This window comes from Sorghum bicolor, chromosome 1, assembly GCF_000003195.3.
Source record: "Sorghum bicolor cultivar BTx623 chromosome 1, Sorghum_bicolor_NCBIv3, whole genome shotgun sequence".
Lineage (NCBI taxonomy): Eukaryota > Viridiplantae > Streptophyta > Magnoliopsida > Poales > Poaceae > Sorghum > Sorghum bicolor.
This window is the reverse complement of record NC_012870.2, coordinates 69,975,390-70,041,814: the sequence shown is the minus strand read 5'-3', so window position 1 is coordinate 70,041,814 and position 66,425 is coordinate 69,975,390. Positions and strand designations below refer to the sequence as shown.

Here is a 66,425-nt window from a genome sequence, read left to right as displayed (position 1 = left end):
TTGATGCGAAAATTGCCTCAGTATCACTGTATGTCTGTACGGCTGTACCTCTATGAACTTCCTCACCCAAGTCGTTGGAACACAGTAATTCATGGGGGTTTTGCTGCATTCTCTGTCCTCCCTTCCTAGGATCACGTCGCTAGCTGGTGTCATGACTCAGGAGTAGACGGATTGCTACCTTAATTCTTTGATTATTAAACGAGAAGGATGCAGAGGAAGAAATGCTGAACATATGGATCATAACCTGAGCCTGGGTACAAAGCTGTCCCGAGACATGCGACAGTCAGAGGCCACCTCTGTCTGCGCGAAAATAGCGAATGAGCGACAGTGCAGTCGAGCTGTATCAGTGAATAACACGCCGCGAGCTGGTGACTCTTGATCAACGGTAGGCGTGCGCAACGATGTAAAATCCTCCTAGCCACCATCATGGGCACCGGGGCATTGTGGAAGCGCCGGCGCGGCGAGAGACGAGCGCGCGGGGGAAGAAGAACGTGCGGGTCAGCGGGTACGGCTGGCGGCTGCAAAAAGAAAACGAAGGTGTGTGTACAATGTACGTGGACGGTGGACCCGTGGGCCGAAAGTGCTCTTTTGCATGGATCTGACTAGCTGCTAGGGCCATTTGGTGGATCCCGGGCCGATTTGGATTCATTAGCATTAAAAATTAGCTAAGAGCATCTTTAAAAGTACTCTAATTTCTTCCCTGTCTATATTTTTTTGAGAAAAAAAAGAAAAACTCATCTCCAAGAGTACCTATATCCCTTATGTATCGGGTGAAAACCCGTGTAAACCATAGCAAAAAAGTCGTCTAAATTCACCAAAAAAATCACACATGTAGATGATATGATGATACACAATCTTGTAAAATATTTTGTCCAAACTCAAATTTATTTGTGAGATATAAAAATAACAAATTTCTAACAAATCGTGTGGACAACTTTTTTAATTATTTTTGTTTTTTCTCTTTTATTTCTTTTCTTTACTATTTTTTATGTTCACGTGGATGTATATATATATATATGATGTTTTATTTTATTTTATTTGTTTCTTTTCTAATTTTGTTTTCCTTTGATTCATGTTTTTTATTTTTAATCTTTCTTAAATTTTTTATTTTCTTTTTTGCATCATTCATTTTTTTATTTTTAGAATTCTATGTGTTTATTATTATTATTATTTTCATTTTAATATTTTTACATTTCTTTTATTTCTTTTCTCTTTTATTTTATTTTTTTATTTGTTATTATGTTTTATGTTATTTTTTGTGATGTTTATGTGTATATATGTGATAGTTTTTATGTTCATGTGTCATACAACATGTGATGTTCTGTGAATTTTTTTGTTCACGTGGTATGTATGTACTCCCTCAATTTGTGAAAGCTTCAACTCCTAGAATCCATGTTAGTATTTTTTTTTAATTTTAACCAATTTTATAGAAAAGAGCATCAATATCTATGACATAAAATGAGTATCTTATGAAAATATATTTTTATGATAAATCTAATGGTATTAGTTTGGTACTATAAATCTTAGTGTTTTTTTCTAAAAATTTGGCTAAAGTTTTTGAAAGTTTGACTTAGGACAACTCTAAAAGTTGAAGCTTTTAGGGACAAAAGGGAGTAATATTCTATGATGATACGATGTTCGCGTAATATACATGTGTTGTTCTCGTAGTATACATGTGGTGCTCTATGCTATTTTTTTTATGTTCACATAGTATACATGTGATGTTCTATGATGTTTTTATGTTCATGTAATATATATGAGATGTTTTATAATGTATTTATTAATGTTATATGGTATTTAGTAATGTTCACGTAATACATAAATGTTCTATAATATATTTTATGATATTCTATGGTATATTTAATAATGTTCACTTAGTATACGTATGATGTTTTATAATATATTTTAGGATGTTTTAAACAATACTCATGTGATATTCTTTTTTTTACAAAGATTGAACATTATTCTCTGATCCTATGACATCATCTTCGCTCAATAAAAGAAAATATTATATCTTTTATGAAATTAATGTTTAATAATAATATTTATCTAAATATATTCATGTGGGTTTTTGTTTTGAAATATTTATTATAAAAAATAATGATACAATCAGAATTTAATTTAGATATTCCACAGACTTTTTTTAATTTGCACCGCATGCAAATCAACGAACGGCAAAAAATAATATGCAGTTGCTCGGTCCCCCACTAAAAATTTCTACGGTGCTTCCCGCGCGTTGCGTGTTGTAGCCTTGGCCGGTACGGGTTGGCGGTAATTTTTGAGAGGGAAACGCCTGCCGGACGGTGCGTCGCGTCCGAAGCGGACTCTAGCACGCCCCTCCATCCGCATCACATATACACCCCCCCTCCCCCCCCCCCCGCGCGCTAGTACCTAGGGCTTAGATTGCGACGGTGTGCAGTGCAGACGATGGTGATTTCGAAAGACGGCGGGCTGGCGATCGGCATCGACCTGGGGACGACCTACTCATGTGTGGCCATATGGCGGCGAGATCGCAGCGAGTTTATCGCCAACGACCAGGGCAACCGCCTCACGCCGTCCTGCGTCGCGTTCACCGACGACAAGATGTTTGCCGGCGAGGCGGCCGTAAACCAGGCCGCTTTGAACCCCACCAACACAGTTTTCGGTGAGCACTACTGCACACAGCACAGCTGTTTCATCACTCGCATATGTATATTCCTTGTTAATTGTTATATATGTTCTTCAGTTGAATCCAACACAGATCAGCTGTGTCTAGCCGAACTGCCGAAGGTGTTAATGACTGAATATTACATAGTACTAGTACTAGTAGAGAAGGAAATAGCATGCAGGCGCAATACAACGGCGAGCTTGCTGCACTGGTCGTTTGCAATTCTGTCACAATCGCACGATTGCGTGCCTACAATTCTTTTAAATTTCTCTAGACGCCCTGTTCGTGTTTATGACACTTTTTACCTTGTTTTAGTGGAAGTACCTTTTCGCTTTCACTCTACACTGCTGTTTAATTTCCATTGGCGCTCCTAGTGAATACTAGTACTGCTAGCCAGTGCCATATACAAACCTTTCGTTCGAAACAACTCATGGATTGCAATTAAGAGCATTTTCAGAGTTCAGAGAATATGAAAGAACAGGTGTGATTGCTAGAAATAGTATAGCAGTACGTTTCAAAGTAATGGTTAAGCTAGTATTTACGGTTCATTCACTTAACTGACGACATTACTACGTTTTTACAGAAGTAAAGCGATTGATCGGCCGCAAGTTCAGTGACGAGATTGTACAAGAAGATATCAAGCTGTGGCCTTTCAAAGTCGTCGCAGGTCGTGACGACCGCGCGATGATCGCGGTGCAGTACAAAGGCAAAGAGAAGCAGTTCATGCCCGAGGAGATCTCCGCCATGGTGCTCACCAAGATGAGGGAGACCGCCGAGGTGTACCTCGGCACCACGGTCAAGAACGCCGTGGTCACCGTCCCTGTCTACTTCAACAACTCGCAGCGCCAGGCCACCATAGACGCCGGCACAATCGCCGGCCTGAACGTCATGCGCATCATCAACGAGCCCACCGCCGCCGCCATCGCGTACGGCCTGGACAAGGTGCCCGTCAGCAGCAAAGGGAGGACGGTGCTCGTTTTCGACCTCGGTGGTGGCACCTTCGACGTCTCCCTCCTCCGCATTGATCCCGGCGTCGACATTGGCATGGGTCTGTTCGAGGTGATGGCCGTCGCCGGCGACACTCACCTCGGCGGGGCGGATTTTGATAACGAGCTGGTGAGGTTCTGCCTCCGTGACTTCATAAGAAAACACTTCAAGACAGGCATCAGAAGCGACCAGAGGGCGCTCAGGAGGCTGAGGACTGCATGTGAGAGGGCGAAGAGGATGCTGTCTTCCACGACAGAGACCACCATTGAGGTGGACTCGCTACATGACGGCATCGACTTCAGTGTCTCCATCACCCGGTCTCGATTCGAGGAGCTCAACAAAAACCTTTTCAGCATGTTTATGGAGATCGTGGAGAAGTGCCTCCTGGATGCCAAGGTGGATAAGAAGAGCATCGACGACGTCGTCCTCGTGGGCGGGTCAACTCGTATCCCCATGGTGCAGAGCATGCTGAGGGACTTCTTCGACAGGAAGGAGCTCAGCTGTAGCATCAACCCTGATGAAGCCGTTGCGTACGGCGCAGCTATCCAGGCCTCCATCCTGAATGGTGAAGAAATCCGCGACGGGACGGTGGGCGATATGCTTCTCCTGGATGTAACTCCACTCTCACATGGGATAGAGACCGATCTTGATCATACAATGAGCGTGGTGATCCCAAGGAACACCGCCATCCCGACCAGGAAAGTGAGGCGGGATTTCACCACCCAACTCGACAACCAGGAGGGCGTCCGCATCAAGGTGTACGAGGGTGAGAGCGCTAGCACCAAGGGTAACCACCTGCTCGGCGAGTTCTGGCTCACTGGCATCCCACCGGCGCCCAAGAGAGTACCTGTCATCGATGTCACCTTCGACATTGACGCAAACGGCGTGTTGAACGTGTCAGCGGAGGTCAAGACCGCCGAGAGGAAGAACAGCATCACCATCACTAACCACAGCGGACGGCTGAGCAAGGAGGAAATCTTGCGCATGGTGCAAGAGGCACAGATGTACAAGGGGAAGGGTTTTAGAAATATAGTCAAATTCATATTTAATTTATTCTAGAAATAAGACTTACGTAGAATAATTATGATATCATACATGTACTTGTTTAGATTAAACATCATGGATATAGATATAGCACTGATCAGAATAACATCATCCAACTTATTGTGTAAACAAAGCATGATCATCATCCAAAAAACGCTAACCAGTAAAGTTTTGATCAACAAAATAAGAAAATATTTAAAGGTTTGTATACTCTGCGACAGAGCCGGAAAGCAACCACAAGATACATGGTGCTTTACTCTTGTAATCATCCTAGTCGATGCAGTGTCGTTAAGAAGCCGTGAAGACCATACAACCAGGAGGAAGATGATGCAGACGTCGAGAGCAGGGAGGGGACGAAGCGAGTAGTCGTGCCGCTGTTGGATACTCTCCAAAAACGTGATTGCCGTCCTCACCCAAGCAGGTGAATCCACCGAAGACCCACTCTTCCATCTCGAGTGCGCGCAGGAGATAGAGCGGAGAGACTCAAGCACTGCTGGATAATGATGTGTTCTAAGAAAGACTAACTGAAGGAGAGAGTCCTAGTTTATAGACACCAACTCCAGCCATCAATGGAGCTAAATGATAAAAATTAAGACTCGCCCGCTCGCCGCTGCCGCTGCCTTGCCACACCCATGGCCTGGCGGCAGCGGCGGCGCGCGCGTAGCACCCATCTATTCTTTTTTTAACTTCTCAAGGTAACCGACTAAGGATCAAACATTTAAGTTGAGTCAACCTTTAGTTAAAATCCCATACAATACTAAACTATTTAATAGGCATTAACTGAGTTTACTTAATTCATTATTAATGGACCGAGTCTAATATAATATCTAACAAAAGGGATCAAATTAAGGCTCGAGTAAGAGGCACAAATTTATAAAGGGGAAGGGGAGTAAGTAACTCGATCGTTCAGTCACTGGCTCACTGCAAATGGATGTTCAACGACACTAGTACTGTTACGTGACCACTGGCTTGGCATATGTATGTATGGCCGAAAACTAGCTTAGAGTATCTCTAAAGGCTTTGGCAAATTGACTTTTATTGCTATTTGCAAACTCCCATAACAAAATGCAAAGGATAAAAATAGGCCATCTCCAAGGAAATTGGCATTTGGACTTGACAAAGGATAAAAATAGAAGGCGCGCGCGCTTTCCTCGCGCGTGACTTTGCTCGCGCGATCGGGTTTGCAAAGTCGTCCACAGCTTGGCATTTTTGCCAAGTTTACTCACTCATTTGCCAAGTTGCCCAAATTGCAAACTCCAAATGCAAAACCGTTGGATACCTCTTTTGGAGCTTTTTGACAAATTACTTAAATGCAAACCTCAAATGCAAAACCCTTGGAGATGCTCTTACGTTTTCTTTGGCCTTGTTTAGTTTCCAAAAAGTTTTGCAAAATTTTTCTAATTCTCCTTCACATCGAATCTTTAGATATGTGCATGGAGTATTAAATATAGGCGAAAATAAAAACTAATTGCACAGTTTGGTCAAAATTGACGAGATGAATCTTTTGAGCCTAGTTAGTCCATGATTGGATAATATTTGTCAAATACAAACGAAAGTGCTACAATGTCGATTTACCAAAAAAAAATTGGAACTAACCCTGAGCCTAGTTAGTCCATGATTGGATAATATTTGTCAAATACAAACGAAAGTGCTACAGTGTCGATTTACTAAAAAAAATTGGAACTAAACAAGGCCTTTGTTGATGGAACCATGGTTATATATTGGAGTAATCTTCTACCGCGTATTCTGGTTATCTGTTGCATTCCTTGCTCTACCAAACCAATACCAATAGTCGCGTACAGTTTCAGGGTTCAGTACACCCAGACACAGTACGTTTGTCGAAATAAACCGCACCGAAATAGTGGGTGGGGGTGGGGAGATAAAATAAAATGATCATTCCCATTACGGCATCATCGACCCAAAACTTCACTTGAGTAGTAGCAATGTGTCTTTTAACTATATCATGAAGAAAAATGGAAATTCGGTCATGCACCGCATCGTCTTTCCTCATGACCCCATTGTGTCGTCTTCTTCCTCTGTTCGGGATTCTATGTCCAGCGGCCTTAGAAGGAGGCGGGAGCCTTGGGAGACGACCGGACTGGTGGTGGCGGTGGCACTATCGATCGGGCAATGGGGAACAACCGGATAGGCAGCAGGGGTGAAATGCTCGAACTCTGGCTCCTTTGGTCGAGGTTAGGGGAGGGCAGGCAGCAGAGCGCCGAGGGTGGGCCGTGCTTGGCGAGGCCTATGGTGGAGGCTAGGGAAGGCAGTGCACTGGTGCAACGAAGACTCTGGTCGAAGTTAGCGGAGGGCAGGGTAGAGCGGCAGGGGGTGGACGATGGGCGGTGTGCCTAGCGACGAGGAAGTCCCTGGCTGGGGGCGGCGGTGGAGCCGTGGAGATTTGGGAAGGGAGCGGGCCAGAACGGTTGAACTTCGATCGAAGTTAGGGGAGGGCGGGCGGTGGGCGAGCCACTGGCCAAGATGGGTGGGGGAGGAAGGCGGGGAGACGAAGGTCGCGCGATGCCGGAGCACGGCCGGTTGGGCAATATGTTGGCATCATGTACTCAAATGTTGTGCTATTATCACTTGCCCATTTTTTAAGGTAAATAAACATTCTACAAAAATTGATTGTCTTCTGGACTTTAGAAACTGTTAAGTAAGATTTACATACATGTGTTTATAAATGTGAGTGTGTATGAATGTTGTGGACATCTAGTACTATATATATATTTTTTAAAAAGCATAATGCTGAAATCATCTCGCTATCACTGTGCCTAGAGGAACTGGATTCATCGAGTTGCCGGAGTGCGGAGACGGTAATTGATGGTCTTTGCTGCATTGTGAGATCACGTCACAGGTAGGTGCAGGAGTAGACGAGTTGGTGGGTTAAGGCTTGCGGCTTCTGCACTTAGCTGAAAAGTTATAATTAAAAATATTATTTACTAATTTATTGTAAGAAAAAAAACTATATTAAATAATGGCAGATTCGAGCAATGAAATAAACAAGCAACCTGCGAAGGTTCTCTGCCAACCGCTCGGAGCCTTGGGTAGTTCGTGGATGCACGCCAAAGTTGGACGCGGTGTCTGGGACCGCGTGCGGCCCAGGGTGTCTGCCGGCGAGCACAACAGCAAGCTGCATGGCGCCGCCGCGGCGCCCGGCGCAGAAGGGAGGCCGTCGCATCAGGCATCACGCGGGCCGTCGCATCGCCTCTCCTCGCTGTTCCTCTACCTCGAGCGCCCTCGTTGCCTCTACTCAGCGCGGGACCGCGGCTTCTCTTGTTCGTCTCAGGCCTTGTTTAAAAAAACCATTTTTTTTGGGTTTTTCTTGTACTGTAGTATTTTATTTTTTAACAATTATTGTCTAATTATGGACTAATTAGATTTAAGAGATTTATATCGTGATTTACAGACAAACTGTATAATTAATTTATATTTATATTTATATTTAATGCTCCATGTAAATGTCGTATAATTGATATGATAAAAAATCTTATATTTTTATGCTAAACTAAACAAGGCCTCACTTTAAAAAATTCTGCGAGGGCGGGGGGTGGGGGGCACCGCCAGGCGCCAACGTGGTGCTGTAGGCAACCCCACGTCCGCAGGCTTCCGCTGGGGTTCGTACTCGCGTCAGGTCCTACGGCCGCGCTCGCTCCCAAATTCCGGACAATGGTGGCCGGCCGGCTTGGAGCTTGTTTCCTTTCTGAAAAATTTTGCAAAATGGTACTGTAATATTTTTATTAGTATTTGATAAATATCATCTAATTATAAATTAAATGGACTCAAAAAAATGTCTTTCAAATTATATGCGAATTATACAATTAATTATCTTTTTTATTTATATTTAATTTTCTATATATGTATTGTAAAATTCGATATGACAGAGAATCTAGAATATTTTGTAAAATATTTTGAAAAGTAAACAAGACCTTGGTAGGTCATCTGCGGTGGACTTTGGGTGCCATTTCCTTCAGCAAGGCGTACCATTCGGACCTTTCATTGGCTTTAAAAAAATGCATCAATTTCACAGGGCCACGCCGCAACAGTTAGGGTTCACCTGGGAACCAATTTTTTTTTTAAAGATTATCCGTCACATCAAATCTTACATTTAATGCATAGAGTATTAAATATAGACAAAAATAAAAACTAATTGCACAATTTACCTATAAATCATGAGATAAATCTTTTAAGTCTAGTTAATCTATAATTGAACAGTATTTGTCAAATAAAAACAAAAATACTTACCATACTTAAAACTAAAAAAAATCGGAACTAAAGAAGGCCGCCTGCTGCCGGCCTCTTGCGCCGCGGGTTGCTGCCGGCCTCATGAGCCGCGCGCTGCTGCCGCTGCTGGCCTCCCGCGCCGGGCGCCGCTGTCGGACCCTCGCGATGCGCGCTGCTGTCGCTTATCCTGCGCTGCACGTTGCGCCTCAGCACTCCCATGCCTCGCGCCACCGCAGCTCCCGACCTGAGCGTCGTCGCAGGCTTTCCCGTCCCGTATGTCGCCGCAGCCCTGTTGCACCTTCCTGGAGCAGCCGACAGTTAGACCAGTGAGGAGAACATGGAGCCTATACGCCATGGCAGAACTCAGTGGCACGACGCCGTTATAGAGGTCCTTGCCGCCGTGGAAGATATGGACTAGGCAGGCATGCTGCCACCGTGGTTTCTATCTTTCTGATGAATGGATGTAATTAACTTTTGTATTGAAATCACTTCTTGTATACATTGTCATATCCTTGGGCCGTGTTTAGTTCCTAAAAAAAAAATTGCGACACTGTAGCACTTTCGTTTGTTTGTGGTAATTATTATCCAATCATGGACTAACTAGGCTCAAAAGATTCGTTCGTAAATTTCGACCAAACTGTGCAATTAGTTTTTATTTTCATCTATATTTAATACTCCATGCATACGTCTAAAGATTCGATGTGACGGAAAATCTTGAAAAATTTTGGGTTTTGGTGTGGAAGTAAACAAGGCCCTGGTCTATATGATGAAATCAAGAGACCTTGTTTTGATCTTGTGAAGTACTGAAATTTGGAAATGGAAATGAAAGATTTTGCTCTTATTGACGTTTGCTTGATATGTGTTTTTAGGCAGAACAGGTCCTCATTTAGTAAGACCTGTTTAGCCCCAAATTTTCACTGAGATTTAGCACACAAACAAAACCATTTTCACAAACACATAATTGGTAGACAAATCAAGAACATTGGAGATTTGTATGCTCCACTTGCAAAGCACAAGTCTACAAGTTCAAAATCATTCAAAGCACCTTCAGGATGTGGGAAGTTGTGATATTACTGAACCACATGTGCTTCTACTGAAATTATATAGGCCTTTTCAGGTATACAGTTAGACTAAAAAAGACTGTAATTAAACCCCAAAAGACTATAGTTAGCCCTGTCCAAAATAATATCTAACCAGCCTATACATACTAGACCTGCAGGTTTTCTTCAACACAAGTTGGAGCTGTTATGAGCTGGGTAAAACTGCCAAGAACATTGTAATCTTGAGACTGGAATTTCATCTCTGTTGTTGCCATTATTTTCCAATTCAACTTGGTGTTGTACAGCATCATCTCTTTGGTTTTTGGCTGCTAATAAAAATTCAACCAATTAGCACATGATCGAAGATTTGCAATTCTTATCAAGCTAAATATAGACACTAGCTGGACTGGTACATATTTTGGTAAAGAATAAATAGCAGCATTAGTTTCAACACAATATGAAGAGGGGTTGTTCTGAACCTGATGCCAACTAGTGAAGCAACTCACGTGGGTGGTGCTCCTTGCTGGTGTCCCTGCAGGTACAACGCTCCTGGAAGACGTCCCTACACAGGATGCTGGTTTGCTCGGTGCTCCTCGACAGTGTCTCGGGGGCAGCGCTACTGGATGACGTCTTGCCGTCGGACTGTTGGCGTTGTGCGGCCGTGTTCAAAAAATTTCGCAACATTGTAGCATTTTTGTTTGTTTGTAGTAATTATTATTCAATTATAAACTAACTAGGCTCAAAAAATTCGTCTCGTAAATTTCGACCAAACTGTGCAATTAGTTTTTATTTTCATCTATATTTAATACTCCATGTATGCGTCTAAAGATTCGATGTGACGAGTATTAAATATAGACGGAAATAAAACTAATTGCACAGTTTGGTCGGAATTGACGAGACGAATCTTTTGAGCCTAGTTAGTCCATGATTGGACAATATTTTGTTAAATACAAACGAAATTGTTACGGTATCGATTTCCTAAATTTTTTTGAAACTAAACAAGGCCTAAAGATGTGTTGCAAAATCGTGAGAGCGATTAGATTGAATTCGGACGATAGAGCTCGAATGGTAGCCCTACGCCGTGACTTGCTCAAAGAAGACACTGGTGAGTCCGTCTGCGGAGCCACCGGGTTCCGTTCTGTCTCGAGATGACTATGATCTTGTTTAGTTTAAAAAAAAATTACAAAATTTTCCAGATTCTTCATCACATCGAATCTTACGGCATATGCATGGAGCATTAAATATAGATAAAAAATAACTAATTATATATTTTAACTATAATTTGCGAGACGAATCTTTTGAGCCTAATTAATCTATGATTGGATTATATTTGTCAAATACAAACGAAAGTACTACAATAGGTAAATCCAAAAGTTTTCACCAACTAAGGTTGTTAAAGTTTAACATGTACTGTGATATTTTTGTTTTATTTGACAATTAGTGTCCAATCATAAACTAATTAGGCTTAAAAAATCCGTCTCACAAATTACTCTTTAACTGTGTTTTTAGTTTCATAAATAGTTTATATTTAGTATTTCATGCATGTGTCCAAATATTCAATGTATACAAGTGTCCAAACATTTAATGTAACACACAGTAAATTTACCAGACGCAACTAAACAGAGCCAAGGCCCCATATACAGAAACTGCAAGCTCAAATTAGGAAATAAAGCCCTGCAGGAATTGAAAATTGAGGTGGATACATAATTCCGCTGACACCAAGGAGAAATCTATCCAATGCTACCAGCTGACTTAGTTGGAGAACAATGAGAATGTTCTTCTGAAGGTACATGTAGTGATCTAGAACAAAGCTTTTATGTTTAGTTAGGATGTGAAGAATTAGACATGTAATTCTGGATCAAATACAGGTGGCCATTCAGGTTGATCATTAATGACTTTTGCACTCCCCGATTCTCATTATTCTGCAGGATTAGTTACTAAAATACTTTGCCTCTCACTGATCTGTATTCTATAGGGAAGAGGAATGTTTAAAGAAGCAAAACAGGAAACCAGACAACAATTTGCTGAAAACAACTCCATAGCAATACTTAAGCTTGCAAAATAGAGGAGTGAGAGTAAGTTGTTCATTACCACCTTTTAGGCGGCCAACATTTTCAAGTTTATACTTAAATTTTAAAACATTTTAGGGGGTTTAGGATGCATTCCGACATTCCTTTTTTAAGGGTATAATGAATAATGATTCTTGAGCAAGCAGTGGAACTGGCAACCGAATTTGGTTCGTTTGACGCTCACTACATGCCTAGATGGTGGATGCTGTTACTTGCATTGTTAGCTCAGGTAAGAGCTGGATTGGAAACCTGATCTAGTTACTTCTTACCTGTCTACCAAAATTTCAGTTTTAGAAGGTCATAATAACATTGTTATCTGTTTGCCCTAGCTTCAACAACTGACTTTATAAGTAATTTTATTTTTTCTAAAAAAACTAATATTGTATTTGCTCTTCGTTGACATTTTGGGGATTTGGTAGAACTAATAGAAGTACTAATACCAGACCATCATAACGATAACATAAGGAAAAAGTTTAAATTACTACCTCCAAGTATAGCTTATATCCAGATAACCCCCTAAACTATCATTTTGTTCGGTTTACTCTCCTTAACTATTTCAAAGCACGATTTGTCCTTTCCATTTCTCAATATTCAAGTTGAATTTTAATTTTAATATTTGTGAGGTGACAGTGGACACCATAACCATTTAAAAAATACATTATGAATTTTATATTATTATATTTCTTATAATTCATTTTTCAAGTGTTATTTTGTTATTATATGCCCTAAACTATCAAAATAATGTTTAAAGTTTATGACATATTTTTAAACATAAGTTATGGTGCTAGCTATCCTCTCATAACATTTTGAATTACAAATCAACTTGAATGTGGAGAAACAAAAAAGACAAATCTTGTTGAGGGGTAAATTGGATCAATTGAAGTAATTGAGGTGAGTAAACTGAACTCAACGATCATTTAGGGGGGTTTATCTAGAAACATACCATATTTGAGGGTAGTATTTTTGAACTTTTTACTTCATTTAATATATTTTTTTGTATTACTCCCTCCGTCCACGAAAGAATCAATTCCTAGGATCCGTGCCAGTCAAACTTTTCAAAGTTTGACTAACTTTATAGAAAAGAGTAACATCATCTATAATATAAAATGCACATTATATGAAAATATATTCTATGATGAATCTAATAATACTAATTTGATACTATAAATCTTAGTATTTTTTTTCTAGAAATTTGGTCAAAGTTTAAAAAGTTTGACTTAGGACAACTCTAGAAATTGACTCTTTCGTGGACGGAGGGAGTACATTTCTGAATTTTTCTAAGTTTATTCTTAAGGATGCTTAATAGCAAGAAGGAAATAGATGCTCCAACCTGAAGCTATACTTAAAAATAACCCTTCTCATATTGCATACCAAGGCTTCTAGTATGTAGCACAGGTCTGACACAAGATCCAGTCACTTATTTTTCGTTTGCACCGGGTGCTCAAGTTAGCTACAGCCTATAGGTGCTTAGCCCGATTGTTCTTTTTGTTGTTGTTGTTGTTTAGTTAGAGGTGTTAAAATTTAATATGAATGGTAGTATTTTTATTTTATTTATTAATTAATGTTTAATTATGAACTAATTAAGCTTAAAAGATTTATTTCATAAATTATTCTTTAGTTGTGTTTCTAGTTTCATAAATAGTCTATATTTAATACTCTATGTATGTACCTAAACATTCACTGTATTGGTGTTAAAAAAATACGAGCAACCAAATAGGCCCTTTTCTCCATTGTATTGCACCCGAAAATTCCTCTCTCTCGCGGCATCACCTAAAATCATAGAATATGACAAAATTACATGGTCTGAATAATAACAAAAAAAAATAGACACATGATATATATGTTCGCTTAAACTTATTAACACTAGATTGTTCGCTTGAGCTTATCAACTAAATCTGTTAGCCATTCAACAGTGTTTTTCTCTCACGACAAATCAGCCTATAATATTTTGTACCATGACTTATCAGTCAAACGAACTATTAGATGACTTTCATGCTAGCCGAATAGAGCCACAAAATCATAATAATATTTTAAATTTGAGATACATCCTCGTTTCGACATGGATTTTAGGATACGGTACACAAGCTCAAAATCTGCTCTTTTGTAGTCTGGTCAAAACTGAAAGCGGTGGAAGCAAGATGCAATACCCGCAATAATAATTGATTTATCAAAAGGTTACATGTATATAGGCCAAGCCCCTCCTTATCTTAACATCTAGCTAATGGGAATAAGCTATTTGGGCCTTGTTTATTTGCACAAAATTTTACAAAATGTAAACAGTAGCACTTTCGTTTATATTTGACAAATATTGTCCAATTATAGGCTAACTAGGCTCAAAAAATTCATCTCGCAAATTACATGCAAACTGTGTAATTAGTTATCTTTTTTACCTATATTTAATGCTCTATGCATGTGCCGTAAGATTCGATGTGGCAGAAAATCTAAAACATTTTGCAAAATATTTGGGGAAGTAAACAAGACCCTTGCTCATGGGAATAAGGCCTTGGTTAGATCACCCTAATCAAAAAACTTTTAAGATTTCCCATCACAACGAATCTTGCGGCACATGCATAGAACACTAAATATAGACGAAAACAAAAACTAATTGCAAAGTTTATCTGTAATTTACGAGACGAATCTTTTAAGCCTACTTAGTCTGTAATTAGATAATTATCAAATACAGAGGAAAATACTAAAATATCAAAATCCAAAAACATTTTGGAACTAAACAAGGCCATCACCGTGACTCTTTCGTGTCACGTTTAGGCCTTGTTTAGATGTACCAAAAAAACCTAAAACTTTACAAGATTCCCATCACATCGAATTTTGTGGCACATGTATGAAGCATTAAATATAAATAAAAAGAATAACTAATTGCCTGTAAATCACGAAACGAATCTTTTAAACCTAGTTACTCTATGATTAGACAATGTTTGTCAAATAAAAACGAAAGTGCTACAGTATCAAAATGCAAAAACTTTTTAGATCTAAACAAGACCTTAATTATAGTCTAACAAAAACAACTCCCCACAGTCCATACTGTATGCGGACGGCGTGGTGAAAGTATAGTACTGGGCTCGCTCTCACACATGTTTCTCTGGGTCTGGGAAGGGAGATGGCGGCCGCTTCGAAGAGAGGCGGTCCGGCGGTCGGCATCGACCTTGGTACGACTTACTCCTGCGTGGCCGTGTGGCGGCGCGACTGCGGCGAGGTCATCGCCAACGACCAGGGCAATCGCCTCACGCCGTCCTGCGTCGCCTTCAACAGCACCGACAGGCTCGTCGGCGAAGCGGCCGTGAACCAGGCCGCCCTAAACCCCACCAACACCATCTTCGGTGAGTACTTGCGTACTACTCGCTTGAGTCTCTCCCTTCTTTAGCCTTCACTTCAGTGTTCGTCGCCCCTTTTGTTGGGGATTGGTAGTCGGCGGTGGTTTTCTAGACGTACCTGAAGCGCAAAGGTGGGGTATTTTTCGTTGTCTTTATGGGCACCGGAGCGGTATTTGATCAGTAGTCGAATCACAGAACTCCATGGCCGGCGGCTCAGATCCATCGAATCCCCGCTGTAAACGATGTTTGCCCAGTGACTCCGGTCTCCGGGGGCTGGGCGATGAATGGATTGCTACAACCTGCTTCTCTATCTGGCTTGTTCTGCTTCCGCTTTTTTTTTTTTTTAATTTCTGGCGTTTATTTTTCTTACCCGGATTTTAAAAGTAGCACTTTTTCGTCTTGGTTAAGATTGTTTAGTATCACCAGGAACCCCTAAACGCACTGACTGTTCAACTCATCTCGTTAAATCTAAAAAACTTGGTTGGACTCGATCGCATTGCAAGGATGCTGCTTAGCTTAAGTGATAATTCATGGCAATGCTGCAACTCTCCAATGAAAGCCACGATATTCTAGTGAAAATCCCATCACTGCACAGATTATTTTTCTCTTAATTTGCTTATTGATGGTTACAAATTCGTAAATTCTGAATCTGGGCATATCGAACTTTAGCCTAGGCAGTATCAAATCATATTTTTTTCCTATCAGAAATGTCAACAGATGCTAATCAGATTACTGAAGCTAAGCTATACATGGTTCACTCTGATTGATACATGACTAATTTTCTACAGAGGTGAAACGACTGATTGGCCGCCGTTTCAGTGATGAGTCTGTACAAGAAGATATCAAGTTGTGGCCTTTCAAAGTTGTCGCTGGTCCTGAGGACCACCCAATGATTGTGGTGCAGTTCAAAGGTGAGGAGAAGAAGTTCTTTCCTGAAGAGATCTCCTCCATGGTGCTGGCCAAAATGAGGGAGACAGCCGAAGTCTACCTTGGTACCACGATCAAGAACGCAGTCATCACTGTTCCTGTCTACTTCAACAACTCTCAGCGCCAGGCCACAATAGATGCAGGCACCATTGCTGGCCTAAATGTCATGCGCATCATCAATGAGCCTACTGCTGCCGCCATTGCGTATGGTCTAGATAAGATGTCCGTCAGCAGCAAAGGGAGGACTGCGTACGGTCTAGACAAGATGCCTGTCAGCAGCAAAGGGAGGACGGTGCTCGTTTTCGACCTTGGTGGTGGCACCTTCGACGTCTCCCTCCTCAGCATTGACCCAGGCATCGACATTGGCATGGGTCTGTTCGAGGTGAAGGCCGTCGCCGGTGACAGTCACCTTGGTGGGGCGGATTTTGGTAATGAGATGGTGAGATTCTGTCTCCGTGACTTCATAAGGAAACACAGGAAGGTGGGCATCCGAAGCGACCAGAGGGCACTTCGGCGGCTCAAGTCTGCCTGCGAAAGGGCAAAGAGGATGTTGTCTTCTATGCCAGAGACCACTATTGAGGTCGACTCGCTTCATGATGGCATCGACTTCAGTGTCTCCATCACCCGGTCTCGATTTGAGGAGCTCAACAAAAACATTTTCAATAGGTTCATGGAGACCGTGGAGAAGTGCCTCTTCGATGCCAAGGTGCACAAGAGCAGCGTCAACGACGTCGTCCTCGTCGGTGGCTCTACTCGTATCCCCAAGGTGCAGAGCATGCTTCGGGACTTCTTTGGAGGGAAGGAGCTGTGTTGTAGCATCAATCCTGATGAAGCCGTTGCGTACGGCGCAGCTATTCAGGCCTCCATCCTCAGCGGTGAAATCCGCGATGGGGTGGTGGGTGATATGCTTCTGCTCGACGTCATTCCACTCTCGCTTGGGGTAGAGACCAGGACTGATCATACAATGAACGTCCTGATCCCCAGGAACACTGCCATCCCGACCAAGAAAGTGGGGGTCTTCACCACCTATTATGACAACCAGGTCAGCGTCGGCATAAAGGTGTACGAGGGTGAGAGCGCTAGCACCACGGGTAACAACCTGCTTGGCGAGTTCGTGCTCTCCGGCATCCTACCGGCGCCCAAGGGCATAGCTGTTATCGATGTCACCTTCGACATTGACGCAAATGGCGTCCTGAACGTGTCGGCGAAGGACAGAACCACCGGGCGGAAGAACATCACCATCACTAACCACAGCGGACGGCTGAGCAAGGAGGAAATCTTGCGCATGGTGCAAGAGGCAGAGATGTACAAGAGGAAGGGGATCAAATTAAGGCTCGAGTAAGTAACTCGATCGTCCTGTTACTGCAATGGATGACTGTTTGGTGACTTCTGCTCGGCATATGTATGGCCGTAGCCTACCTTACGCTTTCTTTGTTTCTGGAACCATGGTGATATTGGAGTAATCTTCTACGGTATATCCGTTGCATTCCTTGCATCTGCTAAACCGTATCATGTCGGGAACAGTTTTAGAGTTCAGTACACACAGGACGTTTGTCGAAATGAGCTGCACCAAAACAAACGGGGAAAATGAAATAAAATGCTCATCAGATTAGGGCATAACCCAAAACTTCGCTTAAGTAGCGGCACTGTGTGCATTTTAATTTATATCATGAGAAGAGAAAAAGGCGTATCGATATTCGACACCGCTATCATACTGTTTGAGTGTTTGTGCATAAAATGTTCTGTTACCACTTGGCACCTGCCCATTGTAAGGCTTGTTTAGAGCATCTCCAAGAGTTTGCCAAAACTCACTTGCCAAATCTTGTGATTTGGCAAGTTGCTAAAACATATGGCAAATGTAATTTTGTAGTTTCTCCAATAGTTTGCCATATGGGCTTGGTATAATTAAAAAATAGGCCCACTTCCAAACCTCCATCAACTAATTTTCCAGCGCGTCTCTTCTTCGCGACTCGCGAGTCCGCGCGTCTCTTGGCCTGGTCGCGCGCCGCCGCAGTTCGCCAGGCCGCGACTTCCCTTGCAGCCGCTGCCATCGATCTTCAGCACGGAAGATTGGCTGACCAAGCACGCAACGGGAGAGATCTTGCTTCTGTTGCGATCGGTCCTGTCTTCAAGTCGCTGCCATCTAGTCCAAGAACAACCTCTCGTGGGCGCTGCCATCGTTCTTCTAGCCGGCGATCAAGAAACCAGCATCTGTTGCGGCCATCTAGTCCAAGAACTAGGTACTGTTGACTTTTTTACAATATTTTATTTAGTTCATTGCAAGTTGCTAAGGAAAATTCCCATCCAATGATCTAGGTTATACGTATTCCAGTAACCTAGAGATCATGCCTAGGAAGAGAGCCCTTTCTCGAAGTCAATTGGATGATTCAACATCCGATGATGATGATTTTGACATATTATCGGCTGCTGTAATTGTGGACTCCTTTGCCAATGCCGAAAAGAAACACGGTGGCTCTGTCGCAGGCCATAGAGTTCTTCACCGTGATAGAGAAGCCGGCCACGAGAGGTTGTTTCAAGATTATTTGGCGGAGAATCCAACATATGGCCCTGAAATATTTCGACGAAGGTTCTTATTTCAATAACGTTGATTTGTTGTATGTGATTAAATACTATTGGTGTTCTTAAAAATTTGTTTTGTTTTCTTCAGGTACAGGATGTCTAAAGAGCTTTTCGTACGGATAATGAATGCGGTTGAAGCACATGATGATTACTTTGTGCAGAAAAGGAACGCAGCTAATGTACTTGGTTTGAGTTGCCTGCGTCACTGCAGCAATACGTATGCTCACGTATGGTGTTCCCGCTGATGCGACCGATGAGTACGTTCGCATTGGCGAAAGTACTGCACTAGAGAGCTTGCGGAGGTTTGTTACTGCAATTGATGAAATATTTGGAGAAGAATATCTCAGATATCCCAATGAGGCGGATACGGCACACTTACTTGCAATGGGCGAGCAACAAGGCTTTCCAGGGATGCTAGGGTCCATAGATTGCATGCATTGGGCGTGGAAGAATTGCCCGTATGATAAACAGGGTCAGTACAAGGGGAAAGAGGAGAAGCCCACTATAGTTTTGGAGGCTGTTGCTTCGAACGATCTTTGGATATGGCATGCCTTTTTTGGAATGCCCGGCTCTCATAATGATATAAATGTTCTTCATAGGTCTCCGTTGTTTGATAACTTGGCAGAAGGAAAAGCTCCGGAAGTCAAATTTTCTGTTAATGGTCATGATTATACAATGGGTTATTATCTTGCAGATGGAATATACCCCACATGGGCTACTTTAGTCAAGTCGATCACCAAACCTATGGGGAACAAGAGACAATATTTTGCTAAAGCGCAAGAAGCAGCTAGAAAGATGGTCGAGAGAGCTTTTGGGGTTCTACAGTCAAGGTTTGCAATTGTTCGAGGGTCAGCTCGCTTTTGGGACATAGAAACATTAACAAAGATTATGAGAGCTTGTGTCATCATGCATAACATGATTGTGGAAGATGAAGGCTTCATCGTTGACCCAAATGAACGTTTTGATTATGGTGGTGACAATGTTGAAGCCGAGCATGACAAGCCTACCCGTACACTTGAAGAGTACATTGAAGCTCATAGAAAGATCCGGGAGAAGCAAACACATGTTCAATTGAAAGAAGATCTCATCGAGCACCTCTGGAACAAGCACCCAGATTTATATTAGCTAATTTCAGTTTTATTTGTCATCGCACTAGTACTGTACTGATTAAGGAACCTGTACTTTTATATATTAGCTAATTTCAGTTTTATTTGTCATCACTTTATATCTCAGATTTGCCGGCCACTTCTTTGGTGTATGCAGCAGCAACGTACACGAACATGAAATCATAAAAGCATTGACACTTCAACTAATATGATAACTTAAACTCAACTAATATGCAAAAATTTGTCATACCTGGATAAAATCGTTCAACAGTACTACGTAACTAGAAACAGTGATGGATATAATAACTCAATTACATTAAACAATAACTTCAACTAATTGATAACTTAAACTCAATTGCTAGATAACTTGAACTAATTGATAACTTAAACTCAATTGCTAGATAACTTGAACTAATTGTCCTCCATCTTCTCCAAAATCATCTTCTGCTTCTTCTCAAGCCATGCACGCTGGGTCGGGTTGAGGGACGACATGTCCGCTAACATAATATCTTTTTCTTCTTTTAGTAGCTTTGCTTCTGCTTTTTTTTCCTCACTTGCAACCCGTTTCTTCTCTAGCTCGAGAGCAGCCTTCTCTACCTCTAGTGACGCCATGAACCTCTCCTCTTTGGCCTTGTCCAAAACCTCCCTCTTTGCCATCATCTTGTCCAAAGCTTGCATGCAAGCATCGCCACCAGCACGTTTTAGATTTAGTTTTACCTTCTTTATCCCATCCGACCTTTTCCTTGGTTCGGTTTGTTCAGCTTCAGTTTCAGCTTGTATGCGAGCATCCTCATGTGTGACTCCTTCATCCCTCGGCCTTGAACTCTTTTGTTTTTTCTTGCTTGCTTGCTTCTCTTTCTCCAACTCGGCAAGTTCAATCATCTTCGATTTCCACTTGTCCTCCTCTTTCAAAATTTTCCAACAGTGTAGAAGACCAAAACTTTTGTCCTCCTTGTCCCATTCCACATACAATTTTTTGGCTTTAATAATCTGTAGCACATCCGGTAGGGATATTGTCAATGATATATCATTTAATAACAATCAAAAAAAGTTGAAGTAAAACAACACATTGCGTGCATACCTTGTCATCAATAGTTAACCCACTTTCATTCCTACGTAGAATGGCCTCGTAGCATGAACAAAACTTGTTCACTTGCAGTTGAATTGTCAGCCACCTATGCATAAGACTGCTTTCTGTCCTCACCTCACTAGTCTCCTTGTGTTCCTCAAAAAAAGCATGAACTCGTCCCCAAAAAGATGAACGAGTTTGATTGGCACCAAGAAGAGGATCTTTGCTTACATTCAACCAGGCCGAGCATATAACTTCATCTTCCTTCCAATGGAAATTCTTTTTCCTCTGGCAGTACCCTTCTTTGCACTGCGGCTCACTTGCACTTCATGATCATGACATTGAGTGTCTTGAGTTAATCCAAAGTCCAGGTCATCTAAACCAGCAACAGCACCACCTTGTCCAAGAATGTCCGACAAGAAAGAAGGGTCATCTGGTTGTGTCTCCATTCCTATTAGAAAAAAAACAACCAACACAGATCAACTCTACCAGAAAAAATATAAACCATAGGGCGCAACAAAGAATAAGGAGCAATGCATCTGAACCCTAGGGCGCAATGCATTCTGATTGCATCATCCATTCTGATTATACATAGTACAAAAAAAAGGAGCAATGCATATGAACCTAGGGCGCCACAAAGATAAACTCTAGCAGAACATAATAGCAGATCCAATCAAGGCATCTGAACCCTAGGGCGCAACAAAGATCACATCTACCAGAACATATAGCAAATCCAATCAAGGTATAGAAGGGAATCAAATCAAGACATGGATGCAGTCTGAGTCTGAGATTAGATCAAAGACCGGGGTACATACCTCCAGGAACGGGAGAGATCTTGAATGTGGCGATGGGATCTTCGACTCCTTGACGAACTTGGTGAACTCGGCCACCGCGCGGCTGTGTCTTCGCGATCTGGGCAAGGGGATCACCAACGTCGACGCTGGGGACTCTCCAAGTCGGCCCGGTATATGAATACGAACCGGTCTGGCGTGGGATACGAAGGGTACGGTGAAATTTCCCTACGCGCGCGGGAGAGGAGAGGAGGGCGGCAATTCTCGCGATGCCAAGTCGGAGAACGCTCGCAAATATGCGCGTGATGGACCGAAGGATAGCAAGTTGTCAAAATTTGCCAAGCCATATGCCAAACTGTTGGACCATTCATTTTTCTAATTTTGCCAAAAACAAAGGATAGCAAGTGGTTTTGGCAAACTCTTGGAGATGCTCTTAGTTGCAGAAAATTTTGCAAAATGGCTATTGTAACACTTCATTTGTATTTGATAATTATTATATAATCATGGACTTACTAGGCTTAAAAGATTCGTCTCGCAAATTAACACTTCGTTTGTATTTGATAATTATTATCTAATTATAGACTAACTAGGCTCAAAAGATTTGTCTCACAAATTATAGGTAAATTGTATAATTAGTTATTTTTTATCTATATTTAATGCTCTATGCATGTACCACAAAATTCATTCAACATAATGGCAAAATTCAACTAAATAGCCCCAATGTAAATAAACTATATATTTCCAAACTGATTGTCCTCTAGACCTCAGGAACAGTCATGCAAGATGCATAATGCTGAAATTGTCTCACTGTCATTGTGCAGGAGTCCAAAAACTTGATTTAGCTAACGTAGCATTTTCATTTGTATTTGACAATTATTATCTAATTATAAACTAACTGGACTCAAAAGATTTATCTCTCAGACAATTATTGTCTAATTATAAACTAACTGGACTCAAAAGATTTATCTCTCAAATAACATACAAACTTTGTAATTATTATTTTTTTTATCTATATTTAATATTTCTGCAAGATTTGATATGGATGGGAAATCTTAAAAAGTTTTTGGATTTTGATGTAAACGAGACCTCGTAATGCAACTTCACAACCTGAGCTGGAGTACACCGCAAGCTCCGTATACGTAGTATATGTTCGTGGTCGGTGGGTTACTGAGGTTCTCTACTGCTCGGAGCCCAAGCCCATGGCCCAGTTCGTGGATGCAGCCCAACTTTTCAAACGTGAGCCGCTACTGAGCCAAGTTCGACGCGGTACCCGACTCTCTGGACCGCGTTCAACCTCGCGCGAAGTGGCCCAGGGTCTCTGCCGGCGAGCCTCTTCGTCGCGACGTCGCGCAACAACAAACTGCACGGCGCCGCCTACTTCGGTGGCGGCGCAGAAGGGAGGCCGTCGCATCACGCGGGCCAAGGCGCGGCGCGGGACCTGGGCGCGCCGTTTCTCATGGTGCCGCCATGTGCTCTCGGCTCTCCTCGCTGTTGCTCTAGCTCGAGCGCCATCGGCTACCCCTGCGAACCACGGCTCCTCTTCTTCGTCTCACTTCAATTAAAATTCCGCGCCGGCGGCGGCGGGGGCACCGCCAACAAGGTGCAGTAGGCAAACCCACGTCCGCACGCTTCCACTGGAGTTCGCGCTCCGCGTCAGGTCCGACGGTCGCGCTCGCCCCCGCGCTTCGGACAATGGTGGCCGGGCGGCTCCGTAAAGGCCGTCTGCGGAGCCACTGGGTTCTGTTCTGTGTCGAGACGGCTATCTTCGTCAGGCTACAATTTCGACTCCTGCTCCTGCCACCAGTGCCGCATTCATGGTGGTCCACACTGCTGCATATGAGAACTCATAGAGAAACTGCAAGCTCCAATTAGAAGAGAAACGCGGTGCTGTGGGGATTGAAAATTGGGGTGGATACATCGCAAGCAGATCGATGACACCAAGGAGAATCTGTGTAATGCTACCAGCTGATTTATTAGTTGGAGAACAATGAGAATGTTGGTCTGCGCAGCAGACAGTCGTCGCGTGGTGGAGGCGCATCCGGGCCCTGTGGCATGGACCGACGAGGAAGGGCGCAGACTCGCTGTTCGCCCTCGTCTCTTGGCATATATGGAAGGAGCAGAACGCGCGTTGCTTTCGGGCGACCACACTCACCGTACTCGAGCTACTGGCTGTGATAAAAGCGGACGCCGAACAATGGATGAGCGCGGGCGCAAGAAATTTAGGAGTTCTTGGCTCGGGGGTAGCATCGCTATCCACCGAGGATGGTTTCCGTCTGCTGTGTTTTTCTTTCATTTCTTGCTACGGCAGGTGAACTCGTTTTGTATTGTTCGAATTTCCTTTTCCTTCTAATATAATGATACGCAATCCTCTTGCGTATTCGAGAAAAAAGAAGGTACATGTAATGCTACCAGCTGATGACTTTTACACCCTTGTTCTGCAGGATTAGTTACTAAAATACTTTGCCTCTCACCGATCTGTACTCAATAGGACAGAGGAATGTTTGAAGAGGCAAAACCGAAACAAGACAACAATTCGCTGAGAACAGCTCCATAGCAATACTTAAGGATGCTTCTTCCTTCTTAATGCAAATGATATGCAATGCTCTTGAGTATTCGAGAAAAAAAAAACAATACTTAAGGATGCAAAACAGAGTGACAGTAAGTTGTTCATCAGCTTTTCGATACCCAACGTTTTCAAGTTTGTACATAAATTTTAAACATTTTAGGGGTTTAGGATACCACTACAACACTCCTTTTTTAAGGTTATAATGATCTTGAGCAAGCAGTGGAACTAATGAAAATTAGAAGTACTAATACCAGACCATCACAATGTTAATTTAATATGTTTCTTTGCATTACATTTCTGAATTTTTCTGAGTTTATTCTTAAGGATGCTTAATAGCAAGAACAAAAATAAGGCGGTGGATTGCAATAAGAGGATTATTCCAGACGTCAAGTGAAGGAGTATGCACCAAAATATTGCAGCTATTCATTTTATTCAATGTTGGTATCAGTTATTAACTTATTATAGCTGAAATGGATAGTTCATTGTAAAATATCTCAATTGTTCACCTTTCTGTCAATCTGAAGGGTAGAAAACTTGTCAAAACATATTTGGAGCACCTAGATTTTTCTTCTGGTCAACTCATCATACTGCATCAATTCTGAAGTTTTTCTACACTAACTTTGATCTTCTTTACCTGAAAGATTTGGCTGCATGCGCACATGAATGCCACTACCTCTATCTTCCTCTCTTAGTCTCTTTTTTGTTTTAAAAAGGATGGTTACGATTAAATATTTGTACTGTTTGTCTAAAGATAAAATATTATTGCATATTCTGATGTTTCTTAATTTCTCTATTTTCTGATATTGATGCTTATTTGTTGGACAGGCTGAATCTCTAACCAACATCAGAATTCAGAAACGCAATTCAGGCTGGGCAAGAGATGCTAAAGACGGGAGATCCACACAAATCAAGTTGTCATCAAAATGGGTTCCAGGAAGCTGTTTCCTGTGAGTTCTTTCAAGGCATTCAATCCATTCATAGTGCTCATCAGCGGCCTTCATCTATGAAGAGCAGCAAAAGTAATCAGAGATTCAGAGTTACTTTGTGATTTATTTCACGGTTAATACTCACTGTGTTCTCTGTTAATACACAGTTGACGCGGATTTAGCTTTACTACTGCTATAGATTTCGGATTCCTCCATGACTTGCTGGCACATTAACACTGGCAATGCAGTTGACGGGAGATCTCTAACAGCATGAATGTTACTCGCCTGAATAAAGTTCTTGAGCTCTTGAGAGACACGCATTTCAACGAGGAAGACATATAAGCTGATTGAACTTTGTACAAGTCTTTTTTTTTTGAAAGACCCGGTTACCCGGCATAAATATTAATAAGAAGGATAGAGTTTACAACATTCGCACGAGGAGCGCGTCCCCCGCACGTCAGACATATAAGCTGATTGAACTTTGTACAAGTCTCAGTTCTGTTAGGACAGTAACAAATGGTTTCAGCGAGCGCATTGTGCATGTTCCTATTAGAAATGTCGTATCTCCAGCCTGTGTTCGAAACAGTGTCAGAAGTCAGAACAAAGCACTATCCAGGCTTTATTCCATACTGAATAGTAGATGGTTCATATTCATTTTGTCATTCATATACAATGGATCCAAACAGGAGTGCTGATAGACCACATTTTCACCTATGAATCTATTATAGCATCTATTAACAAGGGAAAGGTTGCTAGTAGTTACTAAAAGTTAGTACTAATAGCATCTATCTAAAACCAAAAGATCCAAACAGGGCTACTCCAACTATAGGATTTGCAAAATCACTTCTGAAGTCCTGATACAAAAGTTGTCAAGGCGGCCTTGGTCTCATCATTTGCTCCTCTACGTCCCCTTGTACTTCTCGGCCTCCCGTATCATGCATTCGATCTCCTCCTTGCTCAGCCCGACATTTTCGTTCGTTATGGTGATGCTGTTCCTCGACCCCGTTGTCTTGTCCTCGGCTGACACGCTCAGGATACCGTTCACATCGATGTCGAAGGTGACATGGATGTCAGGCACGCCACCGGGCGCCGGGGTGATGCCAGCGAGCACGAACTTGCCGAGCAGATTGTTGCCCTTGGCAGTCTCTCTTTCGCCCTCATACACATGGACGAGCACCTCGTCCTGATTGTCATAGTGGGTCGTGAAGACTTCCTCCTTTCTGGTGGGAAAGGCGGTGTTCCTCGGGATCAGCACCGTCATGTTACCATTGTCAGTCTCAACTCCGAGAGAGAGTGGTGTTACGTCCAGCAACAGCAGGTCCGGCGCCTTCTTACCATTAGACTCGCTGCTGAGATTGGCAGCGCCAATGGCGGCTCCATAGGCAACGGCTTCCTCAGGATTGATCGACTGGCAGACCTCTGTCCCATCGAAGAAGTCCCGGAGCATGTTCTGCACCTTCGTAAGGCGAGTGGAACCTCCTGCTAGGACGACGACGTCGATGCTGCTTTTGTCCATCTTGGCATCGCGGAAGCATTTCTCAAGAGTCTTCAAGCACTTGTGGAAGAGTTCCTTGTTGAGCTCCTCAAAGCTGCGGCGGCTGATGATCTCATTGAAGTCAATGCCGCCAAGGAGAGCGTCGACCTCAATGGTGGTCTGTGTCATCGAAGACAGCATCCTCTTGGAACCCTCACAGGCAGTCCTAAACCGCTGCATAGCCTTCCGGTTGCTTCTGATGCTTCTGATGTCGTTCATTGTCTTGTGTTTACTTATGAAGTTCCGAACAAAGTAATCCACCGTGTGGTTGTCAAAATCCGAACCTCCAAGATGAGCGTCACCGGCAATGGCTTTCACATCAAACAGAGCCATATCAAGGTCCACGCCTGGATCAATATTCAGGAGGGAGACATCCAAGGTACCCCCGCCAAGATCAAAGACGAGCACCGTCTTCCCTCTGCTGCTGACGGGCATCCTGTAAAGACCATAGGCAATGGCTGCAGCAGTGGGCTCGACGATGATGCGCATGACATTCAGGCCTGCGATGGTGCCAGCATCTATGGTGGCCTGTCGCTGGGAGTTGTTGAAATAAGCTGGCACAGTGATGACGGCATTCTTGACCGTCCTGCCAAGGTACGCCTCAGCGGTCTCCTTAAGTTTGATCAGCACCATCGCCAATATCTGCTCAGGTGCGAACTGTCTCTCCTTGCCTTTGTAATGCACCACAATCATCGGATGGTCATTGCGTCCTGCAACAACTCTGAAAGGCCACCGCGTGATGTCATTCTTCACAGAGTCCTCACTGAATCGGCGGCCGATCAGTCGCTTCACTTCTGTAAAACACACATATTTAGCCGAGGGAATCAGGGGAACTATATACATAAAATAAATCAGTAGCTTTCAGTATTTGATTTGCTGGTCCTCCCATTTCTTTCAAAAAATAACAAAAGAAAAAAAATCTCTTACATAGATAATAATTGTTGGAGCTAGAACGCTCCAGCGGACGATGGCGCCGCCCAGACAATGGTGATCACGGCGAGATAAACCCTAAGATGCAAGAACTCGAGAGATATGGTGCTGCTAGCAACCGCAGCCGATCCGAACCTTTGTTCCTTATATTTATAGGCCTGCTCGAGGCTTACAGACTCCAAGCCCCCCACGCCATGTATTACAAAGATCGCAACGCCGTTTCGCCGCGGCGTGCGCTACGTGCGCTCTGCACGACATGGCGTGCGCCTGACCGACTCCTACGGGTTGAGTCTTGATTGAGCACGCCTCCAATCAATCCCATCCCCTAACTTAACCATTACAGACTCTTGATTTGCATCTATTTAACTAACAAAACACCCCCTAAACTAGATGCACATCGACGACACCTAATGCACTCCTCAGTTCGATGAACTTCACTCTCCCAAGCGCCTTCGTGAAGATGTCAGCGACCTGATCTGCAGTCCCGACATGTTCTATCTCCACCTTGCCTTCTTCCACGCACTCACGAAGAAAATGATACCTTGTATCGATATGCTTGCTACGATCGTGATGAACTGGATTCTTGCTGAGAGCCATCGCGGACATATTGTCCATGAGTAACTTGACAGTCGCCTCTTTTGTTCCCAGAAAGTCTGCAATCAATCGGCTAAGCCATATTCCTTGACACGCTGCTGCCGCTGCTGCCACATATTCAGCTTCGCAAGAGGATAGCGCAACAATCTTCTGCTTCTGAGATGCCCAAGTCACCAAGTTGCCATTCAGAAAGTAGCCAACCCCTGTGGTGCTTTTTCTATCCTCTGGATCTCCTGCATAATCGCTGTCGCTATAACCAAGTAACATTGGTTTTAGTTCAGCTTCCTTTTCATACTTGCAGCCGTACCCCATGGTTCCCTTCAGATACCTCAGGATTCGTTTTACAGCTAGCCAGTGCTCTCTTCCAGGGGCTTCCATGTACCTACTCACCACTCCCACAGCAAATGCCAAATCTGGCCGAGTGTTGATGATGTACCTCAAGCTCCCAATTATACTCCTGTATTCAGTAGCATTCAGTGGCTCACCTTCCTTCTTCTTGAAAAGTTTCAGTCGACATTCCATCGGGGTATCACTTGAATTCCAGTTGCTCATGCCTGCCATCTCAAGAATCTTCGCAGCATACGAGCTCTGACATAAAGTGATGCCAGTTGAGTCTTGCTTCACCTCAATTCCCAGGTAGTAACTCAACAGCCCCAAATCACTCATATTAAATTTTTTCTTCATCTCTGACTTAAATAATTTGATGTCATCTGCATCGGGTCCAGAGATAATCAGATCGTCGACATAAACTCCCACAATCAGGAATGAGTTCACCTTGCTTCTTCTGTAAACTGCTCTGCATGATCCAGTTTACTTCTGACAAAACCCAACGCCAACAGCTCCTTGTCTAATTTGGCATTCCATGCCCTTGGCGCCTGCTTCAACCCATAAAGAGCCTTTCTCAACTTCAAGACTTTCTCTTCTGTGCCAACTATGAAACCTGGAGGTTGCTGCACATAGACGGTCTCAGTCAGATCACCATTCAGAAACGCGGATTTGACGTCCATGTGATGAACTTCCCAACCACCTCTAGCTGCAAGTGCCAGCAGTACTCGTACAGTTTCTATTCTGGCCACCGGAGCAAAGACTTCATCATAATCGACTCCATGACGTTGAGCATATCCCTTTGCCACAAGTCGAGCTTTGTGCTTCACTATGTTGCCATCAGGGTCCTTCTTTATTTTGAAGACCCACTTTAAACCGATAGCCTTATGTTTGGGTGGCAGTAGACTCACGTCCCAAGTTCGGTTTGACTCAATTGCCTGCATCTCTGATTCCATGGCATCCCTCCAGCATTGTTCAGTCATCGCCTCCTCCACTGACCTTGGCTCTTCAGCTGCAAGGAGACAGAACCCGCTGTAGTCATAATCCTCCACTGGATCGGTAGCCTCCAGCAAATCTGGAATTGTTCGGTATCGCAGTGGAACACCATCAGAGTCTGCAGATTGACCAGTGGGCGGTGTTGCCCATTGTATCGCCGGTGGAGTATGTGGAGGGGTTCCTAATACACCCCCAGACTGTGGGATTGATGGAGCAGGCGACCCCGGTTCACCGGCATCACGATCAGGAAGATCAGCTTCTGCATCATTGCCTTCAGCGCCTGTTGTCGGACCTTGAATAGTGTCGCCCCAGTCAATCTGAAACGTGTCCGACAATACGGCTTCAGCCTCAGCCACTGCATCAGCAGCGCCCGTCGCCTTGCTTCGATCTCCTCCCCAATCCCATGGTCTCTGTTCATCAAATACCACATCACGTGTAACCAGCAGTTTATCATTCACCGGATCATAAACTCGATATGCCTTCGAGCCCGGCTCATATCCAAAAAATACGCCACGGACAGATCTGTCAGTCAGCTTGCCTGTTCCAGGACCAACCACCTTAGCATAAGCTGTACAGCCAAAGGTCCGCAAGTGCTTGACTCCAGGTTTCTTCCCATACCATGCTTGGTACGGCGTCTGTCCCCGCAGGCTTTTTGTTGGGGATCGATTCAGAATATGTACAGCTGTTCTGACAGCCTCTCCCCAAAACTGAGATGGCACATTCATACTCTTGAGTAAACAGCGAGCCATCTCGACCACCGTCTGGTTCCTTTGCTCCACAACTCCGTTTTGTTGTGGAGTATACGGGGCAGTAGTGCTATGCTGGATCCCATGATCAGCACAAAACTCAATGAACGCTCTACTGTTAAATTCTCCTCCCCGGTCGCTTCTGAATGCTTTCAGTCGCCTACCAGACGCCAATTCAGATGCAGTCTTGAACTTCTTAAAGCACGACAATGCTTCTGCCTTGGTTGTCAACAGCTCAATCCACATATATCGACTGTAATCATCGACTATAAGTATGAAATAGGATTTACCTCCTGGTGTGGGCGGTGTTATTTGCCCACACAGGTCAGTGTGCACCAACTGAAGCCCATCTGATGCACGCCATGAAGAAGCTTGTGGAAACGGTCTTCTATGCTGCTTTCCCAAAGCACAGCCATCACACACCTGTTCCACCTTCTTGATCAAAGGTAATCCATCAACCATGTCATTGACACCAAGATCATGCAAAGCCCTGAAGTTCAGATGCCCAAACCGAGCGTGCCAGCGCCAGGCCTCCTCCTCTATCTTTGATAGCAAACATATCGGTGTTGTCAGATTTACTTTCATGACATAAAGACGATTCTGTCGTTCTGCCCTGATGACCACACCGCGTGACGCTCCCGGTTGCTCTCTGTCGAACACCACCATCACGCCCTTGTCAATCTCTATGCGACAACCAGCTTCTTCCAGTTGACCCAGACTGACAATGTTGCATCTAAGTGAGGGAATAAAGTAGACCTCAGTTAGGACTCGGTGCTCCTGATTCTTGCCAGCGATGGTGACTGCTCCGACTCCCTGAATCTTCACTGTCGATCCATCACCAAATCTCACTGCGCCCTGAATTGTTTCATCCAAGTCTGCCAATGAACTTCGGCAACCTGTCATATGATTTGTGGCGCCTGTATCAAGAACCCACGCACCTGCATCGTACTTCGCCGGAAACACCCGATCTTGTTTCAGGAACAGCTCTTGCCTTCCCAACTTTGTAGTGGACACCGTGTTGCACACTTGTGCAACCAGGAGGGCAGGTCCCTTGTCCACATCGCCAGCAACGTGATGAGCTGCATCATCTTGCTCATCCTTGCCTCCCTTCTTGTTCAGACATTCTCTCGCCCAATGCCCAAAGACACCACACTTCTTGCACCTGCCATTGCGATGTGGCGTACCTGACGAGGGATGACAATTACGTTTGTCACGCTCAGTCTTGTCTCCTCCAGGCCGAGATCCTGTCTTATCCTTCTTGACATACCGCCCATTGTTCTTGCCACCGGATGAATCGCCCTGCACCATCCGGCTCTTATTCTTCGCCATCCACTCCTCCTCTGAATAAAGAAGCTTTGGCTTTTCTTTGTCAGCTGCCTGATCTGTTGCAGCTTCAAGTCTATCTTCAGCAGCCCTAAGCCGCCCAACTAGATCCTCGATCGTCAAGGTTTTGAGATCACAAAACATCTCAATAGTCACCGCCACTTGATTATATCTTGACGGTACTACACGGAGAAATTTCTTGACCACCCGTTCATCTGTCACGGTGGTTTCTCCAAGACCTTTCAGATCAGTCGCCAATTTCCCAATTCTCACGGCAAAGTCATCTATACTCTCACCGGTCTTGAACGAGATTGACTCAAAATCCCCCAGCAATTTCTGTGCATTGACTTCCTTCACCCTGTCTGCCCCTAGGCGCATCGATTTGATTGCCTCCCATGCCTCCTTCGCCGACTTCTTGTTCAGCAACATCGAGTGCATCTCGGTTGGCACACCGCGCATCATGGCTCCGAGCGCTAGTCGATCTCGACGCCGCTCTACCTTGCTCGCATCGGTTGCTTCGATCGCATCCCACAGGTACATGGCCTCCAGATTGCAACGCACATGCATGGACCACTCTTGATAGTTGGATTTGGATAGCATCGGCCAGATCAAACTGCTTGAAGCTTGATTCCAGGCCCTCTCCATCGCCTCCGCGTCCTTGCCGCTGGTTCCCATGGCGAGAACTTTGAGCGTTCACGTCTCCTTGTTCTTCAATTAGGCGAACGAAATCACCACGCACCTTCTGCAGATCCTCTCCACCGCCGAACACACCTCCTCCGGCTCTGATACCAGCTGTTGGAGCTAGAACGCTCCAGCGGACGATGGCGCCGCCCAGACAATGGTGATCACGGCGAGATAAACCCTAAGATGCAAGAACTCGAGAGATATGGTGCTGCTAGCAACCGCAGCCGATCCGAACCTTTGTTCCTTATATTTATAGGCCTGCTCGAGGCTTACAGACTCCAAGCCCCCCACGCCATGTATTACAAAGATCGCAACGCCGTTTCGCCGCGGTGTGCGCTACGTGCGCTCTGCACGACATGGCGTGCGCCTGACCGACTCCTACGGGTTGAGTCTTGATTGAGCACGCCTCCAATCAATCCCATCTCCTAACTTAACCATTACAGACTCTTGATTTGTATCTATTTAACTAACAATAATAACTGATTTGCTACACCTAGAGCAGTTATTAGCAACACTTGCTCCGATCAACTTCAAATTGCTCAGGAAAACCAAAGTAGTACCAAACAATCACGTTGAAACAATACGACATAACTAGTCCAATAAAAATAGCTCAAGTTTGAACAAAGAACAAGTGGTTCTCACCAAAGATGGTGTTGGTGGGATTCGAGGCGGCCTGGTTCACGGCGGCGTCGCCGACGAGGATCTTGTTGCCGGTGAACGCGACGACGGACGGCGTGAGGCGCTCGCCCTGATCGTTGGCGATGACCTCAACACGGCCGTTCCACCACATGGATACGCAGGAGTTGGTCGTACCAAGGTCGATGCCTACCGCCGGACCATCGTCGCTCTTGGACGCGGCCGCGGCCGCCATCTTCGTTCTCAGATAAGCGTGGGCGAGAGCAGTAGTACTAGTAGCCAACAGGTGTGTCAGTGTGTGGGATGTCTCGTTTAAGGCCAAGCCAGAGCGCATAAACAAGTCGTAGTCGTTTTCCCACCAGTTTGGCCGCCCTTGCATGCATACATGCAAAACAATTAATTGGCCGCGTGCACCGAAGCGCCCCAGCTGCATCTCATTGGTTCTGACTAGGCATTGGTGCTCGCTCACTGGGTCGCAGGATTTGAAGGCATGCGCCGGAGCCAGAGCCCCGCACGGATCCAAACCATCATGAATTGCGTCCAAGTTTGAAACGAACACAACGGAAATTAATGGATAAAGTCTATACATAACTCTCCCAAACTATCTATAATGGATTATTTTACCCTCTGAACCATAAAATTGAATATTCTATCTGCAGAACTTTTCAAAACCGGTCAAATAACCCCCTCGAACGGTTTTGGATGGTGGTTTTGTATTTTTCTTTTTTATTATTTATGTTGATTTTTTGAAAAATCATAATAAATCACAAAAAAAATCATAAAATAAAAAAATTTAAGCTTCTTGGACTTCACATGAGTAGATCTACATAGTCAATATATAATATGGTATTCTTTAGTGCAAAGTTTTTGTTGTAGCTTTAAATATATGTTTTTCTGTAATTAATTAGAATAATTCATATATGCAGTTTCTATGGTCCAATTATGGTGAAATTTTTATGGTGGACTTTATTATTATATGCTTGAATTATGGTAAAAGTTTCATACTTATTGGATCACGTATAACTTAGTTATAGATAAAGCATAGATTTAACAAGAATAAAGCTAAATAAATCTATAACTAAGTTATACGTGATTAAGTAGGTACAAAATTTTTATTATATTTTAATCATACAATAATTAGCCCATTAAAAAATCACCATAATTAGACCATAGAAACTGCATATATGAATTATTCTAATTATTTATAGAAAAAACATAGATTTAAAATTTGTAGCAAAAACTTTATACTAAAGCATACCATATTACATGTTCACTGTGCAAATCTACTCATGTTAAGTCCAACAAGCTTAGATTTTTCCTTTTATGATTTTTCTATGACTTATTTTGATTTTTCAAAGATTCAATGAAAATAAATAAAAAAAAATTAAAACCACCCTCAAAAACGCTCGAGGAGGTTATTTAACCGGTTTTGAAAAGTTTAGGAAGATAGAATATCCGGGTTTATAGTTCAGGGGTGAAGTAGACTACACTAGATAGTTAAGGGGGTTATGTAGACTTTTTTTAAAAGAAAATGCGTATAGTGCATGTAAGAGCAATCTTAATGAGATTTTATTAGAGTTTCATATACATTAAATATGTTGATGTGACACTATATTAATGAGAGAGACGATAAGAGTTTTATGGGGTGACTTACCATTTGGGATGGAGGGAGTACTAAAGAAGCAACATGCAGATCCATGCAGTTCCATGCCAAATGCAAGACGTGACAACACAAGGGAAAGACCTAGGACTCCACCACATCGAGACGTGTCGATTGGATCCGATCCGATTCTGCAGCACGCTGCGGAGTAGACCGAAGTCCAGGCAGTTCCTAAAATATTTTATAAAATTTTTCAGATTTCCCGTCACATCAAATCTTTAGACGTATGCATGGAGTATTAAATATAGACGAAAATAAAAACTAATTGCACAATTTGATCGGAATTGACGAGACGAATCTTTTGAGCCTAGTTAGTCTATGATTGGACAATATTTATCAAATACAAACGAAAGTGCTACAGTGTCGATTTTCCAAAATTTTTTGGAACTAAGGCCCTGTTTAGATTTGAAATTTTTTGGCCAAAGTGGTAAAATTTTTTGTGGCCAGGACCTTAGCTCAGAAGTCTGACGCACGCGAAAAATTTTAAGTGTTTAGTTTGACAAATTTTTTTTCTGACAGTTGCAGTTGTCATTGGTGGGCTTCCATGAAAGTGCGTGCACAGTAGCAGGTCCTGCAGCCCAAAATTTTAGCCCCAAAATTTTTTGGCCTCGTTTAGTTCCTAGACCCCAATTCCACAAAAATTTTCCTTTTTAGACAAAAAATTTCAAATCTAAACAGGTCCTAAACAAGGCCTCTAGGTACTTGGAGCCGGGCTGCCTGTGCACCGGCTGGAAGTCCTCTACCACGCTGTGATCCCCGATCAAACAGGCATATATGCTTGAGGCAATGAGGCATGTACATGCATGTGTCAAAGGCGTGCAAGTATGCAGTTTCCTCGCTTGCTGACGTGCCTCTTGTCAAGACCCCGTGACTAGTCCAACTACGAAGACGATGCATGCAAGGCTTTGGCTAAGACTGTCTCCAAGAATGGTCACCCAAAATACAAGACCCATTTATCCTTTGGGTAGCGCTACAGGTAAAAAGTTCCATACCTATTTTTAGTCTTCTCCAACAACAAGACCTAAAAGACAACACTCTCTGCAAATGGGTCTCGAAGAGAGAGAATACCCAAATTTGGGTTATGCCTCTCCAGATACTCAAAATGGGTCTTCTGTATGGGTACTCTGTTGGAGGCTATAGGTATTGTGTTGGAAACCTATTTTGGGTTTAGGTTCCCAAATGGCTCTTCTATTGGAGATAGCCTAATTATGGAACATGCATGAGGATCTTTTTTTTGGCCCTTTTCGAAAGATTCTTAGTTTGATTTCAAAATCTAAACCTAGGGCTTGACGCCATTATTATTGGCGTCAAGCTAACAGTACTTGATGTCAGTGGCAATGGCGCTAAGCCCACTGACCACGTGCATAGCTACGCACCCTTGACATCAAGCAGTGTTAATACTAACGCCAAACAGTGTTAGCAAACAAAAATTTTAAAAAAAATATAATTATGAGAATTTTTGAAAAAAAAAGCTAGAAAACAAAAAAGACAAGCATGACGACGCGTATAGTGAGCTGTCCGAGCCACGAGTGAGCCGCCATTGAGCCACAAGCGAGCCATCGGAGCCACAAGCGAACCGTCCGAGCATATCCATCTACTCGATTACCTTTGATCATCAGGCTTCTTCATTCGCACGGCTTAGTCGGCACTAAGCTCGGGGGCTTGCCATTGCCACAACTCTCCTCGACCAAAAAATACTCGGTCGTAAAGTGCCCGATTATGAGGTGTCTGATCATGAGAAATTTGAAGGACTAGATTGAGAGCACCGATTAAGGTGACTGATCATAATTTGAAATCTACGTGTGGAATCAATAATATACTCCCTACAGGTCCCTAAAACAACCAATTTGGACGCAATCATCCCAGATGCTCATTTCTCCCCGCATACGGAGTAGACCGCATTAACAGCATGCAACTCTCTTCGTTTCTTGTGCCCGATCGAGCAGTTCCCAAGGCAGCAGCCGCAACGATTTGAACGAGTACCGCAGCGGCAAAAGGCCAGCCACGGCGCGCAATGGGAACGGAGAAAGACAGAAAGTATATATATACTCATCAGGCATATCAGGGACATATCCACATCCACATCCACAGACTCTAGGCTCCATTCCCTTCGTTGCTGTTCCAGGAGAAGTGCTCACCTCAGAGGGCAGCGCGATGGCGGCCTCGCAAGGCGACGGATCAGCGGCGATCGGCATCGACTTGGGCACGACGTATTCGTGTGCTGCCGTGTGGCGGGGCAACCACGCCGACATCATCGCCAACGACCTGGGCAAACGCCTCACGCCGTCCTACGTGGCGTTCACTGGCGCCGGGAGGCTCGTCGGCGAGGCGGCCGTGAATCAGGCCGCCCTGAACCCCACCAACACCATCTACGGTAAGAATACTTGCAATCTATTTACTGAGCTGTTTGATCACCCGCTTGCACTGAATGTTATTTTCGTCGGTCGTCACGAACTAGCTTGGGTTCGTCCCCCCGTCCTCCTTCTCTCAGATCAGTATTCAGTAGTAGTAGCCTAGTAGCAAGAACTCTAGTAGGAAGCACAAGGCAACACACGGTGGCGATCTTGACTGTTTGCCGCTCCGTCACCAGCTCATTGAAGCACTAGCTCGATCTCCCGTTCTTAAACCGATGGAAGCCGAACACTGTGTGGTAGATCCGGATATTTAGTTTCCCTGATGAAAAGCGCCAAGCAAAACTGATCCTGGTCCTGGCATGAAATATCTTTGGTCCAGTAATCTCATTAAATTCTTGCTGGGAACCAGAGAAACTACCAAGGATGATTCCTTTAGTTTTCCATCTTACCAATTGATTTGCACTATATGGTACCTCTGTTTTTCTCCACATTTTGGTCAGTACTCAGTATAGTTAGGCCCTGTTTAGTTCCTCACCCAAAATTTTTTCCTCCATTCCATCGAATTTTTGGACACATGCATGAAACATTAAATGTACATAAAAAAATAAACTAATTACACAGTTTGATTGAAAAACGTGAGACGAATCTTTTAAGCCTAGTTACTCCATGATTAGCCTTAAGTGCTACAGTAACTCACATGTGCTAATGATAGATTAATTATGCTTAATAGATTTGTCTTATAGTTTCCTGATGAGCTATGTAATTTGTTTTTTTATTAGTTTCTAAAAACCCCTCTCGACATCCTTCCAACACATCCGATGTGACACACAAAAAATTTTCATCTCCAATCTAAACAAGGCTTTACAGGATTCACAGCTACCTGCAACTGCAAAAGTAGCTAGTTAATTTTGTTTATTGTTTGCTCCAGCTTCCATTGAGGAAACGAACTGATTTAACGGGTGCTACTAGATTTACAACTTCAGTCAAGGTTTGATCTGCTTTTTAATACTTGCATTCTAAAAAAAGGAACCCAGAAGTAAAAAACTTCAGTCGAAGTTTACTCGATGACAACCACACTTTTTTTGACTGTCTGACAACCACACTTTTTTTTGAAAGATCAGGAGGGGCAAGGAGCCTCTACTGTAGTGACATAAATAAATAAATAACAACAAGGTTCAGATACAAGTGAACAAGATGGTTGGGGAAAATTATGGAACTAGGAAGGGGAAACTAAAAAAGAGCATAGCCCAAATCATCGGCCTCCAGATCACACTAGGTTGTCTATCCATTCTTGAATTTTGGGGAAGTATCTTCTCTTTGCTCTGCATTGCAACCAGAGGAAGTCAGACTTGAAAATTCTTTTGCAACCCTGAACTGAAGGGTGGCAATCATATGTATATGTTTCACTCGGTTGCTTACATTTGTAAAAAAAAAAGAACTGAGGAATTTTTAACTTGAATGCTTACATGGCATCTTCTTTACAGATGTGAAGCGACTGATCGGCCACCGGTTCAGCGACGAGTCTGTGCAAGAAAGCATCAAGGTGTGGCCTTTTAAGGTCGTTGCCGGCCATCTCGAGAAGCCGATGATCGTGGTGCAACACGAAGGCAAAGAGAGGCAGTTTATGCCTGAAGAGATCTCCTCCATGGTGCTAGCCAAGGTGAAGGAGACCGCAGAGGTCTACCTAGGCACCACTGTCAAGAAGGCAGTCGTCACTGTCCCCGTCTACTTCAACAACTCTCAGCGCCAGGCCACAATCGACGCTGGTGCTATTGCTGGACTGGATGTCATGCATATCATCAACGAGCCCACCGCAGCAGCCCTTGCCTACGGTCTTGACAAGATGCCCACCACCGATGGAGGGAGGACGGTGCTCATCTTTGATCTCGGTGGTGGCACCATGGATGTGTCTCTCCTTAACATTGATCCCGGTGTCGACATAGGTATGGGTCTCTTCGAGGTGAAGGCCGTCGCCGGTGACACCCACCTTGGTGGGGCTGATTTTGACAATGAGATGGTGAAATACTGTATGCGGAATTTCATAAAGAAACACATGAAGGTGGGCATCAGAAAAGACCTGAAGGCGCGCCGGCGGCTGAAGACAGCCTGCGAAAAGGCAAAGAGGATGCTATCTTCCATGGAAGAAACTAAAGTTGAGGTTGACTCGCTGCATGACGGCATCGACTTTTCTGAAACGATCACCCGTGCCTGCTTTGAGGAGCTTAACAAGGACCTCTTCAGCAAGTGCTTGGAGGCCGTGAAGAAGTGCCTCCACGATGCCAAGATGGAGAAGAGCAGCGTTGAGGACATAATCCTCGTGGGAGGCTCCACCCGCATCCCCAAGGTGCGGAGCATGCTCCAGGACTTCTTCGATGGGAAGGACCTCTGCCGGAGTATCAACCCAGACGAAGCTGTCGCCTATGGTGCTGCCATTCATGCTTCGGTTCTCAGTGGTGGAACAGGCGACGGGAAGGTGGGTGATATGCTTCTGCTCGACGTCACGCCACTATCCCTTGGGGTGGATATCAAAGGAGACCTCATGTCCGTCGTGATCCCGAGGAACAGCACCATCCCAACCAAGCAGGTGAAGGTCTTCGAAACCTCCTGCCACAACCAGAAAATGCTGGAATTCAAGGTGTATGAGGGCGAGAGCATGAGCACCAAGGACAATAACCTGCTCGGTGAGTTCCTGATATCTGGCATTCCACCGGCGCCTAGGGGCCTACATAAGTTCCGTGTGACCTTTGACATCGATGCGAATGGTGTCCTGAGCGTATCGGCCAAGGACAGGACCACCGGGCTGAAGAACAGCATCACCCTCACTAATCACAGCGGTCGGCTGCACAAGGCAGAAATTGAGTGTATGGCACAAGAGGACCAGAGGTACGAAGCGAATGAGACGACGGAATCAAGTAATGCCAAGAAGGCCAAGAGAATTAAGCATGAAAAGAACATGGGCTACATCACACTAGATGCTTAATGCTAGGACTGCTGTTATTTTGCAACTTCTGGTTTGACTTATGCTCAGGCTATTAGTAGTACTGTTATTTTGCAACTTCTGGCTTGACATATGCGGCACCGGCAATAGCCTTGCGTGAGCTCGTTATTTCTGGAACCATGCGTTAATTGGTGATGTTAGAGTAATCTTACATATGTGGTGTTGAATGCCTTGCACTCTGCCAATCTAATTTCACTCAGTTCATAAAGCAGTTGTTCAACTGGCCAACTGCTCGACGCGATTGTAAACACTTAAACCAAACTGTTAGCGTATATATAGCGAACACATATCAGCAATTTGACTTTCATACCATGAGAAAGAGAAAACGCACCGGTTCTGCTGGTCGACTGAACAAACATGTTACTGGTCCGTTCCAGCCAAAAAGCAGTACCACAAGATTATACAATTTATTTAAATAATATTTTTTAATTATTAATTGCAAATGTAGAAGCTGTTATACAAAAATTAAACATATAGCCAAAAGTGGTCCAACAATCATCTTAAGTGCACGAAGAAGTTTCCATGACTCATACGTGCTCTTTGACAGAATATGACCCTTCGGAAGCATTCCGCCAAAAACTATCAACGTAGTAGTATCAAAGATGTCTCGACTTAGGCTGAACAAGGACTTTAAGGCCATTACGCGTCCAATGCTATCCGCAGACAACATGTTACAATACACCTTTGTGGTTTCCTCCGGCTCCTCCTCCCTACATCTTTCACTGAAGTGTGCTTCTTGATAGTCATTTAACATGTCTCCTACCCCTGCCATTAGCATCATAATCCTCGACACGTGATCTCACGACCTCCTCTCTTATACGATCAGTTTCACCATGGTAGATCCACTGGGTATAGTCAGCCATGAATCTAAACTTGCAAAGGTGTTCACCCATGACCTCCTTTGTTTGTCGACGCATGTTTGCACATTTGCTGTAGGGACACCAAGTGGTAGGCGCTCCTTTAGCATTGGCAAATACCAGTTCCAAGAAATCATCGGTCTACAAACCTAGACTTGGGCGGCCCGTGTACATCCATTCACGGTCATCCATCCTCTAACATATCAGGGAGTAATATAAGAATCAAATGTGCATCTACATGATGTTCCTACTATCTAATAGGTGAAGATAGGTCTTAATTCCAACCTAAGGATATGTAGATGAGGTTAGTTTCCATGCTCTACTCCTATCCAAGATAGAATTTTGGCAGCACCTCCCCGTTGTTCTCCAAATATACGTCCTGGCAGGGAGATTGTGTATCCAGAGAACAACAGGGAGATGGTGTCAAAACTCTATCTCGAATCGGGGTAGACCATGAAAACTAACCCTATCTACGCATCCTCGGTCTGTCCAAAAAACATGGACAATTCGAAACAGATACAGTCATAGATATGCAAAGTTCTCTATATTTCCAACGGTATCTCTTTCGAACGAGAGACGCCTAGTTGGTTATATGATCTACGAACATGATATAGAAACCGGTGTCTCCTTTAATATTGGGGGTTTTACCTTGGGTGGCGGTGGAGTCAGGCTAGCAGGGCCATGGCGAGTCAATATAGTGGCGAGGAAGAGGATCATGGTCGCCTTCTTCTCCGATGAGGTCGAGCAGCGTCGGGGGTACTTCGGCTCAGCTCTGACACGCTCTTCTCTACAAAAAAAACATAATAATGTCAATTGAAAATTTTAACAGCAACTCTCCTGCACGGCGAGGTTTCTAAATATATAAGAAACCATTGACACGATTGTCGACAACCACATATATATCAAGGGCTACAACTCTAATATACAACTCAAATCAATTATACCTTAACTAATTTATAGCGACTCTAAAAATGTCAAATAAGCCGTTATAATCCATATATATGAACTAACATAATTATATATAAGTAATTTTGCATAAACCACATGATTTCAAGACCGATGAACATCCATAGCATTTCATATCATTCATTATCCCACAGCATCAAGACGGCAGCACGGGCGTACCTCAAGGCAGTGACGCGGGTGTCAGGAAAGGGGTGGCACCACCTCGTGGCCGCGCCGGAGAGGGGGTGACGCGGACGTCGGGGACGGGGCGGGGCCGCCGCATGGCCGCATCAGGGAGGGGGCAGCGCTGGCGCTAGGGAGGGACCGCCGCCGTCGCCGTGTGGAGCGCCGAGGCTAGCGGCGCAGTCGTCGGGGAGGGTGCGGGGGTGGGTGGGGCGCCAAGAGGATAGGGCACCAGGTGGGTACGGGCCACGATAGGGGCGGGCAGCCACAAACAGGTATGGGCGTCCATGGCGGGTACGAGCGGCCATGATGGAGGTGGGGTCAGCCGCGGGGACGGGCGCGGTAGAGGCGAGGATGGCACACTAGGGGCAAAAAGGGCATGCCGGGGGCGGGAAAGGCGCGACAAGCGGCGGCAGGTGTGGACACGGGTGAGCAGGGTGTGGGCGCTAAGTGTTGAATATCGGAGTTGCTAAGCGAGCTTAAGAGTTGGGCTGTTTGCCGAGTGCAGGATTCGGCACTAGGCAAACATTGCTTTGCCAAGTGCCCACGATTCATCTTTTCCCGAGTTTTAGCAAATTTAGATGAGAGAACACGACTGATTTAGCGCCCATGCTCGCCATGACTTATGTAGTCACATAAAGCAGAGTACGACAAAAGAAGCAACATACCTCTAAGTACAAGCGTACACCTAGGGGCTACTCTCAAGGGTACCTCTAAGCAACATAATGTACCTCATCCGTCCATCCATTATAAACTGCTACTTTCCTAGATATATACTAATTCGTCTCTAAATGTCCATTATTTTTGACTAAATTTATATTAAATAATAATAATAATTATGATATACTATTGTATCATTGGATAGTTATTTGAATCTAATTTTCTAATAAATATTTTTGGAGATAAAAATATTGCACGTATTTTCTATAAATCGAGTCAAAGTTGTCGACACACAAATCGTAACGACAAATATTTAGTGACAGAGGGAATACATATTTAGGAAAAAGTAAAATGACTTATAATTTGGAATGGAGGGATGAGAGGTGTTTCAACATATAAACGTTGGAATTGTTATACTTGTTCTAGTAAATTGTTAAACATGTTTGTATTATTTTCTGAATGAACAAATATAAATCCACAGTATACCTTATAAATTCACAGTGCCTTATCAAATCTAAGATAATGAATTTCATAGAAGTGAATTGCATTGGCCACAGGTACAAGGAAAAACAACAATCTAACTTTTACCTCTGTCAAATAAAATAATGGGCTGCTCATGGTCGGTAGTGCCCTAGTGGGCTATATTGGACGTAGCGGGCTGCGCGATCGATCTAGTGGTTCCATGGCTTAAGCACAAGCCCAGGGAGCACCAGCTCCAAAAACATCTGCCCTAGCTAGGAGGCCTCGCAAGGGTCGCCTGATCGCATCCGCATCTATAATTCCTATATATATACACGACATTCTCCGAATCTCAAACGCACCAAGGTGAGCTAGTGCTAGTACTTTCCACGCCTGTGACTGTTGAGATCGATGGCGGCGTCGAAGGTGGTCGACGGTCCGGTGATCGGCATCGACCTGGGGACGACCTACTCCTGCGTGGCCGTCTGGCGGCACGACCGCAGCGAGGTCATCGCCAACGACCAGGGCAACCGCCTCACGCCGTCCTGCGTCGTGTTCACGGACGACGAGAGCCTCGTCGGCGACGCGGCCGTGAATCAGGCTGCTTTCAACCCCACCAACACCATTTTCGGTGAGAACTACACACGAACACCAGTAGACTGTTATATTTTCTTCGGTCCTCAGGAGCCTAGCTACAAGATTTATGTGGTCTCGCTGACTTGCTCACACCACAGTCACAGATCGATCATTTGTCTACGTAGATCGCCGAGGTTTTCGTGACAAAGTCCATAACCATTTTCACTAAATTGCGCTATAGCCTACGCGGCGGGGTCTCTTTTTTTTTAGAAAACTAAATTGCGCTATAGCCTACGGTGGGGTCTTTTTTTTAAGAAACTGGAGGGGTTGTTTAACACCCCTACGGAGATTTACTAGAATTAAAAAACAACAAAGGAGTCTACAAATAAAATAAGCTAGCAAAGCTAAAGAGAACTAAGGCAGAAAAAAAGGGGTCAACTAAGACCCAGAAGGAAACAAAGGTCTTCTGTACCCGCGTGTAAAAAAAAAAGGTTTTCTGTACCCGTTCATATATTTCTGCCGATTTCCCTCCTTGTTTTAGTGGAGTGCCTTTTCGTTTTCCGTATATATGCAACCTGTTTAGTTTCCGTGCAAACGAACCATTCGTTAGAAAAATCAAAACAACTCGATGAATTATGCATGCAAAACGTGCAGGAGCAATACCAAGCTAGGCCAAAACTTGACAATCAGTTAAGGGCAGCAAACGTATTGGGCTTGCAAATCAAATTACTGCTAAGTTATTTACGGTTCACTACTAGACTGATCAGATTACATACAATTTTTTTATTTTTTTGCAGAAGTCAAACGACTGATCGGTCGACGGTTCAGAGACAACTCTGTACAAGAAGATATCAAGTTGTGGCCTTTCAAAGTCGTCGCAGGACGTCAGGACAGGCCGACGATCGTGGTGCAGCATGAAGGCAAGGAGAGGCAGTTGATGCCTGAGGAGATCTCCTCCATGGTGCTCGCCAAGATGAGAGAGACAGCCGAGGTCTATCTCGGCAAAACTGTCAAGAACGCCGTCGTCACCGTCCCCGTATACTTCAGCAACTCCCAGCGTCAGGCTACGATCGACGCCGGCGCCATTGCTGGCCTGAATATCTTGCACATCATCAACGAGCCGACCGCCGCCGCTCTCGCCTACGGTCTCGAGAAGATGCCTGTCAGCAACCAAAGGAGGACCGTGCTTGTCTTTGATCTTGGTGGTGGTACCTTCGATGTCTCAATCCTTGAGATCGATCCGGGTGTCGGCATGGGTAAGGGCGTCTTTGAGGTAAAGGCCATCGCCGGCGACACTCACCTTGGAGGAGCAGATTTCGACAACGAGATGGTGGAGTACTCTCTGCGAGAGTTCATACGGAAACACGGCAAGATGGACATAAAAAGCAACCACAAGGCGCTCCGGAGGCTGCGGACTGCCTGCGAAAGAGCCAAAAGGATACTGTCCTTCACGTCGCAGACCAGGATTGAGGTGGACTCGCTGCACGAAGGCATTGACTTCTCCACAAGCATCACCCGCTCCCGGTTTGAGGAGCTCAACAAGCACCTCTTCAGCAAGTGCATGGAGGCTCTTGACAAGTGCCTCCAGGACGCCAAGATTGACAGGAGGAGCATCCATGATGTCGTACTCGTCGGTGGCTCCACCCGCATCCCCAAGGTGCAGAGCATGCTTCGAGACTTCTTCGACGGGAAGGAGCTCTGCCGGAGCATCAACCCCGATGAAGCCGTTGCCTACGGCGCCGCAATCCAGGCCTTCATTCTTAGTGGTGAAGCCAGCGATGGGAGGTTGTTGGATATGCTTCTGCGCGATGTCACGCCCCTCTCGCTAGGGTTCAGAGTTGCGACGCCGACGATAGGGATGGGGCCAACAATATATGATGTGATGGAGACGGTGATCCCACGGAATACTGCCATTCCGGTGAAGAAGACGAAAGGCTGTTCCACCTTGGTCGATAACCAGGACGTCATCCCCATCAAAGTGTACGAGGGCGAGAGCAAGAGCACCAGGGACAACAACCTGCTCGGTGAGTTCCTGCTATCCGGCATTCCACCGGCGCCTTGGGGCGTACCTAAGATCGATGTGACCTTTGATATCGACGCAAATGGCGTCCTGAACGTGTCGGCCAAGGACATGACCACCGGGTCGACTAACAACATCACCATCACTAACCACAGCGGCCGGTTGCGCAAGGAGGAAATCGAGCGCATGGCTTTGCAGGTGGAGCGGCATAGAGGAAACTAGGCGGATCGATCAAAGCAGACGAAGCAGGCCAAATTAAAAGACAAAGCGTGGGAAGAAGTAGTGGTTCCGCAACCTACCTTGAACGGCCACAGGGATTATAATGTCAGTTTTCCTTTAAAGTATAAGTCGTATTGCATATTGGATACCTTAATAATAATTAATATATAATGCTAGTATTGTTATATGCAACTTGTGGCTTGGCTAGCCCGGTTTGTGCTTTCTCTCTTATTCCCCTGTAACCATGTTTTAATTGACGACACTGGAAGTATTAGGCCTTGTTTAGTTCTAAAATTTTTTGCAAAACCGACACTGTAGCACTTTCGTTTGTATTTGAAAAAAATTGTCCAATCATGGACTAACTAGACTTAAAAGATTCGTCTCGTCAATTTTGACCAAACTGTATAATTAGTTTTTATTTTTATCTATATTTAATACTTCATGCATGCGTCTAAAGATTCGATGTGACGGGGAATCTGAAAAATTTTGCAAAATTTTTTGGGAACTAAACAAGGCCTTACTGGAGTGATCTTCTACGTATCTCTGTTGTGAAACGGCACCTACTGGTCCTGGCCGAAGGACACGGACGCCTCTGGAGTGATCTTCTACGTATCTCTGTTGTGAAACGGCACCTACTGGTCCTGGCCGAAGGACACGGACGCCTCCAACCAACGGACACGGACGGCTCCGAACGACGTTATTTCAAAGAGATGATCTCATCCGTAGATAGAGGTAGGGATGACGTTTTTTACTTTTACATTTGAATATAAAAATAAAAGAGAAAGTCAGATATGAAAATGAATACGAACTTACGGAATATCGAGATTTTCAAAAACAAACTAATTTGAGCGGAATTATATCAACATAATTGGTATATGAAAAATTAATACGGAATATTGGCCCGTAGGACCAAGTGTATAACAATTAATAAGCAAAAAACAATTAACAAGTCCTACAACTTTCTTAAAAAGTATCTCCATTCGACTCCATGTAAGAAATATATGATTTTTCTAAGGCAACAAGCGCTTGTAGTTATTAATACACTGCTAAAAAAATATTTATTTTTTTTTAAAATATCTTAAAATTTTAAATAAAAAACTAAAAACTATAAAGTTGTAGATCTCGTCAAGAGCTATAATTTTTATATAAAAATCATCTTCATTCGAGATTGTTTGAAAAAGATACAATTTTTCTAAGCATGGACTTCTAGTGGGCCAAATTTGGTTTGAACCGAATTTCGAAACCAAATCTTTGGTTTGGAGTCCTAAACTATTCGCATGAAAGGAAAATACAACAAATCCATGATGTTCGCCCTCCGGGCCCTGTGGCATGGGCCGGCGAGGAAGGGCGCGGACTCGCTGTTCGCCCTCGTCTCTTGGCATATCTGGAAGGAGCGGCGTTGCTTCCAGGTGACCGCGCTCACCGTACTCGAACTACTGGCTGTGATCAAAGCGGACGCCGAACAATGGATCAGCGCAGGCGCAAAAAACTTAGGAGTGCTTGGCTCGGGGGTAGCTTCGCTATCCACCAAGGTTGTTCTCAGTCTGCCTTGTTTTCTTTCAGTTCCTGCTACGGCAAGTGAACTCGTTTTGTATTGTTCGAACCTCTTTTCTTCAAATATAATGATACACAATCCTCTTGCGTATTCGAGAAAAAAAACAAGTCCACGATGTTTCATCAATATAAATGAAAACAGACTGTCCATCTTGTCCACACCTTTGGATATGCTGGAACATTACTCTTTACTTATCTTGGTCTTCCACTGGGACTTACCCAACCAAGAGTGGAAGAATTTTTATACCTTCAGTTTCTAAGTGTGAAAGATGAGTGTCAAAAATCTCTGCTTTCCTCACTCAAGCTGACAGATTGAAACTCACAAATGTAGTCCTTTCACTCACTCAAAGTGGTAGACTAGAACTCACAAATGCAACCCTTTCAGCCCTTTCAACTTTCTAGTTGTGCTCACTATCTTGGCCAGAATCCATCATCACACAGATTGATAAATTTTGAAAACACTCCCTCTAGAGAGGGGCAGATTTAAGTTCTAAAAAGCCCTCTAAGGCTTCTTGAAAAATGGTTTGCCTACCAAAAATTGAGGACTATATGTGTTAATTAATTGGACCATGTTTTGGAATGTTATGTTGTAACATGACTTTGAATTCTAGTTGCATATCGGCTATATACATACTCATGGTTTATGGGTTGAATCTATAATCATACGAACCCAATAGGTATATATCTAACATAGCCATAAGTCATAAGGGCAAGTACATTGGTGTTGTCTTTTAGGTGGTCTTATAGTGTCACATAATTTTAAGATGACTTAATAGACAATATATACAATGTTTTTTATGTTGTCTCATAGTAACTCATAGTTTCTTAATTTATGCATAGAATAAAAGTAAAGTTGTAAGTTCTATGACAACAACTCATACAATGGTGAAAGCCCTAGTTTGGTTTTGGATAATTGATGAAACCCTAGTACTAACCTCTATACTAAGTGTGTGTAGACTTAATGAGGTTGGTACATGCCAAGTGATGGAGCAAGTGATGATCATGGTGATGATGGTGATGACCACAAGATAATCAAGTGCTCAACTTGTAAAAGAAGAAAGAGAAAAACAAAACCCTATGGAGATCAAGGCAAAGGAATTGCTTAGGGTTTTGGTTTTGGTGATCAAGACACCATAGAGGGTGTGATCACATTTAGGATAGATAGCCGTACTATTAAGAGGGGTAATCTCGTTGTGAAAACGGTTGTCTAAGTGCCACTAGGTGATTGGATTCCTTGCATGTGCATTAGGACCTAGTGAGCTAACTAAGTAACCCTTGAAAAATGTTTTGAAATATGCTAACACACGTGCACAAGTGTGGAGACACTTTGGTGTTGGCACATGGAAGTGAGGGAAGAAGCTGAGTTCTTTGTGTGCAGCGCGTTCAGGCCGGACGCGTCCGGTATGAGGTCGGACGCGTCCGAGTTGAGGCACTGGACGCGGAAACAGTTTTCGCGTAGAGTCCGGTGTGCCTCGTCCGGTGAGTTCGTTTCTAGGTGAAACTCTCTGAGTTTGCATCCGGTGCACATCGGACGCGTCCGAGTTGGCGTCCGGTGCAAACTCCTCTTGTAGAGCTCTCTGGGTGTGAGTCCGGTGCACACCGGACCGTCCGGTGTGTGCGTCCGGTGTGGCGACCGGTGTTGACTCAAGTTTTGCGATGCTCTCTGAGTTTGCGTCCGGTGCATACCGGACGCGTCCGGTATGAGGTCGGACGCGTCCGGTATTTCAAAAGTGAGCGTCCGGTGCCTTGTCAGTGTCAGAGGCAACGGCTACTTTTCTAACGGTCAGGAGCACCGGACGCTGGTCTGGTCAATACCGGACGCGTCCGGTGTGAACGCAGACTGTGGGATAAACTGCCAACGGCTAGTTGAAGGTTGGGACTTCTATAAATAGGCCTTGGCCGGTTCTTGCTCACTCTCTTGACTCTCTAACTTGTTGATACACCTTGTGAGCATACTCCCACACTTCCCACTCACCTTGTTCAAGATTTGTTCATCCAAAGTGAGATTGGGAGAGATCCTAGTTGCATTTGCTTAGAGTTTGAGCATCTAGTGGCACTAGTGATCGTTGAGCAGCGGGTTTGCTTGTTACTCTTGGTGGTTGCCGCCACCTAGACGGCTTGGAGCTGCGGAGGAGCTTTGACACGAGTTGGTGATTGTTCGTGGCCATCTCCTGGTGTTTGTGAGAGGTTTGTGCCTACCTCGGCGGAGTGCCAAAGGCAACATTAGTGGATTGCTCGTGTCATTGAGCTACCTCACTTGTGGGTAGGTTCTTGTGGTGTCCTAGTGACGACGAGGTTCGTGCTACACCTCTTAGCCACCGAACCACCAAGTGTTGGTCGACACAACGGGGACGTAGCGTGCCGGCAGGCACGTGAACCTCGGGAGAAAAATTGCTTGTCTCCATTGTGTTTGTTCATTGGATTTCTCCCGGTGATTGGACTTCATTTTATTGATTGGTTCTTCCCCTCTACGCGGTGGTATAAAGATCAAACCTTCTCTCTTACATTCCCGCAAACTAGAGTAGCTTACTTACTTGTATAGAAACTTTAGGTAGCTCTCTAGTGTAAGTAGTGACATAGCTCTTGTGTGCCTAGTGATCTTAACATCTAGAATTGTTGGATAGGTGGCTTGCAAACACCCCTTTAAAGCTAGAGCAAAAAGCTTCGCTTTGTTATTTACTAACCTCTTGCTCTAGTGAGTTTGTAGAATTTTTAAATAGGCTATTCACCCCCTGTGGCAGAACCTCCTGAATTAAATGGCCCACATGCATACATCATTGTCCCAAAGACTTCTGATCGACGTGCACGAGTTCCAAATGACTCAAGAAGTCTGTCGGGTGTCCTCGGAAACCCGAATCATCCACGTAACAATCTTTTCAGGAATTCCCTCATCAAGCATCACAGTATTACAACATTTCATAGATAAGAGAAATCAGAGTAAAAGCGGAAAGGTTACATAACATAGATTGAAACTTAAGTTCATAGTTTACAAACCATAAGCATTTGATACATAAAGGCTTCGGAACTTTATTATTACATAAACCATAGATTCACACAACGACTTTTACTTGCCCAAGGTCACACATCAGAAACCTCATCGTCACTTTCCTCCACAAGAGTAAAGTAACCATGACCATCGAAATGATAATCAAGAGATTCACCTGCAACATGGGTTAATAAAACCCTGAGTACGAAAGTACTCAACAAGACTTAACCGACTATAAAAGAGGTGAAGACTCAAGTATGTAGGCTATGGGGATTCAAGGTAAAGTTTTAACAAGATCAAATATTTCTTTTGCATAAAAGCTTACTAAGATTAAAGCCTACTTTCAAGTTTTAACTCATGATTATCACTTATAACTAGCCAAGATCATTATCCAACTTTCATAAGCAAATCATCTCTTTCTTATACCAAAGATTCACTTATTACTACGATGATGGTACGAGGATTGAGGCTCCATGTCCGAGGAAACACGGCGATTCGAATCGATTAAACCCAGCTGGGGATTCAGTACCACACGACATATGTAGAACTTAATCTTGCATATGTCAACCTTTTCTATAGATCCTCCCATACAAGAACGGGTCCAGCGTCACCCGAGAGTACAGTACACCACCATCCTACAGCCAATCTAGATGTTTCCCGGTCATCTCAGATCCGTAAGGTGGGTACACGCTACTCTCGCCATCTTTCCACTCCCAGTACGCGGTTAGCCGTTCTCAAGTATCGGAATAGCTATAGGTAAGGCTTACCGCCGCATGTGGGCTGTACTCAAAGTTCTCAATCACAACAGGCCAATCAACGGTACGGTCCTTAATCGACACAGTTGGAAACACTACTTTAAGACTCCATTCTTAAAGCAAGTCCACCGACCGGTCTCAATTTGAACATCATTAACTATAAGAGTATTCCACAACAACCCTTCAAACTCTTTCATTTGAAAAACTTATCTAATAAGCAGGGCTAAGCATACTAAACATTTTCATAAAGCAAGTACCAAGGTAGATATTGAAATCATCAAGGTAGATAATGCAGCAAATAGGATTCACTCAACTCCTATTCACCTAATGCATCATATTAACTCAAGTGATATAAATAACTTTATGAAAATACAAGGATAGGGTTTAATGTCCGGGGCTTGCCTTGATCGGAGGGGACGTTCGGAAACTCAACTACTCTCGAAGGATCCACAAACTCGGAAGAAACCCACTGGGGATCAGATTCTTCCGGAGCGTATTCTATACGTAAAAGTGCATATGCATGATTATGATATACTCAAGGTATGATAAAGACAGGTTACATGTTCTTGAATGACAACAACAAACTATGATTATCTCGAGTACAATTTACTTTCACGGTATAGAAACAACTAACTTAGCTACACAAAAACATAGATTATTTCTAAACAAATTTTATCATCTTTATTAAGCAATAAAGTGAATCTATCATATCATAAAGATTATTTATATGAAAATAAACCATAACCAGGGAGCATATCATGCTAAGTAACCATGGTTGTCAAACAATCCAAAACATCACCTAAACCCTAAAGGGATTAATTATTTCTATTTCTTTTATAAGCATTTTAAATGGCTTTATCAAGAAACAGAGTATACTTGATCAAACAGAGCTGAAATTAATCATGAAGCTAAATAACAGTAACACAAGCTCACATATTAAATTTCATGATTTTTGGATATACCCATAATTTACTAAAAATCATGGAATGTTTATTCATTAATAAACAAAGACAATTTAAAGATATATACAAACTATCATAAAACAAAATTTAATATTTTTCCTCCACTCTTTACATCATATGGAACCTACACAATTATTTCCATGATTTTTGAATCATTATACAATTTATAGCATAATTTCAAACATATATATCATAAATTGCATAAAAGAAAAAGAAATCAGCATTGCACAGCGGACGGCAACCCATGTTGCAGGTGAATCTCTTGATTATCATTTCGATGGTCATGGTTACTTTACTCTTGTGGAGGAAAGTGACGATGAGGTTTCTGATGTGTGACCTTGGGCAAGTAAAAGTCGTTGTGTGAATCTATGGTTTATGTAATAATAAAGTTCCGAAGCCTTTATGTATCAAATGCTTATGGTTTGTAAACTATGAACTTAAGTTTCAATCTATGTTATGTAACCTTTCCGCTTTTACTCTGATTTCTCTTATCTATGAAATGTTGTAATACTGTGATGCTTGATGAGGGAATTCCTGAAAAGATTGTTACGTGGATGATTCGGGTTTCCGAGGACACCCGACAGACTTCTTGAGTCATTTGGAACTCGTGCACGTCGATCAGAAGTCTTTGGGACAATGATGTATGCATGTGGGCCATTTAATTCAGGAGGTTCTGCCACACCCCCCCTCTAGCCATATTAGGACCTTTCAAGTGGTATCAGAGCCGTGGTCACCGTTTGTGAAGGCTTAACAACCTCGGTGCTCAAATTATGGCTCAAATAGTGTTCAACCATGTTGGGGGCAAACCACCGTTCTTTGATGGCACAAGTTCTTTTGACTATTGGAAGAGAAAGATGAAAATGTATCTTGGATCAATCAATGATAGAGTGTGGGAAGTCACCGAAAATGACTTTGTGATTCTTGATCCGGCTAACCCCACCGACAATGAGAGAGCAAACAAGCAATGCAATACAATGGCTCTCAACACAATCTATAATGGCATTGATTCAAAGGTATTTGAACAAGTCAAAGATCTTGAGAGAGCAAGTGAAGTGTGGACAAGGCTAGAAGAAACATATGAAGGCACTACAACGGTAAAAAGTGCCAAATTGTATATGCTCAAGGACAAGTTATCCAACTTCAAGATGAAGGATGATGAATCTATACCGGAGATGTTCTATAGGCTCCAAGTCATCATCAATGATCTCAAGGGCCTTGGTGAGAAAGTGAAGGATGAGGACTTCATTCACAAGTTCTTGATGTGCTTGCCCAAGAGGTTCAAGACATTGAGAACAATCATCTTTAGAGGTGGATTGACGGGTGTATCTCCCAATGAGGTGCTTGGAGATGTCATGACCGAAGATCAATACAATGACAATGATGATGATGAGGTCGTGAAGAAGGATGATGATGACAAGAAGAAGAGTGTAGCATTCAAAGCTAGCTCTTCATCCAAGAACAAGAACAAGGGCAAGGCCAAGAAGGAAGAATCAAGTGATGAGAAGTGCTCCAATGATGATAGTGATGATGAAGCACTAGCACTCTTCGTCCGCAAATTTGGCAAGATGATGAAGAAGAAGGGCTACCATACAAGAAAGAGAAGGGACAACTCCAAAAATAAGGAATATGTGAGGCTATGCTACAAGTGCAAAAGCCCCGATCATATTGTGGCGGATTGTCCATACAATAGTGATCATGATGAGCATGAGAAGAAGAACAAGAAGGAGAAGAAAGAAAAGAAAGAGAAGAAGATGGTCTTCAAGAAAAAGAAGAAGGGTGGATCCTATGTTGTGACATGGGATAGTGATGTCTCTTCGGATGATGATTCAAGTGATGATGACAAAGCATCCAAGAAGAAGGCACTTGCTAGCATTGCTATCAACAACAAGCCATCACTCTTCGACACTCCTTCATGCTTCATGGCCAAGGGCCACAAGGTACAATATGATGAGAGTGAAAGTGAAAGTGAACATGAACATGATAGTGATAGTGATGATGAAAATGAATTCACTAATGAACAACTCATGGACATGTTAGAACAAGCTGATTCACCTATTCAATCTAAAAATAAGAAGTGCAAAGAATTGGGCAAGAAGTTAAAAGCTCTTGAGCAATCCTTTGATGAGCTCAAAGCTAATCATGAGAGGCTAGTGGAAGCCCATGAGAAGCTTGGCAAGGCTCACACCAAGCTTGAGAAAGCTCACTCCTTGTTGTTAGAAGAGAACAAGGAAAAGGTTGTTGTATCATGTGATGTGGGCACAACATGTGACTTAATTAAAGAATCACCCAACCCACCTATTGTTGTTCCCACTAACTCTTCATGTAGGTCTTCATCCACCACCACTAACTCTACCTCTACTTCTAGTGTTGGTGTCACTTGTGATACATCACTAAAGGTTGAGAATGAGACTCTCAAGAGAGAGGTGGATGAGCTCACTCACGCCCTAGGCAAGGCCTATGGTGGTGAGGCCCGCTTGCTAAAGTGCTTGGGTAGCCAAAGTTTTTCTCTCAACAAAGAGGGATTAGGCTATACCCCCAAGAAGGGCAAGAAAGCCTTTACAACTCACAAGCCTAGCTTTGTGAAGAGCAATGGTCGGTATTGCAATAAATGCAAGCAAGTTGGGCACTTAGAGCTTAATTGCAATAAAATGAACAAGAACAAGAAAATTGCTAATGCACCTTACATTCCTTTTGATTCTTGTTATGTGCTTACCAAGGGTGAGAAGGGTGTGCATGCTAAGTTTGTTGGTACACCAATTGTGGGTCCAAAGAAGAAGGCCATTTGGGTACCAAAGAGCTTAGTCACTAACCTCCAAGGACCCAAGCAAGTATGGGTACCTAAGAAACATTGATTTGTTTTGTAGGTAAACTTTAAAGCCGGAGGAAGGCATTGGGTGCTTGATAGTGGGTGCACACAACACATGACCGGTGATGCAAGAATGTTCAATTCAATCAAATCAAATGATGACAATGGTGTTGATAGTATCACTTTTGGTGACAATGGCAAAGGCAAGGTCAAAGGGCTTGGTAAAATTGCTATATCCAATGACTTGAGCATTTCCAATGTGCTACTAGTAGAGAGCTTGAACTTCAACTTGCTATCCGTAGCTTAACTTTGTGATCTTGGTTTCAAATGCATATTTGGAGTTGATGATGTAGAGATCATAAGTGTAGATGGCTCTAACTTGATATTCAAAGGCTTTAGATACGAGAATCTATACTTGGTTTATTTCAATGCTAGTGAAGCTCAATTGTCAACATGCTTGCTCACCAAATCTAGCATGGGTTGGTTATGGCATAGAAGGCTTGGTCATGTTGGAATGAAACAATTAAACAAGTTAGTCAAGCATGATCTTGTTAGAGGCTTGAAAGATGTCACATTTGAGAAAGATAAGCTTTGTAGTGCATGTCAAGCCGGAAAGCAAGTTGGCAACACTCATCCCAAGAAGAGCATCATGAGTACATGCAAGGCATTTGAGTTGTTGCACATGGACCTGTTTGGACCAACCACATATACAAGCATTGGTGGAAATAAATATGGATTTGTGATAGTGGATGATTTCACAAGATATACATGGGTATTCTTTCTTAGTGACAAGAGTGATGCTTTTGCAACCTTCAAATCATTTGTCAAGAGAATACACAATGAGTTTGAAACAACCATCAAGAAAGTGAGAAGTGACAATGGAAGTGAATTCAAGAATACAAGAGTTGATGAGCTTTGTGATGAATTTGGCATTAGGCATCAATTCTCGGCCAAGTATACTCCACAATCAAATGGTCTTGTTGAGAGGAAGAATAGAACCTTGATTGACATGGCAAGATCAATGTTGAGTGAGTACAATGTGAGTCATTCTTTTTGGGCCGAAGCAATCAACACGGCTTGCTACTATAGCAACCGACTCTATTGTCACCCAATGATGGAGAAGACTCCATATGAGCTCTTAAATGGAAGAAAGCCCAACATTGCATACTTTCGGATTTTTGGTTGCAAATGCTACATATTGAAGAAAGGCACTAGATTGAGTAAATTTGAAAAGAAATGTGATGAAGGATTCTTGCTTGGTTACTCAACTACTAGCAAAGCTTATAGAGTTTGGAATTTGGCTAGTGGTACTCTTGAGGAGGTGCATGATGTTGAGTTTGATGAAACCAATGGCTCTCAAGAGGAAGAAGAGAATCTAGATGATGTGAGAGGCACTCAATTGGCCGATGCAATGAAGAATATGGATATTGGTGATTTAAGGCCAAGAGAGGTGATTGATGTTGAAGATGACAAAGATCAAGTGCTTCCTACCTCTAATGTGCAAGCTAGTGGTTCTCATGATCAAAATCAAGCTAGTACAAGTGGTACTCAAGTGCAAGATCAACAAGCTAGTACATCATCTCATGATAAACCAAGTACAAGTAATCAAGTGCAAATACTTCAACCAACAAATATTGCAAGAGATCATCCATTGGATCACATCATTGGTGATATTCAAAGAGGAGTGCAAACTAGATCAAGATTAGCATCATTTTGTGAGCATTTCTCCTTTGTGTCTCACATTGAGCCAAAGAAGATTGATGAAGCATTGAGAGATGTTGATTGGGTCAATGCTATGCATGAAGAGCTTAACAATTTCAAGAGAAATCAAGTATGGGAGTTAGTTGAGAGGCCTAATGATCATAATGTTATTGGTACTAAATGGGTCTTTCGCAACAAGCAAGATCAAGATGGGATAGTTGTAAGGAACAAAGCAAGATTGGTAGCACAAGGCTATACTCAAGTTGAAGGTCTTGACTTTGGTGAAACATATGCCCCGGTTGCAAGATTGGAAGCAATTAGGATCTTGTTGGCCTATGCTTGTCCTCATAACATCAAGTTATATCAAATGGATGTGAAAAGTGCATTTCTCAATGGCTATATAAATGAAGAAGTTTATGTTGAGCAACCTCCCGGTTTTGAAGATGACAAGAAACCCAACCATGTTTACAAGCTAAGAAAGGCATTGTATGGTTTGAAGCAAGCACCTAGAGCATGGTATGAGAGATTGAGAGATTTCTTACTCTCTAAAGGTTTCAAGATGGGCAAGGTTGACACCACTCTCTTCACCAAGAAGATTAGCAAAGACTTATTTGTGTTGCAAATCTATGTTGATGATATCATATTTGGATCAACCAATCAAGAATTTTGTGAGGAGTTTGGCAACATGATGGCTAATGAGTTGAGATGTCAATGATTGGAGAGCTTAGTTACTTCCTTGGTCTTCAAATCAAGCAATTGAAGAATGGCACATTTGTGAGTCAAGGCAAGTACATAAAAGACATGCTCAAGAAGTTTGGTATGGATGATGCGAAATCAATTAGCACTCCAATGGGAACAAATGGAAGCCTAGATAATGATACAAGTGGAAACATGGTGGATCAAAAGTTATATCGGTCTATGATTGGAAGCCTACTCTATGTGACCGCATCAAGACCGGATGTCATGTTTAGTGTATGCATGTGTGCAAGATTCCAAGCCTCACCAAGAGAAAGTCATTTGAAGGCAACAAAGAGAATATTAAGGTACTTGAAGCATACACAAAATGTTGGTTTGTGGTATCCCAAAGGTGCAAAGTTTGAGCTTGTCGGATATTCCGATTCGGACTATGCGGGATGCAAAGTTGAAAGAAGAAGCACATCGGGCACATGTCAACTATTGGGAAGATCACTTGTCTCATGGTCATCCAAGAAACAAAATAGTGTTGCACTATCAACCGCCGAAGCGGAGTACATTGCAGCCGGTAGTTGTTGTGCACAAATTCTATGGATGAAGGCAACATTGAAGGACTTTGGAATCAATTTCAAACAAGTGCCATTGCTATGTGACAATGAAAGTGTCGTGAAGCTCACCAACAATCCGGTTCAACACTCAAGAACAAAGCATATAGATGTCCGCCATCATTTCATAAGAGATCACCAACAAAAAGGGGACATTTGCATTGAGAGTATAGGCACCGATGATAAACTTGCCGATATATTCACCAAGCCACTTGATGAGAAGAGGTTTTGCAAGCTAAGAAATGAATTGAACATACTTGACTTTTCAAATATGTGTTGATGCACCCCCACTATATGGCATGCCTCTCCTTCGAGCAAAGCAAGGTAAAATTGTTTGACATGTCATTCATCTTATGCTAAGGACTTGCTTAGTGCATCTAGTCATTCCTTACATGTCTTAGGATCATTCATGAAAATCAAATGAATTTGATGCTTATATGGTACCACTATTGCCTCTATGCTTGATTTGATCTAGTGGTAGCATATGACATGTTTGTGGGCTTGCAATCCTAGTGTTTGATCTAGAATATGAGCTATAAGTGTTTAACTCAACATGGTACAAGATAACCCTTATTTGGAGGTGTGAAGAAGCTTGTCCTTGGATCAAACTGAGTTAAATATCTTAGGCAAGTAATCTAGATTGGACCAAAATGGTAAAATGATCTCACTTCACATGGTTTCACACTAACCTATCTAAAATTTGAGCTCACCTTTTGTGGTCATTGATGACAAAGGGGGAGAAAATTTCCCAAAGATTTAAGATAGGGGAGTAACATGATAAAAGAAGGGGATAAAATAAAATTTGAAGCACACAAGTAGGGGGAGCAAGCTCATAAACTTGTTTGTTGCATTTGAATGTGCATAACATATGGTTGCTTGCATTTGCATTAGCTTTAAAAGCTTTCTCTCTGATACCTTGCTTGTGTGGTGTTTGCTAGTTGTAAATTTGATTGATGAAATAAAAAACTAGCATGCATAGGTAGTGTAACTAGACCTTTAATTGTTTCACAAGTGGTACTAGAACCTTGTTTATAATGTTGATCTCACGAGGTGTTCTAGTTTTGTGAATGGCTAGTTACTAATGGTGCTAAGGATGGTGTATATTGGCAACTCCGATTGGTATCACGCTTCAAAGGTCCATTCTTTACACCTTAGCATCATTTGGTAGAAATTGACTCCTATATTTCCTATTCAAGCATATGTGCAAGCTTTCAAATCCAAACTCTTAGCACATATGTAGGGGGAGCAATTGCTACCAATTTTGGTTTATGAAACTTGTCCATAATCTTTGCACATGGTAAAATGCTTGGGCAAGCAACATGAATCCAAGAAAATTTTATTGAAAATCTTTGTAAAAAGGGTTGTCATCAATTACCAAAAAGGGGGAGATTGAAAGCCCTAGTTTGGTTTTGGATAATTGATGAAACCCTAGTACTAACCTCTATACTAAGTGTGTGTAGACTTAATGAGGTTGGTACATGCCAAGTGATGGAGCAAGTGATGATCATGGTGATGATGGTGATGACCACAAGATAATCAAGTGCTCAACTTGGAAAAGAAGAAAGAGAAAAACAAAACCCTATGGAGATCAAGGCAAAGGTATTGCTTAGGGTTTTGGTTTTGGTGATCAAGACACCATAGAGGGTGTGATCACATTTAGGATAGATAGCCGTACTATTAAGAGGGGTAATCTCGTTGTGAAAACGGTTGTCTAAGTGCCACTAGGTGATTGGATTCCTTGCATGTGCATTAGGACCTAGTGAGCTAACTAAGTAACCCTTGAAAAATGTTTTGAAATATGCTAACACACGTGCACAAGTGTGGAGACACTTTGGTGTTGGCACATGGAAGTGAGGGAAGAAGCTGAGTTCTTTGTGTGCAGCGCGTTCAGGCCGGATGCGTCCGGTATGAGGTCGGACGCGTCCGAGTTGAGGCAGCGGACGCGGAAACAGTTTTCGCGTAGAGTCCGGTGTGCCTCGTCCGGTGAGTTCGTTTCTAGGTGAAACTCTCTGAGTTTGCATCCGGTGCACACCGGACGCGTCCGAGTTGGCGTCCGGTGCAAACTCCTCTTATAGAGCTCTCTGGGTGTGAGTCCGGTGCACACCGGACCGTCCGGTGTGTGCGTCCGGTGTGGCGACCGGTGTTGACTCAAGTTTTGCGACGCTCTCTGAGTTTGCGTCCGGTGAGGTCGGACGCGTCCGGTTTTTCAAAAGTGAGCGTCCGGTGCCTTGTCAGTGTCAGAGGCAACGACTACTTTTCTAACGGTTAGGAGCACCGGACGCTGGTCTGGTCAATACCGGACGCGTCCGGTGTGAACTAGGACGCGTCCGGTGTGAACGCAGACTGTGGGATAAACTGCCAACGGCTAGTTGAAGGTTGGGACTTCTATAAATAGGCCTTGGCCGGTTCTTGCTCACTCTCTTGACTCTCTAACTTGTTGATACACCTTGTGAGCATACTCCCACACTTCCCACTCACCTTGTTCAAGATTTGTTCATCCAAAGTGAGATTGGGAGAGATCCTAGTTGTATTTGCTTAGAGTTTGAGCATCTAGTGGCACTAGTGATCGTTGAGCAGCGGGTTTGCTTGTTACTCTTGGTGGTTGCCGCCACCTAGACGGCTTGGAGCTGCGGAGGAGCTTTGGCACGAGTTGGTGATTGTTCGTGGCCATCTCCCGGTGTTTGTGAGAGGTTTGTGCCTACCTCGGCGGAGTGCCAAAGGCAACATTAGTGGATTGCTCGTGTCATTGAGCTACCTCACTTGTGGGTAGGTTCTTGTGGTGTCGTAGTGAGGACGAGGTTCGTGCTACACCTCTTAGCCACCGAACCACCAAGTGTTGGTCGACACAACGGGGACGTAGCGTGCCGGTAAGCACGTGAACCTCGGGAGAAAAATTGCTTGTCTCCATTGTGTTTGTTCATTGGATTTCTCCCGGTGATTGGACTTCATTTTATTGATTGGTTCTTCCCCTCTACGCGGTGGTATAAAGATCAAACCTTCTCTCTTACATTCCCGCAAACTAGAGTAGCTTACTTACTTGTATAGAAACTTTAGGTAGCTCTCTAGTGTAAGTAGTGACATAGCTCTTGTGTGCCTAGTGATCTTAACATCTAGAATTGTTGGATAGGTGGCTTGCAAACACCCCTTTAAAGCTAGAGCAAAAAGCTTCGCTTTGTTATTTACTAACCTCTTGCTCTAGTGAGTTTGTAGAATTTTTAAATAGGCTATTCACCCCCCCTCTAGCCATATTAGGACCTTTCAAATGGTAGAATAGTTATCTTGTAGTCCTAATTTTTAGTTCATAAGGTGGCTGTTTTATGAAACAACAACCTCATTGTCTCTCTCCTCTCTCTTTCCTCTATATTTATTAACAAAAATCCTTGACGGTCTACGAGAAAACTGACGTGTAGCAATATAGGGTAAACAAATTCATCCATACCCATACTTCTAATCTAATGGGGGTACTAAAAATCCTATTGGGTTTTTGGGTCACGCCTATCCACCTCTACCATCTACACCTAATTGGTTGCCGTCCCTAGCTAGCTAGTATTAGATGGTATTTTTTTAAAGAAAGAAATCCCGGAGAGAACGGTTGCCGCCCTAGCACGCACACCACCATCGAAGCAGATCCATGTAATCGAAGTAGTACTTTCTAGTTTCTATACTTTCCTCGCCTCTGCCTGTTGAGATGGCGGCCTCGGGACCGGCGATCGGCATCGACCTCGGGACGACCTACTCATGGGTGGCGATATTTGGCAGCACGACCGCGGCGAGGTCATCGCCAACGAGCAGGGCAACCGCCTCACGCCGTCTTGCGTGGCGTTCACCAACGCCGAGAGGCTCGTCGGCGAGGCGGCGGTGAACCAGGCCGCCTTGAACCCTACCAACACCATCTTCGGTGAGACTATACACGAGAGCTTATACAACTTGTTATTTCCTTCAATCGTCAAGCGTGTGGACTCGCTGATCTGCGTCACAGATTTATCAACTGTGGATCTCATGTGCATACGTGTAGCTAGATTGAGTGCAGTGCAATGCTGCACTGTTTGGAAATATATAGGAACCATATAAAGTTTTTCGTTCCATCATCTCTGCTGCAATGTTTTTTATTCAAGCACAAGCAGGCGCAAATAGCTCGCTCATATCCTTGCATGAAACTTGCCTCTTAAATTTCTCTACCTGCATGTTTGATTTAAGAGGAATGCAAAAAATCTTATAAACAATACCGGTTTGATTTGCTATACACGAGAAACTTGCCAAATGGAATGCAAAATGCAAAATACCAATTATTTTGGAATAATAAAATCTGAAATACTAAAATTTTTAGGGTTGTGTTTAGTTCCATCTAAAATGCTAAAATTTTCTGGGTTAGATGGGGTTGTGAAGGTTCTTTTTGGGTTTTTTGGCCTCTTGATGCTAAAATCCGGCTAGAATACAAAATAGCAAATATTTTGCCAAAAAAATTTAAATGGCGTTTAGTTTTATTATGTAAAATGATGGGCCAAAATCTAAATTTTTTTGACTCAAACGGAGAACTAAACATGCCCATATATTTCTGACATAATTTAACTTGATTCCTCATGATGTGTGCACACCTTTCTTTCTTTTTTTTTCTCGAATACGCAAGAGGATTGCGTATCATTATATTAGAAGGAAAAGGAAATTCGAACAATACAAAACGAGTTCACCTGCCGTAGCAGGAAATGAAAGAAAAACACGGCAGACTGAAACCATCCTCGGTGGATAGCGATGCTACCCTCCCGAGCCAAGAACTCCTAAATTTCTTGCGCCCGTGCTCATCCATTGTTCGGCGTCCGCTTTGATCACAGCCAGTAGCTCGAGTACGGTGAGTGTGGTCGCCCGAAAGCAACGCGCGTTCCGCTCCTTCCATATATGCCAAGAGACGAGGGCGAACAGCGAGTCTGCGCCCTTCCTCGCCGGTCCATGCCACAGGGCCCGGATGCGCCTCCACCATGCGACGACTGTCTGCTGCGTCGGTGGCAATTGTTTACCCAGACCGGACAGGATGAGGAACCATACCTCTCTAGTGAAAGGGCAGTTCGTCAGTATGTGATCGATGGCTGGTCACCTTTCTTTCAAAACAACTCACTGAATTCTTGCATGCAAAGTGGAGCAAGCACATGCCAAGGATAAAACATGACAATTGAGATAATGTAACCTTCATGGACGATAAGATCTAAAAAAATTAATCTGAGGTCTCGGCATTAATTCTTTTGAAGAGTTTGGTATTAGTGAGTGGTTATAGTGCGTCGGTCCACTTGGTTCCTGATCAAAACGGCACCAACTCCTCCACAACCTTAGAGGAGCGAGGTTTGGTGGAAATTCATAGTAAATCAAGAAAATTACAGTCTATTGGTAGGGCCAAACCTAATATCTCGTGTATAGCAAATCAAACCGGTGTTGTTTATAAGATTTTTTTCGAACGCATTGTACGAGATGCAGCTTAAAGCCTTAGACAACTGCTGCTGCTATGCTATTTGTGCTTCACTCTACTGACTACAACGCTAAATTTTCACAGAAGTGAAGCGACTGATCGGCCGCCGATTCAGCGACGAATCTGTACAAGAAGATGCCAAGTTGTGGCCTTTCAAAGTCATCGCAGGCCGTGACGAACGGCCAATGATCGTGGTGCAACATAAAGGCAAGGAGAAGCATTTCATGCCCGAGGAGATCTCCTCCATGGTGCTCGGTAAGATGAGAGACACAGCCGAGGTATATCTCGGTCAAACGATCAAGAACGCTGTCATCACCGTGCCTCTACTTCAACAACTCCCAGCGCCAAGCTACCATTGACGCCGGTGCCATTGCCGGCCTAAACGTCATGCGCATCATCAATGAGCCAACTGCCGCCGCCCTCGCATATGGTCTTGAGAAGATGCCTGTCACTGTCAGCAACAAACGAGCATACGGTCGTCATGAGAAGATGCCTGTCAGCAACAAACGAAGGACAGTGCTCGTCTTTGATCTTGGTGGAGGTACCTTTGATGTCTCCCTCCTCAACATCGATCCAGGAACCAAAAAGGATAAGGGTCTCTTCGAGGTGGTGGCCATCGCCGGCGACACTCACCATGGCGGGGCTGATTTCGACAACGAGCTTGTGAAATACTCTCTCCAGGAGTTCACACGCAGACACGGCAAGATGGACATCCATAACAACCAGAAGGCGCTCCGCCGGCTGAGGACTGCCTGCGAAAGAGCAAAGAGGATGCTATCTTCCACCGCACAGACCACCATTGAGGTCGACTCGCTCCATGACGGCATTGACTTCAGCACAACCATCACCAGATCTCGATTCGAGGAGCTCAACAAGGATCTTTTCAGCAAGTGCATGAAGGCTCTGAACAAGTGCTTGTGCGATGCCAAGATGGACAAGAGCAGCGTCCACGACGTCGTCCTGGTGGGCGGCTCGACCCGCATCCCCAAGGTGCAGAACATGCTCCGGGAGTTCTTTTGCGGGAAGGAGCTTCGCCGGAACATCAACCCTGATGAAGCTGTTGCGTACGGCGCCGCCATCCAGGCCTCCATTCTCAGCGGCGAGACCGACGACAAGGGGTTGGTTATGCCGCTTCTGCACGACGTCACGCCACTCTCGCTTGGGATTGAGACTAATTATAATTTTACAATGGGAGTGGTGATCCCGAGGAACACTGCGATCCCTATCAAGAAGACGTCGCCTTTCACCACCCTCTACGACAAGCAGACTAGTGTTTCCTTTCGAGTGTACGAGGGTGAGAGCGCGAGCACCAAGGACAACAACCTGCTCGGCGAGTTCGTGCTCACCGATGTACCCCCGGCAGCGCAGGGTGTACCTATGTTTGATGTCACCTTCGATATCGACGCAAACGGCGTCATGAAGGTGTCCGCGGTGGACAGGGACACTGGGCGGAAGAGCGGCATCACCATCGTTAACCACGGCGGACGAATGCCCAAGGAGGAAATCGCTCGCTTGGTGCCGATTGAGATTTGAAGGTGCGGGGTCAAATCAAGTAGCGTAGCTAGCTGTTATTGCAATGGGTTCCGAATACTGCTGTCACCTACTCACCGTACGTATCACGTGGTGACATTTGGCTTGGCATGTGTATGGCCATATATAGTAGGGTTTATCTTTGTTTTTTTTTTCTGGAACCACGGTGACCTTGTCGTAATAATGTTATATATGTAGGGATGAAAACGGATCGGATATGGACGGATATCACTGATATCATATTTGTTTTCATATTTTTGGTCGGATTCGAATACGGATAATGTCAACAATATCGGATAAGATACGATTGAATGTCGACATCATAAATATACGATTTAAGTATTCGGATACGGATACGATATCGGTTATTAAAAATTCGGACTCGAATACGGATAGATTTTAACCCCTCTAAACGAATTCGGTCTCAAATACGGTCGGAAAATATACGCACCATTTTCATCTCTATATATATCTATGGGATGTACGTTTTGCATCTGTCTAGCTGATTTTTAGCTAGCACCAAGTAGATTAACTAGTGCTCCATTTGAGCTAAGCTGCTCAAGGAATCGTCTTTCTTATGATGGTTAGGTGAGCATCTTCAACAGTTTTTCAAAATTTACTTGGCAAATATCATGATTTGACAACTCTTTAAAATATATGGCAAGTGAAAAAATAGACTCTCTCCAATAGTTTGTCATTTTAATTTGGTAAAATAAAAAAGTAGACCCACAACCTATATTATCTGGATTTATATTTCATTCATCAGTTTGTAGTAGAATAAATATCCACTATGTTTATTTTTTTTGTGAAAACTTTTATTGCATTCACAAACAGAAAAACAAAGAGCATCTGCACTCAAGACCTGGCATCCATATTCCATCGGCATGACCCTAGCAGACGAACCCGAGCAAGTGACAGGACATGGCCCTAGCAGACAAGACGTGACAGGAGCAACAACACGGCAGCGTGATCTGAAGCAGCACAGTGGACTGCCGCGGCTGAGCACTCTCCGGTCGCATCCAACAGCAATTGAAGAAGAGCAGGACCACGCTGGCCACCAACAGCGATGCCAAGTGCGATGCGCGCGCGTAAAGATGCGCGTGCGGAGGGGAGAAATAGCAAGTTGCTAAAAATAAGAACCTCATTGGCAAACGGTTGGAGATGAAATTTTTTTATTTTACTAAATTTTTAAGGATAGCAATCTCACTTAGCAAACTGGAGACCGGAGATGTTGGAGATGCTCTTAGGAGGGCACGCACCAAATTTCTTTATGTGGACTGCTCACACATTGCTTCTTTATGTGCCGCCATCCGCGGTCGGACCGTCGCCGTTCTGCCCCTCGCGGCCTCGCCCCCTCCGCTCTGCGCTGCGTGGC

General features: G+C 43.7%; 5 protein-coding genes and 2 pseudogenes across 6 annotated transcripts; 6 read left to right on the top strand and 1 right to left on the bottom strand.

Annotated features, from left to right (window-relative positions):
* On the top strand, positions 2,428–4,798 carry LOC110435381 (heat shock cognate 70 kDa protein-like). The gene is made up of 2 exons (XM_021460879.1): positions 2,428–2,644; positions 3,231–4,798. The coding sequence occupies exons 1-2, from the start codon at positions 2,428–2,430 to the stop codon at positions 4,691–4,693; spliced, it is 1,680 nt and encodes a 559-aa protein (XP_021316554.1). The 3' UTR covers positions 4,694–4,798.
* LOC8084928 (heat shock cognate 70 kDa protein) lies at positions 15,098–17,737 on the top strand. Its single transcript, XM_002468048.2, has 2 exons — positions 15,098–15,346; positions 16,129–17,737. The coding sequence occupies exons 1-2, from the start codon at positions 15,127–15,129 to the stop codon at positions 17,607–17,609; spliced, it is 1,701 nt and encodes a 566-aa protein (XP_002468093.1). The 5' UTR covers positions 15,098–15,126; the 3' UTR covers positions 17,610–17,737.
* On the top strand, positions 18,613–19,972 carry LOC110432509 (annotated as a pseudogene).
* Positions 26,207–33,307, bottom strand: LOC8081496 (heat shock cognate 70 kDa protein). Its single transcript, XM_002465429.1, has 2 exons — positions 33,079–33,307; positions 26,207–27,633 (listed from the first exon to the last, which is right to left on the bottom strand). Exons 1-2 carry the CDS (start codon positions 33,305–33,307, stop codon positions 26,207–26,209), a joined length of 1,656 nt encoding a protein of 551 aa, XP_002465474.1.
* LOC8081495 (heat shock cognate 70 kDa protein) lies at positions 36,227–40,157 on the top strand. Of its 2 annotated transcripts, XM_021460863.1 has the most exons (3): positions 36,227–36,236; positions 36,915–37,106; positions 38,571–40,157. In XM_021460863.1, the coding sequence occupies exons 1-3, from the start codon at positions 36,227–36,229 to the stop codon at positions 40,064–40,066; spliced, it is 1,698 nt and encodes a 565-aa protein (XP_021316538.1). In that variant the 3' UTR covers positions 40,067–40,157. The 2 variants fall into 2 exon arrangements, with proteins under 2 accessions (XP_021316538.1, XP_002468092.1); XM_002468047.2 differs by lacking the exon at positions 36,227–36,236 and having other exon boundaries at positions 36,871–37,106.
* LOC8081494 (heat shock cognate 70 kDa protein) lies at positions 43,600–46,171 on the top strand. Its single transcript, XM_002468046.2, has 2 exons — positions 43,600–43,819; positions 44,562–46,171. The coding sequence occupies exons 1-2, from the start codon at positions 43,600–43,602 to the stop codon at positions 46,004–46,006; spliced, it is 1,665 nt and encodes a 554-aa protein (XP_002468091.1). The 3' UTR covers positions 46,007–46,171.
* LOC8084927 lies at positions 61,754–65,199 on the top strand (annotated as a pseudogene).

Coding starts and splice junctions, on each gene's coding strand:
- LOC110435381 (XM_021460879.1), top strand. CDS start 2,428: ATGGTGATTTCGAAAGACGGCGGGCTGGCGATCGGCATCGACCTGGGG. Junction 2,645..3,230: donor CCCCACCAACACAGTTTTCG/GTGAGCACTACT, acceptor ACGTTTTTACAG/AAGTAAAGCGATTGATCGGC.
- LOC8084928 (XM_002468048.2), top strand. CDS start 15,127: ATGGCGGCCGCTTCGAAGAGAGGCGGTCCGGCGGTCGGCATCGACCTT. Junction 15,347..16,128: donor CCCCACCAACACCATCTTCG/GTGAGTACTTGC, acceptor AATTTTCTACAG/AGGTGAAACGACTGATTGGC.
- LOC8081496 (XM_002465429.1), bottom strand. CDS start 33,307: ATGGCGGCCGCGGCCGCGTCCAAGAGCGACGATGGTCCGGCGGTAGGC. Junction 27,634..33,078: donor TCCCACCAACACCATCTTTG/GTGAGAACCACT, acceptor TGTGTTTTACAG/AAGTGAAGCGACTGATCGGC.
- LOC8081495 (XM_002468047.2), top strand. CDS start 36,887: ATGGCGGCCTCGCAAGGCGACGGATCAGCGGCGATCGGCATCGACTTG. Junction 37,107..38,570: donor CCCCACCAACACCATCTACG/GTAAGAATACTT, acceptor TCTTCTTTACAG/ATGTGAAGCGACTGATCGGC.
- LOC8081494 (XM_002468046.2), top strand. CDS start 43,600: ATGGCGGCGTCGAAGGTGGTCGACGGTCCGGTGATCGGCATCGACCTG. Junction 43,820..44,561: donor CCCCACCAACACCATTTTCG/GTGAGAACTACA, acceptor ATTTTTTTGCAG/AAGTCAAACGACTGATCGGT.